Source organism: Empidonax traillii, unplaced genomic scaffold (assembly GCF_003031625.1).
Source record: "Empidonax traillii isolate 1590-97213 ecotype Southwest subspecies unplaced genomic scaffold, ASM303162v1 scaffold29:size1973556, whole genome shotgun sequence".
NCBI lineage: Eukaryota > Metazoa > Chordata > Aves > Passeriformes > Tyrannidae > Empidonax > Empidonax traillii.
In genome coordinates, this window is record NW_020955222.1 from 165,630 (window position 1) to 219,460 (window position 53,831).

General features: G+C 40.0%; 1 protein-coding gene across 2 annotated transcripts; it reads left to right on the forward strand.

Moving 5' to 3' along the window:
* Positions 1-9,226: 9,226 nt before the first annotated feature.
* LOC114072416 (chondroitin sulfate proteoglycan 4-like) lies at positions 9,227-52,046 on the forward strand. 2 transcript variants are annotated; one of them, XM_027910323.1, is made up of 11 exons: positions 9,227-9,324; positions 17,618-17,781; positions 18,361-21,930; positions 22,783-23,253; positions 23,860-24,036; positions 29,693-29,891; positions 33,829-33,960; positions 37,986-38,158; positions 43,663-43,846; positions 44,352-45,976; positions 50,559-52,046. In XM_027910323.1, exons 1-11 carry the CDS (start codon positions 9,243-9,245, stop codon positions 50,652-50,654), a joined length of 6,873 nt encoding a protein of 2,290 aa, XP_027766124.1. In that variant the 5' UTR covers positions 9,227-9,242; the 3' UTR covers positions 50,655-52,046. The 2 variants fall into 2 exon arrangements, with proteins under 2 accessions (XP_027766124.1, XP_027766118.1); XM_027910317.1 differs by lacking the exon at positions 50,559-52,046 and having other exon boundaries at positions 44,352-47,041.
* The last annotated feature ends 1,785 nt before the right edge of the window (positions 52,047-53,831 follow it).

A 53,831-nucleotide genomic window follows, 5' to 3' on the forward strand; every position in this document is an offset into this window, starting at 1 on the left:
TTCAGAGACCCAGTCTCAAACAAGAGCACAAGTTTTACTAGTGCCAATAGTATCCCAGCTCAGGGACAGTGGGGAAGCATGGGGATAGCCTGCTCAGTGAGATTTGCCATTTTTAAACTGCTGAAGGGAAAAGTGATCTCCGTTCCAGCCTGAAGCACCAAGTGAAGAACAACAGCACTACACTGATCTAAGATGACCAGTAAAAACTGGAAGGAGAAGCTGTTTTTCACACAAGTTGATAAGGATTTTGCACTGAAAGACATTGCAGATGAGGCCTGCCATCACTTGTGATTTGTCAGGGCCTAAATGCATATTTCTTGAGCTACAAGCAGTCCCTGGTGAACACAACCTGTCAAGAGAGAAGTTTGATGTCTTTAGACGATCTTGTTACTGCCTGAACTTTTGCACTGAGTTCTCGCAAGTAAATAACAGCAAGGAAACAAACTTGCATCAGTGATCAGTCTAAAAAAGATATATAGGAGTACCAAAGGGTCTCACAGCTGGAAAAAAAACACAGAACAACAGTATTACTGATATTGGAGCCCCTATCTGAAGGGGTGGCTGCACAGATGTGCAATGAAATGTGGGACTATGTGCACTGCTAGTGGGTGGGCAATGCTTATACACAAGGTAGAGAACAGGGTAGAAGTCCAGAACTTCCCATATAGTAGTCTACAGCAATATGACCTGGAGTAGTGAAGATGCCTGATAAAATGGGGTAGGCATCACTGACACCATTTACAGACAGGGAAGTCTGTACTCATGTTGGTTTCAAAGCATATCTTTCTCTCTCCCAGGGCCCACAGGGCCACCCAAACCACTGAAACATTCCTCAGCAGTAACAGTGCAGAGTGAACTGGCTCCAGTTCAGTTGGTCTGGACAGTACCGTGGGATATAATAACTAGACTGCTTCCAAAATGGAATCTCAGGGTTGAATTACCACACACCAGAACAAACTGTCCACACCAGGTTTATTATAGACTGAGGGATCCGTCAGACAGGATGAGTCAAAAATGCCCAAAGGGTTAAGAGGTTACTTTTCAAATCAACACCCTCCTTCTCAAGGAAATTAATGAATTAAAAATTAAAACAATCTTACTCTTCTTTGTATAAGAAAATGTCCTGGCTTGGAGACAGTGGGAAACCTGGATGGGTGACAAGTTAGCCATAGAGCAAAAAAAAAAACTGAAGATATGTAAGAATTTGTTTCCCCTGCCTGCAAAAATTATAGTCATTAAGAATCCCTTCTACTGGTGACCAAGTCACCTTGAGACCTGCCAATAGTTTCTATGTGTACTAGGTTAAAAATTTTTGATTAAATCCCAGCCTTGTGAAGCTCAAGGCAAATGTTTTTGATGATGTTAGCAGGCCTTTAGGTCAATACTATGATCTGCCTTTTCATTTAAGGCCATACATCACTAAAGTTTGTCATCTGCTGCATCATGGACATTAGCTTTGATGGTATTTTCAATATTCTCTTTACTCAAAATCTCTCCTGTACTTTCTCAGGCCCTTTTTCCCAATGCAATGTTCCCAAGCACCTAGTGGACAAGCCAACAGCCCAGCCTTCAAATCCTATTCTTCCAAACTCTCCGAAAACCTACACAATATATTCAATATTAACTCTATTAACTATTACAGAAACACGCTACCAAAATATGCAAAACCTACAGGCAGTTCTCTCCCTTTGCAGCCTAGTTTATCTTATCTAGTCTACCATTTCACTCTTTCTTCATTATTCATCAGACCTGTTTCCTAAACTGTTGAGCTGGGACTGTTCTGCAGCACTTCCAGACAAATAAATGACAACAATGGAGCAACAGAGAGCTGGCAGAGGGTCCTCAAGTTAAGTTGCAATGATGCAACTTGTTTAGATAGGAGAAAAACTAGAGAACACAACTTCTAAAAGGTGCATAAAATGAATAATGTTCAAATAGAACATTGTGGATTTAAGATCCACAGTAGTGAACCACATAGGCTCCATGTTGCAGTGAGAGGTGTGGGAAATCCTGACGTGACACAATGCCCATGACAATCCCATCTGTGCTCCATACATCTGGCATGGGGAGCATAGGCCCTTATCCAGCCCTTTTTACGGGTCTGAGCCATTGTTGAGAGGTCACTATCAGCCAGCACAAAGGGAGAAAGCTGGGGCTTCTGGAGAGCGGCATGGTGACAGCTGTCTCCTGTGCTAGCTGTTGTGGCTATCCCCTCCTTTGCCGGGTGTGAGGTAAATGGGTCTCCCCTGCATCTGACAGTCTGGTCTGTGGTGTAAGGCAGAGACAGACCATCTGAAGCAAAGAAGGGAAGGCATGAGACAAAGCCTTTCTGTGACCAGATCTGAGTGGCTGTATATTATTCTGTTCAGAGCAGAAAGGGAGCATGAGAAAGCTGAAAAAACACGTGAGACTATTAAGAACAAAATTTGCGAGAGGAGACTAGATAGACAAGACAGGACTGTTCAGCTAGGGCTGATGGAAAAAAGAGTGCCATCTACAAATAGAGGAAAAAGCTCAGCACCAAGGGTTTGGTAACCATTTAGATTAAAAAGCAATATTAGTACAAATTTGGTATCAGCTGCCCATAAAGAACTTCAGCTGAAAACCAGCAGTTCCAAATTATGTTCAGGGGCAGTTTTGCAAAAAGGGAATCAGGTATAGGACAGGGATGAGCCCAGGCCATCTGGATGTTTTTAAGACAGAGTTCGATAAATGAATAACAGTGATTATTATATGGGGTAATGTTTGCAGTAGCTGGGACGTTGAACTTAATGATTCAGGTTGCTCCTTCCATCCCATGTTATTATGCACCCACAACCAGCATTGTTCCATCCCCATGGCCAACAACAACAAAAAAAGAGGCTCCCATTACTTCTAATGGAAGTGCTTTAATTAGAGCAAAACAGTCAAAACTGTGAAGGCTGTGAAGATAGCTACCATGAGCCAGAGGAAATTTAGCAAGTGCCCCTGCACCTCTGTGAGATTAATGCAAGACAGGAATCCAATTCGGATACCAATAGAAGGTAATGATTTAGAGAAAGAGGCACTTTTCTGCATAGTGATGGTATGAAGTTACTACAGGTACAATCTGATAATTAATCTAAAAAGCAAAGCCATGCAAAACATGATTGCAAATGCATCTTTTAATATAGGCAGCAGGAATAAGAGCCATGTGAGTACCAGAGCAGGAGGGCTGTAAAAGGTACCACTAATTTCTAGTGATGTTAAAGACAGCACATGAAAAATTAACAGATTTGCAACTAGAACAATAACAATGACACCGAGGACAGTTCTCACTGATCCAGGATTCACTTGATGAAAGAAAGATGAATTACCATTATTGGAAGAATCCAAAACATTTGCACAGGCAAATGAGAATAACAGATTAGTGTGGAGGAATATAAGTCGTGTTCTATTCAACTACTTTTGCTTTGCATTCTGACAAATGTTCCCCGGGAATGAGCTGCTTAATTGTCTGATCACTATACAATCTCTAACTCAGCCATTTCATGGAATGAGATCATATTTTTCACTAAAACTTAAGAATATAAATTCTGCAGATGTCTTGAGAAAGACCACATGTCACTGCCCTGGAAGTGAAGACCTTTCCAGGGAGTTGCTTTATCTCTTTCAGTGTACTGAAGCCAGGGGCATGAAAGTATTTTCTTTAGCAGCATCCCTTTGAATTCCTGTCTCCTTTGACCTGTACAAAAGCCAAATTCTAGTCTCCTCCCTGTGAAAAGATAACTTGCATAGTTTTGTTGTGGTTGTGTTTCTGTTTTTTCTTTGCTGAACTTTTGGCTTGCTGACAGCTGCTTTGCTTTGGCAGACAGGGGTGAAGGTCTGTTTCAAGCCTCCCAGTTCTGACATATTATCTCTGTGGAAGCTTCTGGAATTGGATGTTTTAAATAGGAACCGTTGAAAGAAATGACCCGAGATTTTCATACAGATTTGCAAAAGAGCAGACACTAAAGTGCAACACTTAACACTGAACTCAGGGCAAAGGGATATTCCATTTAAGGCCAGTGTGGAAGGTCTTGCATATACGTAAATCAGTAAACACCTGGGGTAGAAAAACATATCTCCTCATAGTGAAAGTGAGCAAACAAACAAAAATAACACAAGCTAAATGTTACATATACCTAACAATACAAAAAGGCTACTGCATTGTTTGGTGCACTTCCTAAATTTGTTTTAATAAAACTAGTTTAAGTTCAATAATACTTAAAAGGGAATCTAATATACTAGTTATTATATTCTATGAAATAAGGAATTGTGTTGCTAGGAAATTATAAGAGTTTGACCTGTGACTAGGAGAGATCACAGGGTGACTGTCCTGTGTTTGCTAGCACATATTCTATGGGGAATAATGCAGACTCCTCACTGTGGGAGCACATTATATATATTCATGCTTCTTCGAGTCTGCCTTTTCTAAAATTCTATTGCTTTATCAGAAAGATCAGCCTTTAGTAGTGTAATTGAGCAGCCATGACAATTCAGGTATAAATATGAGGACAGCAGGTGAGGACAGCAGATTCTTCACTGCACAGCCGGTAGATGAGCACAGCTGCAAACTGATGTAATTGGGCCTTGCCACTCACAGAGAGAAAAAGAAGGATGAGTGTACCTAAGCTTTCATCTCATGAAGAGCTCAAGAGAGAAAAAAACTGCTATCCAGCCTGCTTACATAGCTGTGATTTTTCTCTTGCCCTGGTAACCTTACACTGGGAATCTCCATTGGGCTGGTAACTTAACAGCTTGATCTCAAGGGCATACTATTGCCATGCAGGTAAAAGGCACCACTACCCACCCATATCATTCCACCAATTTTTCCTTCCTTCTAGTAGCATCTGCAGCCTCCTGTACTGAGTCTCTCAGGCTATGCCACAGTACCTGAAAAAAAGAATATTTTAATTTCCTAGATGCCCTGTTCCTGAATGAAATCTCAGAGCTCTTTGATAGAGCTCACCCAGCATCAGGAAAGGAGCAAGATCTCACTCATTCCATGAGATCTTGTAAGGGACAAGAATATGGTGAATACATGAAGCAGGCTAAGAGGTCTTCATTTGAGGCATGGGCCATCAAGGCAAAGAAAGGAAGCATTTGGATCCCTTGTGTTTGGATCCTCCTTCATTCAGAACATAGAATCTTGCCTTGCTTTAGGCTTGCATGTTATGATCTCCCACAGCACGATGAGTATTCCCAATCCCAGTGGCACAGAATAAACTATGATTCTGAGGTCCTAAGTATCACCAGCCCTGAGTGCATGCAAATTGCTCTTTCAGATATCTATGATTTTCAAAATTGTTAACATGGTTAGGAACATGCATGCACCAGCATATCATAGTAACTTGTAGGATGCACCAATGAATTTTTGGGAAACCTATCTTTATTGAAGAAGTGATGCTGAGTGCTGAACTGATATTGACTTCAGTAAAAATTCTGTTGCCTAACTTGAAAACTCAGGGACCTATGGTCTATCTTAAGCCTTCAGAGATCACAAGAAGAGCATAGGTTTTGTAGAACAAGTCCCTTGTAATTTAAATTATCAGAACAATATTTTAGAGATTAATTTGGACTACTGACTTTAAATATGCTCTTTACTGAAAAAAAAATCCTTATTAACAATGCTCTTTTTAAAAATCACTTCTATACATGAATCATTGCAAACTTGGAATTTAGAGTTCAAATACTGTCTGATCCCATCTGAATCGAATGGCTCCTTCAGTTTCCTCAAAAGCTCTATTTCAACAACATTTTCATTTCTAAGGTACTATTTACTTAAGGGATTGTCACAGGGAAATATTTTCTTGCAGCATCAGGACTCCCTCTAGTGTCATTACAAACAGGATCTTTGGGGATCTGTATGGACCGCTGAAGGTTTGTGTTTGCTTTTGGCGAGATGAAAGAGCATACATCTGTAACTTATTTATATCTGATGTCAACTATTGGATATGCAGCTGGCATATTGGAACCATCCTAAAGAGGAGGAAGAAAGAACACAAACCAGAATATTTTATATGCTGCATTTCTGTCTCTCTGACAGAATGATTGGAATTTTTTTGTGGAGAAAACAAATCTTGGTATGCTTTCAAGATATAATAAATCCTTGAGTAATAAAAGCCAAATAGGAAAAAAATTAAAAAATCCAAACCACAGAAACCTGTAAACTGCAGAAACTAAATCATCATCATCATCATCATCATCATCATCATCATCATCATCTACACTTCTTCAGAAACCTAAGTCCAGCCGAAAACAAGTAGGACTCAGGGCTGGAAAATCCTGAATGACAAGAAAATGTGGCTCAAAGCTATAGCTATTTAGGCCTTTCTCAAGATGTGACTTTTCTATTTCCAGAAGTCTCTTAATTTTGTTGTAAATGACCATGAAGATTTCTGAATTATTGCATCACAAAACAGCTGAGGTGGGAAGGCACCTCTGCAGACTGTCCAGTCTCACCACTCTGTCCAAAACAGGGGCACCTACAGCTGGTTATTTAGGGCTGTGCCCTCTCAATTTTTGAACATGAACAAGGATGTAGACCTCACAGTCTACCTCAGTAACCTCTTTTAGTTTTTGATCTCTATTGCGAAGAATACTCTCTGTTTTTAAATGTCATTTCCTACATTTCAGTTTGTGCTTAACTGTGCTTGTCCTTTCACTGGATACCTCCGAGGAGTCTTGCTTCCTCTTCTTCACATGTTCCCATCACCTGTTCATACACATTGATAAGACTTTCCTGAAGCTCCTCTTCTCTGAGTTGAACAATCCTAGCTCTGTCCATTCCTTCTCCCAGGGCAGACTGCCTTTCTTTGGACAAGAGGTAATTTCGAAATGAGCATGCTAAAAAAAATAAAAAAAAAAAAATTATTGTGTTTAAGGAGAATATCAGTTCAGTGATTGCTGCATTACTCACTAGAGACTGGTTACATTTTTGTGACTGCATTGGTGTAGCTACAATGTGCAATAGATTTTAAGTTTCACAGACCCAAACATAACTGCATCATAATCCCAAATTTTGTCCTTTATGGTGAATCATAAGGTATTTGAAAAAATATGGCTCATTCTTTTTTTACAAAGGTTTGGTAGCTCAGCACCCAGTGTGATGATCCAGTCACATTATTAATTTCTCTTCCCTTCTCTAACTCAGAGAACTAACTCCAGATGGTGACCTGGTGCAGCACAGAAGTGCCCCTGGCTTGCACAGCGTGCTGAATGTAGCCTCATCAGGAGTGCATGTGATACCAGGGCTCTTGCACTCCCTGTCCCACTGTCTCTGCATTTAGCCCCAAAACACCTTGTATGTTTAGGATAGTCCCATTTACCTACCTTCAAGCACCTTGCTGCAGTATTTTTTCTTAATATGGTTTTCACTACTACTACTCAAAGCCTATAGTGCAAATGATGCTATTCTTTCTGAGGTATAATCCAAGGACTGTCCCAGCAAAACTCTCTGTCCAAGGCAGGGATATCTTAAGTCAGACACATGTAATTCATGAGTGATGCAAAGGCAAAATTTTCCCCCATGCTCCCCTACTGCAGCACAGAGTTTTGCTGATGCACACTTGGAGATCTGCTTTTCCAGTCTCTGTCACGCTATAAATTGTTATCCCATGTTAAGTCCTCATTTTTGCCCTTCTCATTCGTATCTTGGACTGATGTCTTTTTACAATTCCTCCTCCAGTCTTTCACAAATGTTCTTTGAGTGCCCGTCTAAAGAGAATGAATTTTACTAGGCCTCTGTCTTCGAAATCTTTAATAAAGCTTTTAAGTAATATCTGGGAGAAGACCACTCCCCATGATTTTGCTCCCTCTGGGCATGGATCCCCCCTCCTGACACATACATTATTCTAAAAACATAGACAGCAAACTTGCCAAAAATTTCTAGGGAAAATCTAGACTAAATTATGACTATAAACCTCAAAGGAAGAAAAGAACCAGACAACTGACCCAGAGAAAAGATTCATGTTGTAACCTTTTTTCCCCTTTTTGCAGTTTTGGAATATTGTCTCAGTTACTTACTCTGCTTGCTTAGTGTCAGATTTCAGGTCACAAATTCCAGTCCTATGTGTAAGGGAGTAACAAGTTAAAACAATAACTGACCTGTTGAGACACATTGCAGCACACCCTGCCAGCTGACAACATCAGAGAAAATTTCATGACTGCAAGGCCATTCCTGGCAGGGGTATCTTATGTAACTCAAGGCATGCCTGCATATTTGAATTAAGTACAGCAAGGGCTTATACATGAGTGGCTCAAGTGTGCTCTATAAAAACTTTTTTGAACTGAAATTTTGTGCTTGCAAGAACAGAACACCCCTGATGAGGTGTGAAATGCATATTTTTTTCTAATTTAGGTCCTGTACTGGTTATGATGTGACCTTATCATTCTCCGCAACTACCCGAAAAGAGGTTGTAGCCGGGTAGGAGTTGGTCAGACTACTAGGGACCAGACAAGAGGACAGTCTTAAGCTGCACCAAGGGAAAGCTTCACAAGCTTCACAGAAAGGGTGACTAGATATTGGGATGGGCTGCCCAGGGCAGTCATGGAGTCACTGTCTCTCGAGGTGTTCAAGGGAGAGACTAGACATGGCACTTAATGTCATGATCTAGTTGACATGGTGGCGTTTGGTCATAGGTTGGACTGACTGATCTCAGAGGTCTTTTCCAACCTAATTGATTCTGTGATTCTGTAGTCATCTCAGTTTCTGATCCCACTGGTTGGTCTACCAGTTACATTTTTCTTCTAAAGCAGTGTGATGTGCTTCATGACGGACGGTATGCAAACACTTCGAGGGTGGGGGCTCCAGCCAAAAGAGGGGAAGGTTTGGGGGTAGCTCAGAGCAGCTTCCCCTTGCGACAGGCAGGCCATGGAAGGACACTGAAGTGGGTGAACGACTGGCAACAGCTGTAAACCACATCCAGGCAGGTCCATCCGAAGCACAGACTCAACCACAGCCTTGAGGAGGGCCAAGCCCGTCTGTGGTGGGGGTAATCAGAGCTGCGGGAAGAAGATATACCCCGTGCTCCGTCCCAGGCCGGTATTCCCGGAGCTGGGGGCGGGCCGGCGCAGGGGCTGCGCTGTGAGGAGGGCGGGAAGGAGGGAAAGAGGGACGGGGGGAAGCAGGGAGGAGGCCGTTCCTGGAGAGCGGGCAGGGAGCGCCGGGCCGGGGCAGCGACACTCTGCCGCTCCGCAGGGTGGGCCGTGCTGGGGGTGCCCGGCCGGGCCGCGGCTCCGGCATGGCCGGCGCGCCCGTCGCGCTGCTGGTGGCGGTGGTGGCGGTGTTGTCGGTGTTGTCCGCCCGCCGGGCGGCTCTCGCAGGTAGGCGGTAGCGGGGCCGGAAGGCACCTGCGGCCGGGGGGAAGGGGCGGCCCGGCGCCGACTGACTGCAGCCCAGGCGCGGGAGGAGCGGCGCCCCGGGCGGGCCGGGCCCGGCGGTCCCGGCCCTTTTCGGAGCGCTGGAGCCACTTGTCGCCGGTGCTCCCGCGGAAGGAGCAGGCCGAGCGGGGACTGCCGGCCCGGTGCCGTGGCCGGCAGCCGCCCAGCCGGGGGCGGGGTCCCGAGGCTCTTGTCGGCGGTGGGACAGCGGGCATTTTGTGTCGGCGTGATGTCCCTGTGCCTTGAAGCGAAGGTCGAGCCTGGTCGGTCGTTGCGAGCCCGCCCCGGTGCGGGCTGCCCGTCCCGCTGTGGAGATGCTGTGACTTGACATAGCTAGACTTTCTAATAAAAACAAAGAGAACCCAAGCCATTTGATGAAAACTTCCCCCCTCCCACCTGACCCCAGTCATAACTGTATGTCACGAGGAAAGTGCTAAGGCACGTGCAGCAGTATTCCCTGTGATTCCCTTCCTCTGCTCTGGCATGGATGTGAACCAGTAGTCCCGATGTTAAGTGTCAGCCAGTAACTGCAGGTAGTTGTTTTTTAGCATAAAACTTAAGTTGTCTTATGCTTGGCTTTTAGATGTGCCAAGACATGGCAGCCACCTTTCTGCTTGTGATGCACCTTACCATGCAGGGCCTGGGCAATCACCAAAACCATTGGAACAACCAAAAACTTTTAATTGGGAATTCTTTTTCTTCTTGAGGTACAACATGAAGTAAATTATAATTTAAGCATCAAAGACTGGTAGCAGAGTTTATTATTTAAATACCTTTTTAACATAATCATCAAGCAGTTGAAGTATTGTGGTTTTTCATGCTCTTTGCAATTCCATGTGAGATAAACCAATTGCCATAACTCTTTCTTTAGAAATATTGAGTGTCTGGTTGGTTTCTGTGATTATGTGGTGTCTGTTTCACTAGATGAGAAGACTAGTTAGAAACAAACTAATATTTAATTGTAACTTTAAAAAATAGGTTTTAGTTTTTCAGAAATTAATGAGAGCCTAATTGAAGATTAAATTCCAGGTCTTCTCTCTTACTCCAGGTGTTATTATAGCTATAGCCTTACCCAGAAATAATCTGGTGAAAAGAAAAACTAGTTGAAGCCTGGAAGGAAAAATAAAAAGGAGTAACTGCTTCTTATAGGCAGGGAATTGAAATTAGGTGTTAAGTGGATTTCCCAATTCTCAGTTTTCAGTGAGTTTATATGATAGAACCAGAACATAACGTCAGTTCCGTTCATTTCATATTCAGTGCTTTAACTACAGGACTGTCTTTTTATCTGGAAATTGTAGAATCATAGAAAGTTTTGGGTTGGAAGGGACCTTTCAACATCTTCTTGTCTGATGTGTAAAGCCTGTGTAGATGCAACACAAGGTTATTCCTCACTGTGTACATTTTAGGTGAGTGTAAGGGGCTTACATACTCTTACTTTGTTTCGTTTGCCCACAAAATCTCACTAGTAATTCTACACTGACGAAGGGTGAATCAACCCTGAGAATTCCGTTGTGAATAATGGTTACGTTAGCCTTAAAGGGCATTCCCAGTGAATCTGATAGCTTCCTTTTCCAAGTCCATTTTTCCTGTGTCCCATCCCCTGCATTGATGTCACCTGCTACCAACTTTTCTAAGACATCAAAGATGGACATAGTACTTTTTTGTTATGAAATGTCCTATTTGATTGTTTTTGTTTTCCCTCCCCCCGTCATTCCGCATTATTTCTGCTCTTTATCCGTGTTGCGAAGCTTTATTAACCAAAACCCTGTTTTTTGAAGTTTTGGAGTGTGTAAGATTTGTAAGCAAACCATATTATAAATTCTGTGGTACTAGTGGTGTTTTTCAGTCTCATCAGTTGAACTTGATCATATCTGTGATGTAGCATGTACTGTGTTAAAGAAAGAACATTCTAAGTATGATTTCAACTAGCTGTAAAATAAAAAGAAGAAGCCACAAGTGCATTTTTATTTATAAGCATGGATTTTCTGGAGCTTTTTGTCCACAGGCATTAATAGTAGTTTATGATGAATCAGATTGAAAGGAGTTTCACTTTTTCCTCCTGCAAAAGTGAGAGGCATTGAGATACAGGACTATGACCAGCATTGGATTATACCAGTGTACGGACAGTCTTCATTTCATCATGCTCATGAAATTCTGGTTAGGACTTCAAAGCGCATTCAGTCTAGCTTTAATGGGCAGTCACACTAACTGTAAGGGTTCTAACACGAGGTCAGATTTCAGTCAGAAACTTGAGAAAAGTTAGCTACCAGTCTGATTCTTCACTGTTGTTCAGAAGCAAAAAAAGCAATTAGGAAATTATTTTAAGAAAGTAATTGCAATCAAATTTAATTTTTTTAACTGCTGGTTTCTTGAGGTTTGGATCAGCTTTATTTCTGGAATATGCCACTCCGGACAACTCCTTGAAATCTATGGCAATTTCTTTTGCTATTTGGATTATATTTTAAGAAACAGTGATTTTTATCACTGATGTGCTATAGATCCAAAACACCACACTGTAACAGCTACTAAGAAGAAAATTAACTCTATCCTAGCCAAAACCAGTACAGTTATGCAGACCTTTCCAAAGTTCCAGCAGAATGTTATCCATGTAAGATACTTTGCCTGAAAGAATTATTTTTCAGTTAGTTAATGGATTTTTCTTTTTTGCCTATCTTCATAACATCTTTGTTAAACAACTTGGGCTTTTTTCAGAAGCTTTAGTATGAATTAATTACTTTTAAAGTAACTGCATGCAAGTGCTAGAACTCATTATCTAGAACCCAAGATCCAAATTTGAGATTCTCTGATACTCACAATGATTTCAAACATATTACTGACAGATTCAAGATGAAAGAAAAAAATACGGCTAGATAGGGAAATGAATATACAAGTCAAAAAATTTTATAACAGATACTTGCAACATGTGAAATGAATCACTTTGTGTCAGTTCTGATGAATGATTCCAGCTAAGTTACTCTCAGCACAGAACTGAGACGTTTTAAAGCTACAGACTTTTGTAGGAGTCTGTACACTAGGAAATTCTCCTTGGAGAGGACTGATAGCTGTTCATGTGGTGCAGTGATTCAAAACTTGGACCTGACTGCAAAGCTGTTTTAGTGGGAAGGAGCTGGAGAAATGGGTTCGTTCTGTGGGAAAGCTCTAGGCATGTTTATAGGGCAGGATATGAGTTCATGCAGTAATTGCAAATGTATCCTTTAATCATTCTTCCTTCTTTTAAAAAAGCTTGTTACATGGGGTACCTGGAATTTAGTGCTCTTTCACTTATGTTTTCTCTCTTTTTGATCTGTCTCCAGTTGTGCTGTACAGTCAGAGCAAACAAGGCTTTTAAAGTTATTAATATCACAACAGCTTTATATTTGGTATTTATAGGCTCTGAACACTTGTTTCCATCAGTCAAATCTTATCCTAAGAGAGTCTTCCTATTTTATTTACGTTGGAGGTTGCAAACTGTTTTTCCTGTGGTTTAGGGAAACAAAGTTCAGACTTGCATCTTCATCAGTTGAGACCTGCATGTTTTATCTTAGTTATAGCAGAAACCATCGAGGCTCAAGGTATCTTTTTGTTTGCCTAGCGTTTAGTGCATGAGGACTCTTAAATGAGGCTTCAAGTTATACTTCTATATAGCTGAAAGTATTTTTACTATTTGGAAATGTGCCTTCGTCTCTAGGTTGTATAACCTCTCCACCTCTTATTGACGCATCATGAAAGACTTGTTAGTACAGAAGAAATTAAAGTATGAAGAAAACCTGTTTTGTGAATGGAGGAACAAAGGCCGCCCCAAGATGGGGGACAAAGTTATCCATGTGCATAGCTCATGTTAATTGTGTAGTGAGTCTGAGCTTGGTTTCTTGTAGATACATTTGTGCAGTTTTTAGTTTCAGCAGTGGAGAAGAGATGAAGCTTATATTTCTTTGCGCTTTGAGTACAGAAAGAAGAGGAACATTATTCAAGGTGTAGCTCTTTGTTGAACCTGATAATGTTTTTAGCACTAGAGAATGAAAGCTGAACAAAAAGATAAAATGCCAACCGAATTCCACCACTAAGTGATGAGTGAAGAACCTTTTGCTCTGTGACTATGAAGGCTTTTGCTGTGCCTGGCCTGATTTCTTGTGGTTACTTCAAAGAAAGATGTTGTGGACAGGGGTGGTCAAGAATCTTCAGTAATATTGTTTGAAACACGGATTTTCAAAACTTACACTTCCTGTGTAAACAATACCTGTTGTAATGGAAGTATATGTAAGAATTTATAGCCCCAGGCTTGAGGATTGGCTCTAAGGGAGAAGGAAGAGGGATAGGGAACACAAATTAGTCAGTAACTGAGTTTGAACAGATTTTTAAATATGCATCCCAAGTGGTTATGGCTCTGTTTTCTTGAGCCTTTGTGTATCTATTTCTTTGTCCATAAAGGGACATTAATAACTGATACAGATCTGGCTGTCATTCTCAGCTGCTTTCACTTGCCTTTTCCATTTGAGGCCCAGAGGTGTTACAGAAAAAGTTGTCTGCCCCGGCTCTGCAGATGAATCTTTCCCTATATGACATGCTGAATTCCATGTTCCAGCAGCAAGGGACCTTCAAGGCTTGTAGCGCTGGTTGAACTACACATACTTTCTGTAATCATGTGATTAATGTCAGGTGGTCCATGACAAAATGTCCCCGTTTCAAAAATACCAGATTAATTTTGAGGTCAGTCATAATACGGTTTCAGCCAGAAATCATTCTAAAAGTGTGTTCTAGAGGAACTTGATTCCTGTACAGCAATAACATGCTTCTTAGTTTGATCAGCAGAGAAGCGGAAATTATGCCAAGGCACTGTGGGTGGTCTTGGCCCAAGATCTGGTTTAGTGTTGGATCAATGCCTGCCTGCCCAACCTGCAGTGATGGATTCTGACTCTGAATTCAGAGTTTTATGGAAAGCAAAAGCTTTAACTTATGTTTCTTTTTTCCTTTTCGGGAAATTCATATATAGTATAAATATCAAACTTTTTCCTAGTGGTACACTGCAAAATACTGACTTTGCAGCTTCGTTCTAGTTATTCCAAGTTGTACTTAATAATTCATAGATAAATTTGTCTTTCTTCTCAGTTGCTTCCCAAAAAATCCAATGGTTTTTTCCCCATATACTCAAGTCTATTGAAAATATAGTGTATTTAAAAGTAATTTTCTATTTCCATCAGCAATCATTACTTTTCATTCAGAAATCATTTGAATTTGGGGGCTGTGTTATAATAATCATAATGAAACTTTCAGGATATTGACATCTGTGGAAGATTTTGATTTCATTTGTTAATTTCTGAGGAACTTGACTGATAAATTTTAATGGAATCTCTTACTTGCCAGATTTATGGGGGTACTAAGATATAATGTAGCAAAATGAACGTAAATGCTTCTTGGAGGCTCAGTAGGGTGAGGAGAAGGGTGTGTCTTCTCAAAGTGAAACCTCTTTGTACCCATGTTTCATTGATGTTCTGATGTTACTATGATGCTGAAGGAAAAGGAGTCTTCTTTTGATTAGGACAGGTTATTTCAGACAGTGGGGTTGTGGTTCTTGTGATCTTCAGGAAGTGTCATTGTTTAACCCTAACTGGTAACTAAGTACCACGCAGCCACTTACTGAGTCCCTCACCCCATGGTGGGATAGGAAGGATAATCAAGAAAAAAAAAGTAAAACCTGTGGGTTGAGATAAGAACAATTTGAAACAAAGTAAAATGTAATAATAGTATTGAAAAGGGAAACAACAAAAAGAGAGAGAGAAATAAAACTGAAAACCAGCAAGTGATGCACAATACAATTGCTTACCACCTGCTGACCGATGCCCAACTGTCCCGCAGTTTGTATACTGGGCATATTGATCTGTGGTATGGAATATCCCTTTGGCCAGTTCAGGTCAGTTCTCCTGGCTGTGATCCCCCCAGCCTCTTGTGCATCTGCTTGCTGACAGAGCATGGCACACTGAAATGTCCTTGACTTAGGGTGAACACCACCATGTCACCAACACTATTGTCCTGCTAAATCCAAAACACAGCACTATGCTGGCTACTAGGAAGAAAATAAACTCTATCCCAGCTGAAACTAGAACAGGAAAACAATATCTCTGTGCATCATTTACTGAGGTGGGAATCAGGGGACTCCTCTCCCTTACCTGTGATACTATATCTACAGTTCTATAGGGTAGGGACAATCTCCTGTAGTCCCTCTGTACATTAAATAGTATAGTGATAGTCCCAACCACTGCCAAAATATGAATTTAGCACAATATAAAAAATTGTAAATACTTAACCTGTTTCCTGACTTATTAATTAGTCCTTTCTTATACTGGGGATTTGTCTATAGTTTAGTTATTCCAATACTCACTTTAAAGGGGAGGTCTTTCTTTAGTAACTCTACAGAATAATAGTTCTATATACAATAAATAGCGTAGGTTCTCTCAGTCTATAAATTTTATGTAAGATCTGTAAGGTGTATTAGAGCTATTTGAGGAAGGCTTTTTTTGAGCTAGAAGTGCTCTGATGAGGAAGAATTCCTTTGCTTCCAATTGGAACCAACTTTTCTTAGCACAGTGGTGACTCTTCCTTTGCAAGAAATATGTGTATTTCAGTAATCTGAGGATTTTTCCTGTGTTTCTCTGGGTATTTTATATAACTTATTATTACATAGTTTTTGGCTGTGGGGTTTGCTGAATGTTGTTATTGCGAAAGCTACCGAGAATTTTTCTGTATCTTACAGCAAAGTTTTAGATACTATTAATGATTATTTCATGGATCAGCTGCTTAATGAGATCTTTGATTTGGTAGTCTGTGCAGAATCCAGTACAGAGTCTGAGTTAAAGCCACACTTTGTAAGAGTCATCAGAGCGTATTAGATGCAGCACAGGGAATAATTTAACCTCAAAAAGCAGTTAGGCTTGACTTTCAAAAGAACTATGTTAAAATGAGGGAGTTATTTCAGAATGAAGCTAAAAACTGCAAAATAAATATTTAACTGGTGGTGTCCTTGCAGAGTTGTGTCCAAACACAGCTGATAGCATCATAAACCCTGGAAGATGTAATTTGAAAACAGACACATCTAGGGGAAAAAAGGAGAAAGATCAGCTTGAAGGAGTCAAAGCTTTTACTAAATCCTTCTTAAATACATCAAGAATAAAAAGCCTGCAGAGGGTCTGTGCAGACAGTTGATTAAGTTATCAGTATAAAAGAACCACTCAGAAAGGGCATGGCTACTTGCAAGAAGCTAAATTAAGTGGTGTTTGCTGCTAACTGGGAGGATTCCCAAACTGATTTTTTTTTTTTTTTTCTGGTGGAGACAGGGAAAGAGAGTGGTTGACCTAAAAAAAAACTTGGGAGTGAAATAACTTGCTTGCTAAGAGTGATATTTGATCTCATGCTTTTAACTCCCTTGGTACCTGAAGCATGGACAGTGGCAGATTTTATACCAGTATTTAAAACAAGAACGACCAGGAGTCTGTAAGCCTGACATCCACACCTGTCAAATTTATAGATACTGTAACAAAGGATAAAAGATGCACAAGTGAGTAGGATCAAGTTGGGAGGAGTCTGTTGAGTTTCTTTAAAGATAGGTTCTGGTTTACAAACCTGTTGCAGCTTGCTTGACGTGGGTGTGCAAGGCGTCTAAGATTTAGATTTCAGAAGGTTTTTGATAAAGTTTGCCATCAGAGGCTTTTGAACAGCCATTGAATAGGAGTGCAGGGCTTTGTATATAAAGTAATGGATTAAGTAGGAGGAGGGGTAAATGATTGATTTCTTTTTTTATATATGTCAGAGGGAAGTTACCAGCAGAGTTTTTGAGGCTTTGGTCTTAGGATTTGTGTTGTTCAGTATAGTAGTAATGGGGATGGTAAAGGCAGTGAGTAGTCAAATGAGAAAACTTACTGGTGTTACAGTTCTTCAAGGCAGAAAAGAATATTGGAAATAAATTATTCAATATAATTGCACTGTTCCTACAGTTCTCAGTCGCCACTGTTGGAGATTGAACATTGGGCTGTATTCACGCCTTGTCCATACTAGTATGGCCATGGGTCTCTTATTTAGTTGCTTGGACTGGTGAATATGGTATCTGAGGCTTATTTCAATATGTATATATTTAAGTTTATAGAGAGTAATATAAATTTTTTACATACATTTAGCTGTACATAAGAAAAAGAGGGTTTTTTTTGTGTGATTAAATTTTCCATTTGTTCTCCTTTATTTCTTTCAGTATCATTTTACGGTGATAGCTTTGTGGAGCTGAACAGGGCAGAGGTATCCTCTCAGACATCCTTACAGTTGCAGTTTAGAACAAGCAAGGCACAAGGACTGCTTTTTCTTGCAGCTGGGAAGACAGATTATTGTTTAATGGAGCTACACTCAGGATATATACAGGTATGCTTTATAACTGGACCTAAAAAAGTATGTGTACCCTATATCGCTCAGTGTTTTGATTTAAGCTGTTGTCTATAACAAGTCTCAAAGATTCTGTTTAAAGAAATGGAAAAATCACAAAATATAACTGATAATTTCAAAATATGGTGTTTATTTCTTAGAGTTATATCTCTATAGGCTTTGAGATATCTAGATTTTAAAATCAAGATCATTGTGTTCAAAGCATGACATTCAGTAAACACAAATTTCAGATTTGATGATGTTAGCATCATAGAAAATGTTTGGATCCAAGTAATTGTTTCTCTGCAAGGTAAGTCTTGAAAGATCATTGTCAGTTGGGTTCTCAGGATTGTTGTTTCTAGCAGAACTGCAGAATAGTCCATTCCTGCTTCTGGAGTTATTCAGGTCATATTTGTCATGTCAAGTAAACCTACACGGAATTTTAGTGGGATTTTATTTTTTCAATTATATTTTGGAAATTAGGTGTTTAATATGAAGATGTATGAAAATTAATATATTAATATATGACTGCAAAAAATGCCATTTGGATTTTGATAGTTAAAATTCTGTCTCTTGCAGTTGAGAATTAACTTTGGTGTGGGGGAACGAGTTCTGCATTCTCAGCAAAGATCTCAGCTGAATGATTTAGCCTGGCACCTGGTTGAACTACATCATGAACGTGATAATGTCACATTGGTAATTGATAAACATGATAGAACTAGTGCAGAAATGCCTGGAATTCTCTATGAATTAAACATCGATTATGGATTCTACGTAGGTGGTACTAGTAAACTTGATCTTCCCTACCTTACTGGAGCACTACCCAGTTTCCGAGGATGTATTGATGATGTGTTTTTCAACCACAGAGACATTCTGATGCCTCTCAGGCCTTCTCCTGGCTTCAAAACCATCCATGAAGTTTCGGTGGGATGCAGTGATGTGTTCCTTGTAGGTGAAGAAGAACCCATTAGTTTCTTCAGTTCCAGGTCCTATGTTTCTTTCCCCTTGTGGAATGTGGACAGTGAGGGAAGCTTCGAGTGTACATTGCAAACCACAGCTGCACGTGGCTTGCTGCTTTACCACCGTGGGCAAGTGGGAGATTTCATTGCAATGGAAATGGAAGGTGGTTTAATTAAAGCTCATATTGGAAAACATAGACATAGAACCCAAATCTCCTCTCGTAGATTGGTCAATGATAGTCATTGGCACTACATCAAGCTGAAATTTACTGCAGAATATTTGCAGCTGACTTTGGATGCAGAAACTGTGAAAAAATCATTGCCTCCCCATGGTAAGCTGCCACTTCTGAAGGGATCCCTCTTTGTTGGTGGTGTAGAAGACAGCGTTCGATCAGAAGTGGTTAAATTAGAGCTAATCTCAGTATCTGGGAAGTATGCCAGAGGAGGATCCTTCAAAGGTTGCTTAAGAAACCTGAAAGTCAACTCAGAAAAGAAATCGCTGAAGAATGTTTTGGTAACTAAGGACATTTCAGCTGGATGTGAAGTGCAGAGTGGTTTTAATACAAATCTTTCTTTAGAGATGGCTGTAAAGAACCCTCTTGTGAAAGCAGCCCCAGTATTTGCCATTTCCCATGAAAGCTCAGTCTCTCTGGTCAAGGAAGACAAGAGCCACCTTTTAGTTTTAAGTAGCTTGATTGTGCCAGAGGGTGGACAAGCTTCACTCGAATCTAAGCATATTAAGATCAACTTAGACTTTGAGAAATTAGGAATTCATCAATCACAAATTCTTTTTGAAATAAAGGAACAACCTTCTTACGGAGACTTGAAACAAAATGTTGAACCAATGCAGGAGGTAAATACATTTACTATGCAAGACGTGTGGCAAGGAAAGATTCTTTATGTCCACGATGGTTCTGAGGACACTTACGATTATTTCAATTTCTCCATTTCTACAAGCAGTGAGAAGATCATGCCTCCATATTTGCAAGAAAATGAGCAGCATGTGTTTAACATTACTGTCACTCCAGTAAATGATGCGCCTGAGATCATACTTCCTGAGGGAAACTTGCTTGTTCTCTTAGAGAACTCAAAGAAACGTTTGACTAGTGACCTGATAAAAATTCTGGATAAGGATACGGATTCTCAGGGTCTCAGTCTTTCAGTCCTTGGAAATCTGAATGCAGATGCAGGATTTTTAGAAAACTCAAAGCATCCTGGAAAAGCCATTACTACTTTTTCTAATGAGGACTTAAGAGAAGGCACAGTTTTCTTTGTCCACACAGGTGTCAAGAACTCAAGGATTGTTCTCAGGGCAAGTGATGGTGAGAAGGTGAGCAACACTGTTGTGTTACGTGTCATGGCAGTTCCTTTGGATTACAGAGTTGTCAACAACTCAGGAATAAATCTACTCCAAGGTATTACAACTCTTATAACACCTAGGCATCTGGCAGTTGAAACAAATGCTGTCCTCCAGGAGCTGAAGATACGGTATGAAATCACAGAGCCACCTCAGTTTGGTCAAGTCCAACAGCAGCATTCAAGGGGGGAATGGAGGCAAGTCAGTTCTTTTTCTCAACGCTCTCTTCAGCGCAGCCGTGTGAGATACTGTAGCACTTTTAAAGAAATTCAGCTGAAAAATGTTACCGACCAATTTAAATTCAAAGTTAGTGTAGGAAACAGAATCAGTGAAGAGCACACATTTCCAATCAAAGTGAAATGGTTAAGGTACATTTTACTGAGACACAGTCCTCTAGAAATTGAAAAGTCAAAAAAGAAGTACTTGAATTCTGATAATCTTTTTGCTGTTATTGCAGATCTAGAAATACCTGAAGATGAGCTTCATTTTAAATTGCTCTCTCTACCAAGGAATGGACAGATACTGCTTAATGACCGGCCTTTGAAAAAAGATTCATTCTTTAGTCAAAAGGATATTACTGATCAAAAAGTGGCATATGAATTAGTCAGCAGATACCATGAAGACAACTATGATTCATTTAGATTCCTCATTTCTACGAAGTATCTGGAATCAGATTTGTATGACTTCAAAATCTACATCAGATCAGATTTTGGAAACATTATTTTGACTAATAATGGCCTTAACGTTACTGAAGGTGAAGGAGAGTTAATAACAAGTACGAAATTGTTTGTGCAATCAGTAAATAATAAAACTTTCCATTATAAAGTTATACAGTTTCCTAAGCATGGGAAATTAAAGCTTATTGATTTTTCAGGCCCTTCTGAGAATAATGACAATCTCACAACTTTCACCAATAGAGATATAACCAATAACCGCCTCATGTATGTGCATGATGATTCTGAGACAGTGTTTGATGAATTTCTTGTCAGAGCTTCCAGTAGAGAGTCAGGAGAGGGGGCAAACTTTGATCCAGAAGTACAACCTCTGTCAGTAGAAATTAAATTCAACATTTCTGTCCAGCTAAAGAATGATGAGAAACCAATACGTGTGATTGATACGATATTTAACGTAGTGAGAAATGGGCAGCGATTATTGACATTAGCAGATCTTTGCTATCATGATCCTGATTCTGATTTTGATGATGGACAATTGCTATATACCAGACGTGGTATTTCCAATGGGGAATTGGTGCTAACAAATGATACTTTGCATAGGCTCTACCAATTCAAACAAGCAGACCTGGAGCAAAAGCAAGTCCTGTTTCTCCACCATGGCGCAGATTTTGGGCGTTTTGTGCTTTTTGTGACAGATGGCAAGCACTACACTTCTTTGCTTCTGGAAGTTAATGCCACTGATCCTTACGTTAGGTTGGCAAATAATACAGGATTGTTGGTTCAGAAAGGGAAAGAGGAAACTGTTTCATCAGCTAACCTAAGTGCTACTACAAACCAAGACATAAGAAATGATCATGAGCTTACATATAAGATACTCTCTTTCCCAAAATATGGAAGAATATATGTAAATAATCTATTGATGGATTCCTTTACTCAACATGATCTGATAAAGGGGCATGTAACCTACAGACATGATAACAGCAACAACCTTATTGACAAATTCAACTTTACAGTCTATGCTAGAGATGTCCATCTAAATGCTGAAGTGCAAGTTCGCATATATTTGGAAAGTCAGCAGCAGCCGCCAAGGGTTGTGAACAAAAACAGTCTCTTGGTTGAAGAAGGAAAACCAGTTAAAATCAGTAAAGGAAAACTGCAAGTAAGTTAACTGTGCTGTCCATTCCTCTGATATTGTTGCAAGTTTTCCTCACTCTTTTTTTCAGACATTGCAGTGTCTTTAGTTTGTGTCTTAATTTCTTTGGCTCCTTTTGATTACCACTAATATGACTGCATTCTGGATGCTTAATTGTGGAAATACTGACACTAGCAAGCTTCCATTTATAGGAAAGAAAACTGATTATGTTAAAGGAAAAGGCTGCCCATAGTTTTTTGCCTTCATTGTATACTGGTGCTTGAAAAAAATTAGGATTTGGAGGTGCTGCATGTACATATATTGGTTCTAACAATTGTTGGTACTTCATGTACTGTTCGTCATTGAGCTGGTGGGAACTGCCAAGGCAGAAAGGGTTGTGGTTCATTCAGTTTGGAGCTAGCCCGGTTAAAACTGTTAGAGGACTACATCCAAAATTTTAAAACCATCAGGTCACAAACCCGAGGCCGTTTCTGCTTGGTTAATTCTGCCCTGCCCATTGTTTTTGTGTAGTCTTCCAGTAACCACCACGAGGGGGCTCTGACAGCACATTGCTGTGCTGCTGAAATCCTTGTTTCAGGCAAGGATCTATAGCTCTGAGGCCATTACTTAATTCCGCAGTGTATTCCTTTTCAAAATTACAAAACATACTTGGGGTTACAAAAGGCTCCTATGTCACCTTTGTTTAAAATGTGTCTGCTCAAATCATTGGGTTATTTTGGGAACTGTGTAACTCAATTAAGGAATGCCAGTTTAATTAGGTAGACAATCCTAGGGCTAAAAGTGAAAAATTGAGAAGAGAATTATAGTATTTCTCCTGTTTCCATTTGAATAATTTTGGGGTATTTCCCTAAATTTAAGGTTGTTCATGAAAACAGTTCTCCATCTGAGATTGTGTTCACAGTAAGAAAGCTTCCAGTACATGGATACATTCGGAAGTTTTCCTTGGAAGAAAGTTATCTCAGTTTTGACCAAAGACCAGTTTTGAGCTTCACGCAGCAAGATGTCGACGAGGGCAAAGTCCAGTATGTGCAGACAGTTTCTGACCAACTAGAGGACTGTTTTTTTCTGGATGTTACCAACGGTGTCCAAACAGTGAGTGGAATAGAGATCTCTGTAGACATCATCCCCAGAATCATTCCACTGGAAGTACAGAACTTCACAGTAATTGAAGGGGGCTCGAAAGCCCTGGTGGAAGACTATCTAAAAATTTCTAGTAGACATTTTGTTGGACTCAGCTGTGAATTCATTTTAACTGAGCAACCAAAACATGGGTATGTTGAAAACTCTCATGTTCCTGGAATAAAGTTAACAGCATTTACCAGAAAACAGGTAATGCATTTAGATTCTCTTTACTGTAATCAGATTGATTCTTTGTATTGCTGAAAGCTATGGAATTTTGGTGAGATGTATGAGTTTGAGCTTTATTGTGGCCTTGAGTCTAATATCTTTCTGCAGTTTCTAGCTGGTCATTTGGAGCGGGGAGGGAGGGTGCCTTGTGTTGAACCACAGCACTTCCTTGTGTGCTTCTGTGATAATCACTGCAGATTGATGGGCCACTCACACTCAGGCAGAATTGTAGGTACTCTGGAAATGTAAGACAACGTAAGGCTGTGGGTACATTTTGAAAAGACCAGAGGATATGGTGTGTAGATTGAACAAGGAAGAAAGCAGAAAAAAAGTAATTTTTCATAGGTCATGTCTTTGCTCCCAAGCAGCTGGTATATGCATGATATGCTGATTTTCAGTCCTTTAGCTCCAAGAAACAAAATAGGGTTGTAAGTCACCATTTACTAAGGTGAGCATAAATAAAGTCTTAGAATTCATAAAATGCTCATGCAGTAAATACTGAGGGGCATGACTAGACTTGAGTATTTTTCAATGTGGCATTTATTTTCTTCTAGCCTCTTTAGTTTTTCAGCTTGTTGTATTTTTCAGGTGGAACAAGAATTAATCTACTATGTTCATGATGACAGTGAAGAACTGATGGACAGTTTTACCGTGATAGTAAATAACACAGAGTTGTGGAAACAAAGTTTGCCCCAGACTTTATTTGTAACTGTTATGGCAGTAAATGATGAAGCTCCTGTTATAAAAGTTAACAAAATTCTTCAGGTATGTCAGTCAATATTTTGAAGTGTTAAAATTATTACTGTTATTTTTGATGCTATTTAATGCACCTTCATTAACAGAGTATTAAATTTGTCTCTGGTGGGATAGTCAATATAATAAATAGCAGTCCTGGGATTTAGAGAAATTAATGCTAATGAAAGGAAGCAGTACATGGCTAATTTGTTTAGGAAGATTCTAGTCACCATGGAGAACATTTTCTACTGTTCTAATGTAAAGTTTGTCTAGAAGGCTGAGTGAGCGTTCTTTTAATCTTAAAGTTACATGAAGTCTCTTGGACTGACCTAGGGCTTGTGGGAGTGGATGGTTTGTACCTGGACCATTGTTATGTTTTAGTGTTGTTTGCTAGGGTATCTTGAGGGCTGTTAATGAACATGTAACTTAGAAAAGTGCAAAGAGTAGTGATGATGAGAATGCCAACTTCTCACTAGGAAGGCTTTGCACAGCCTTCCTCCCTGTGCCTCTTGCCATTAAGTGTACTAAAGAGTCAGACCTGCTGAGGTACATTGTGCTGCCTGCTCCTGTCTGGATGTCCCAGTGGGATGGGACAATAGAGAATTGACTATATATTGGGTATTTCTTGTACTAAACAGGAATGTTTCCTTCTTTAAAAGTTGTGAATAATACAATGCAGTCCATGCAAATCTAGGGTGCTATAGGTCATCAGAATATTGGTGCAGGCACTAAAGCTATTCCTGTGTGATACTATGAGCTAAAAAAAATGGCATGTTAACTTGTTTCTAATTCTGCCTCCCCCCCAAAAAAATCATGAAGAAAATGTTAAAATTGTTTACTAATGCTACATTTTGCTCTTAACAGCTGATTTTTTAATCTATTGATCTTTGAAAAAAAATCTACAAGTATTACTTCAGTTTGAGCGCACTTTCAGATTGATTAATTAATTTATTTATTTAGGTATAGCATTGTTATTTTTTTGTCTTATGGTAGCACTCAGTGACCAAAAACAATTTATTATGGACACTGTGCCCATGAAGCCCCCATTTCTAATCTGAAATCTGATGAGTAATTATAAATTAAATGACTCAAAAAAGCAGAATAAAAAGGATTTGGGTTAGCTAATGAACCAGTGGTCACAGTAAACCTACCTGGGAGACACCAAGACAGAGAAGATACCTAGGAATAGGTTTGAAAGAAGCTGAAGCAGGGTGTTTTGAGATGATCATAATGCTGTATTATGTATTTAGCCTTTTCACGAGAGAAAAGACATTTTTAAACAGTGATAGTGATGGTATTGGACAGCTTCGCAATGACAGCGGGTAGTCGGTTATAATCTGCCCACAACAGAAGACACCCTGCTTTGTGCAGACACTACTGGGCAGAGAGGCAGACCCCCTTTACAAGCATTTGAGTGGTACAGAGCAAAAACTTTCCTGGTAGAAGTAATTACAGTGGTACTGTGCAGACATCAGCACAGCATGCAGTAATGTTTGTCTAGTCACAGGGAAAAAGGCAATATGTCCAGTCAGACTCCATTCTGGTGCATTACTGGCATTGAACTGTGGCTGTGCAGTGCATGGCAATGCAGTTCATGGATTTTTCTAAAAACGTCTCTAAGTCTGGGCTTCCAAGAACAGTGACAACAGAGCTTCATCTACTAAAGTTGATCCCTTCCACTGGGGAGGCTGTTTGCTTACCCTGAACAAGGCTGCTGCCTTTGTGCCTGTGATTTTGCTAGTCATGCACATGCTGTTGTTGAGAAATAACCTTTGGTTTTGACCAATATGCACACATGTTGTGGATTCACATGCAGTCTAAAGCAAAGCTGTCTGTCAGGTTATATACTGGGATGTTATACAGTTATACACTGAGATGATTCTTCTTCAAATCAAACTTGCACATCTGAGTAGGTGGGAGAAAATGGGTTTTTCTTAGTCCTGCTAAGTACTGAGATGATACAGGCATTCCTGTGTAGGGTGATACTGGCTAGCCCCAAGTTCTAGCCAAGCAGTTTGTGCTCCTCAAGGGCACTGCTAGTGGTGGCTGCTGAGTAATAGACTGTTGCTTTTAAAAATGCAGTAGCTCTTTCATATATTTGTGGAGTTGGAAATGTATAAAACTATAAAATGAGGGACCAGTACTGTGAAAACTAAAGTCCAGGTGAACTGTTTGAGTTGACTGAAGTTCAGCCCCTCAGAAATTTTGCCGGTCACAATATAAAGAGTTAGAAAGCAGCACTACAGTTGTTAGCATCTGATGAGAAATAGCTTCAAGTGAAGAGCTGCATTATATAGCCAGTGATGTTGGTGTGGATATATGGAAGTTAATTTTGGCCTTTGTCATGGGCTTCTGACCAGATGCCGGAAACTGTTGGTCATGTGCACATATGCTGAATGAGTTGAACTCTAGCTCCCCCACTTCAGAGGCATCTATAACATCCCTTCTCCAGACAACCTTGTCTGTTGTTATCAAGGTTGTGAACACCATGGAGTTTGTGTGACAACCAACCAAACATTTTGGGAGTTGGTTTTGTTTTTTCTCTAGGAAGTGAAAGTAAGTGAGGGTTTTAGGTGGGGTTTAGTGGCTTTTTGTTTGTTTGTTTTGATTTGTTTTCTTTTCCTTGAATTTCCTAAGAATTTATGAAGTAATGTATGAGATACGTAAAGTTTTATTGTCCTGAGAGCTTCTGTAACGTATGGTGGTAATCCTTGCATTGCATTTAAAGCCTTTTGATTGGAACAAATTCATGAGTTATATGGTTACTTAGAAACTTATATTATCAGCATTTTAGGTATAATTTCCTAAAATTTCCACCAGTTCTATAAACATTCTTTTTTCTATGTTGGGAATGGGTAAGGGAAATAGGATGTTTTTAAGAAAATTACTATCCTGGCATTACTTGGTGCATTTATGTATGTGTTTAAATATATTTGTAGGTAGCAACACTGTGAGATGACTGTATCCTTCTGTTGCCACAAGGGGGCTATATTTTCCTACAATTAGGTTTAAAAAAACCCCACAACTAATGATTTTTTTTTTTATTGCTTTCTCTAAGTCACTCTCTAAAGTGTTAAAATGGCTATGAATACAGAGTGTCTGGTAGGATATGTGGCATGCAAGGAGAAACTGATGAGCTGAGTGCTGTAAGTAGAACAGAATGAATTATTTCCCATTGGCAGGGTCATGAACCTTTTTTTGGACCGTGGCTGTGGGATATGCTAGCCACATGTAAAACTAGTGTAGTGCTACATCCTGGAAGTTCAGACAGTTTTTCCTGGACATCTTGATCCCAGATATGGAAAATAAGATGCTTGTACATTTTTTGCTGTACTGTCAGTGTTTGCTTCCCTATTGCTCTTTGCAGCTATTATATCTCCTTTCATTCCTCAAGGATCGTATTGCAGGTCATGTTTAGTACTTGAAAAGCATTGTGTGTTAATGTGCTGGAAAAATAGAATTAAATACTGGCATTATAGAAAAAACACTTTTTTCAATATTTAGAAATTATAATTCTTTTTTCCTTTAGTAAGGAAAAAAAATTGAAACTTACTAAGTCATTTGTAGTAACATCCAAGTAATTTCTTATATTTTTGCATATTCTGTATGTGACCTTTTACTTTCTGTGTAGAATAATCTACACAAATGCCACTCACTAAGTCACCCTTTACCATTAGTTATTATTCTGTGTATTCATAGGTGTCATTCTACATCAAAATTTTATATTAGTAATTGCACTGCAGAGAAATATATATTTCATGGGACAAAATAGCTATTTGCAAGCTGGTTGCAAGATATTTTCTATTATAAACTTATTGTTCAAAGTTTTTTTCCTAATTATAAAAAAACCCCATTTAATTTCATTTTATTATCTCTTTTTCCATGACACAATCTCTTATTCTGTGACACAATGTTGCCTGAAATCTTTCCTCTACTGAAGTATGGTGGCAAAACCCCCAGTGGCTTTTCTTCCATGGTTTTTATTAAAAAGTAAAATTAATACTTAGGGAAAAAATCTGTGATTGCTGATTTTTGGTTTTGGCAGAGGTAAAATGACCTTTGTCAAAGGTCATTCTTCAGGTGTTTGGTGTGGTGTTACTACCAGATATTTTTTAAGTGTACTAAGACCTTAGGAAGGGATGATGCAGTGTGTGTTTTGAAGCTCAAGTTGAGATATTTAAAGTCTTAGGATTTTAAGATTGTATCTATGATATAAATTCTGCATGGAAATAATTGATATTGACATACTGAATATTCAAGAATTTAATTTCATATTTAGATAAATATGTATTGTTCTTTGTAAGTAGTTTTGTCGGTAATGCCAAATAAATACAGCAGAGATGAAGAATAAAATGGGCTGTTGTTTATCCTTTCCAAGAAAGGAATTAACCAGTAAGATACAGATGAAACTCAGAAAGCTCTCCTTTCTGCTTGCAAGGAGAATCTTGCAGTTTCTCCATACCTTCAGCTAAAAAACAAAAAAGCAATTCATGCAATCATCATTGCATCATAAAATGTTAAGGGTTGGAAGGGACCTTAAAGACCTTCTAGTCCCACTCCCCCCTGCCATGGCAGGGACACCTCCCAGTAGCTCAGGTTGTGCAAGGCTTTATCCAGCCTGGCCTTGAACACTTCCACGGATGGGGTATCCACAACTTCCCTGGGCAACCTCTTCCAGTATCTCCCCACCCTGACAAGTAAAGAATTTCTTCCTAATATGTAACCTAAATTTCCCCTCTTTCCATTTGTACCCATTACTCCTTGTCCTATCACTGCAGTTCCTGACAAAGAGTTGCTCTCCAGCTTCCCTGTAGGCCCCTTTCAGATACTCGAAGGTGTGGTGAGGTCTCCACACAACGTTCTCTTCCCTAGGCTGAACAGCCCCAAATTCCTCCACCTGTCTTTGCAGGGGAGGTGCTCCAGTCCTCTTACCAACTTTGTGGCCCTCCTCTGGACTTGCATCAACAAATTATTTATTAGAATTAAGTAATGATTTTTATACCATCTTTCTAAAAACTAGTTAGCTATTGGTCTGAAATCATGACCATACTAGGTGCTAAGCAGCTATGAGAGGTGTTGGTTCTTTCATCTCCTACTGAGCTGAACACCTCTGTGGATTGTTTGGTGCACTATGAAGGGTCTTTGGTGTGTGTTGTTAGGAGGAAATAATGCAGCTACAATAAATGTTCAATTTGTATTAAAGTTTTTGCTGTCGCCAGGCTGTTTTTTTAATCTTTTTTGCTAGGGAAAGTAGAGCATATTGAGTGTGTTGCCTGCTGTGAAGTACATGACACTAATATTCATGTGTGTGTGTTGGAAAGTAGCTCCTTGTCTCAGCTATCATAATACAATTTTTGTTATGTTTGTTAGGGTTTGCGTGGTGCCTGACAAATAGAGCACTTGTCCTGCAACTCACTGAAACTTTAACTGGTGCAGGGTGTGTGTGCTTGTACTGTTCCAAGGTCTTGTATTTTGAAAACCATTTGCCAACATTGACTCTTCCAGTCTATGATCAGAGGTTCGGATGGGCAGTCAGGAAACTTACCATAGCTCTAGTGTACCAAATCTTTATTTTAGTCTTTCTTTTTCTTTGAGTTATGTATCATCCATCCCTGTCCCCACTCATTCTGCCTATTTTCTTTTGTATGCATTTTCTTTATTTATTTTTATTATTTTGTTTCTCTAGGTCTGGGTGGGTTCAGTCACAGAAATAACTATTGATGACCTCTGTGCAGAAGACAAGGATTCCTCACCATCAGAACTGGTGTATTCCATTACTCCACCTAGCAATGGGCACTTGGCTCTGAAGTATTCTCCAAACAAGAGCATCCTAAGTTTTACCCAGGCTCATATAATTGAAGGGCATCTGGTATTTGTACACAATGGTATGTGATTTCACAAATATCAGGCCTGCTACCAAAATACTGCCCTTATTCACTATACTTGTGTTTTTAATCCTTTACAGATGCCATTGTAATGTCACAAAGATCTCAGAGAGCATTTATGTGATACATTATCTCACAAACTAAACAGAGAATGGCCTGATGCCTACTTGAATGTGTGCTTACTGGGAAACCTTCGTGTACTTGTGCTTCATTTAATAGCAGCCTTCTTTCTGAAAGCAGTTTTGCAGTAAGGAAATGTTGCCATGCAGCTGTCAGAGATATGAAATCCACGTTTTTGACTATTGTGATTGAAAATCTCCAGAAGCTTTTCTGCCTTGCTACAGTGCAGAGCTGTTCATGGACCAACAATCTCACAGACACCTGCTGTGGTGTGGTGACGGATGATCAAGCTGTGGTTCGTCTGTGCGATGTCAACATCCCTTTCAGGCTGTGAAGGAACTCAGCTTTAAACATTGTCTCTTTGTGCTAGTGGCCAGAGCTAGAGGTTGAGTTTATTGTGCATTTGGAGGAATGTGTGGGGAATAACGAAGTCAGGGCAGCTTCATGCATCCTTGACTGACAGTGCTGGGAAGCCACAAGAATGAACATCCCAACAGGATTCCATCCAGAGAAAGAGGTGGGGATTTTATGTGGTCATAAGTGCTTATTTCCTGCTTCGGCTCTGTCACCACGTTACCTCAGTTGAAGGAAAAAAGTTGTTCTACAGAAGGAAGAAACAATCTTTTTAGGATGAAGATAGATGAGGTACAGCACTCTGTACAGCTCTCTCCAGCCAAGGCAGGCTGGAGTTCCAGTACACCCTTGGCTGCAGCAGTCACTCCGCATCTGTGCTGTGTGTTCATGAGGTTAATGTACTCTGACTTATGATGCACTGTCTGGCAGAATGCATATGTGTTACTGAAGTTGCTTTACAAGCAGTTGCTGGTGAGCTGTAAGAATCCTGCTCAAATAATTTGGTCAGGAAATTAAAAGTCAAGAGCATGAAAAAAGTAAGCCAAGCTGTTTAAATTGTTCCAAGGGAGACTTTGACATATAAAAACCCCTATGGTGGTAGGACAGTGGTAGTCTCAGTGTGAGGAAATCCATTCTGTTCTGTGTTCCTGAAAGGGCACATGCATATCTGTAGTCTTAGGGAGTGAATCTTGACTAATAAAAGTGAAAAGAACAAAAAATTTTGTTTTCAAGTGAGTGAGAATGTGGCTTGTAAAGGAATTTTATAACATAAAATTGCCCAGGTCATGTGTCAGGCCTTGCAGCTGCTCTGTCTCTGCCATCTGCTCAGCCTCATGGCCTCCAGAGCTTGAGAAATGACTCTGGATATTTTGCTTCTTTTCCTTTCTCTATCAGTGATTTTCTTTCCTCTCTCATCTTAAACTGTTGCCAGAAATGTACTTGTTACTCTCATCTTCTTGCTCCCAGCCTTGTCCTGTGGCCTTTCCTTGTGTTTTGCTGTCACTCAGATTTTTATCCCTTTTCTCTGTCCCTTGTCATCAGTATTACAGTGTGCACTAGCGTCTTTGGGTTCTCTTGCAAAGTACGCCATCTACTCTTCCTACTCACTGTAGCCCTTCCAAGGGGAAGAGCAGCATCCACTTGCCTGAGACAGCTCTTCCATACCCTGGCTACTCCTCATGGCACCACACATCTTTTACATCTGTACCTGGCAGTGACTCTCCATTCTTAGTGTCTTTTGTACTGGAGTACTAAAGAAAGAATTTGTTTTTATGCTTTTAAGTTAGACCTCAGAACTTTCCCTTCATCTTTACTCAGCCTCATGCATTACATTATGCTGCTTATTCTGTGCTGTGAGTTGCAAATCTCTCCCTTCTTTCTCATGTTATCACCTTGGATGTTTTGTTTGTTTCTTCCATAATCCCTGATTGCTCTGTCACCCACATAAAAGCAGAACCAGAACGTACCCTTCCTTTTCTGTACTCCTCTTTCAGCATGAGGATTCCTTCTCTTTTCCACCCTTCCTTCACTCCAGAGTACTTGCCTCCCACTTTTTCAGTGTGGGGTCTGCCCACAAATCCTGCCAGTATTTTTCTTAGGGCAGTGTTGGTTCTGAAGTCTTAGGGTCTTTTCAATGCAACTTTTACAACCCTCTTTTTGGTGTCTTTATCACCTCTGATCAGATGTGTCTTTAAAAATTAATTGATAAAATAATTGATAAAGTAATAAGTGCTCCACCCAAGCAGAAGTTCAAGACATAGTTCTGTTCCTGACTGCTGATGACAAAACATCTGTGTCAATTAAGCAGTTGACCTGCATTAGCCAAAAAAGCAAATGAGGCTGTGTAAGCAGGTTTTTTTTCCAATCAAATGCAAATACAAGACTCCTTGATGCCTTTTAAAATAAGCAACTTCTTCATTTGTATCAGGAGAAAACATCAGAGAATAAAAACTGTTAAAATAAAAACTCTACGATGTGATTTTCCAGAGCTGCTTCATTGTCTGGCTGGATATAAGACCATTGTTTAGGGGTGTTGTTAACTATAATCTCAGAACCCACATTTGAGTCTTCTGATATGTTAATTTGTAATTAGGCAAGGTGTTCTGATCTTCACATGCAAGGACCCTCTGGCTTTCAGGATCTATATTATTTCAGCAGTATCTTGTGGCTAAATTGGGCAAAGCAAGTAGAAGAGCACGGTAACCTCTTTGCAACAGTTAATGTTTCAATCTCTCTACCTAATTCAACAATCTGGGAAGCCTCTGCTTGAAGCAGTCATTCAGTACTGAGAGATGTATTTTTGCAGGAATCCGTTCAGACTCCTGGAGGTGTTTTGCTATTGCTTGTGCCAAAGTATGAAAAGGTCCTAAGAATAAAGGAAAAAATGTGCATTTATTATGAGTACATGTAACCTCTGAAATAGTTTAAGCTGTGACAACATACATACTTCAGCAAAGCTGAAGCACAGCAGAGAGGCAAAGGAAACAATCTGAGGGTTGATACAGACCTTTAAACATAAAAGGGGAGAACGTTCCAGTTACTTTCCCCCCCAGTTCCTTATTTGGTAAAATGCGACTGTTTAAGTGCTTTGGACCCTCCTAGAATATAAAAGAAGCTGGAAATCTAGAAGTCATTTTTTCCCCAGGTTTAACTTGGTTTCAGCTCCACTGGGTTAATAAAGAAAGAGAAGAAGGGGCCACTCTTGCTAATTTACATCTGAGGGATGTTGGCCTTCACTTCAGCAGCCAGTAGTTCTTCCTTGGGAAGGTGTTAACTGCATTATCAATTTATTTAATTATAATTAAGATACAAGGGTTCTAATCAAAAGTTGTTGTCAGGATGACTTATAGATATTGTTAAGGAAACTTTCTAGTCTGCCCATTCAGGAGTCACTCTGGCAGTCACACTCACACGACTGAAGACTTTCACTTTCACAGTGGGCATTTCCGGTGCCCCAACAGGTACCCTGCTTGACTCCCTGCACACACCACTCACACAGTCGGATTAGGTTTCCTTACCATTTCAATCACAGGTTTCCTATAGCAGAGTCTCAGGCACCTGGTTCCTTAGTATAATTTAATCATGGTGCAACAACAGAAAAACAGCTCAAGCTGGGAGACTTTGAGGTGGGACCCTGAACAAGGACCCCTGGGCTTTTATACTGCCACAATCTAAGCATAAGGAAGTCTGGGGTTCTCTGCTGCTGCTGTTTCTTTGTGTCCAGCTGGGCCACAGGTCCGTGTGCCCTTTGTTGTTGTGCAAAGGTTGGGCAGTTCATGGCCTCTTGCTTGGAGCCCTCCTGCCACCCAGAGCTCAATCTGTAGCTGCACACTGAGCTACCTGCACCAAATATATTCCTCAACAATATTTCACTGTAGCCAAGGGCAAAAAGTATCCAAAAGTATGCTTTTGTTTTGTGTGACAGAGTAATACAAGAATAAATTTATCATTTTGTTTTCTACAGGAGCAATGTCTGGAGGCTTCAACTTTCAGGTGACAGATGGTTTGAACTTCGCACCTCGACAGATTTTTAGCATCACAGCTCATATGCTGGTCATTAGCCTTGAAGAGAACAAAGGGCTCAGAGTCTTTCCAGGTCAGTTTTTTAGGTTATTATGGTTTTGCCCACTTGAAAATATTGCATAATATAGAGTTTTTGTCAGATACCTAACTGACTAAACTATGGAAAGCTGTACCTGGGAATGTCTATCTGTATGACTTTTAAAAGAAGGGTTATGTTTTCTCAAACAACATACTGCTTTTTTGCTTTATAGTCTTTAACTTTTTGGTAGCTTGAAGTCAATAGAAACTGACAGTGAAATATACAAGCACAGTGTGACAATAGTACTGTCTACCTAAGCTCTGGATATTCCCCATTCAGATTTGTTAAAAAGCTTTACATTATATTCAAATATTTAGAGGTGTCCTGTGTGGTTGTGATACTGATTGGTAAAAGCAGAATGCAGCTTGTGTCTGTGAGATTCTGAATAGCACATGTAAACTCTGCAGATTGCTAATTCACTTTTTTATGGTTTAAGATGAGTTATGGAGAGAATCACTGATGAATCAGAAGGACTGAAAACTTCGGTTCATATTGGTGCATTTATAACTAGTTGGATCAGGAGCTAAGTATTTTTTAAATGAAGTCATACTACTGCAGGAATTGATGTAAAAGGGTCTCACCAGAGGCATTTACTCCTTTGCACTGGCAAGAGTAGTCCCTGACTGAGGCAGTAATCTAACATTAATTACAGGATTAAAGGAGTGATGAGTTAGTTTTCTCTGAGCAATATCTCACATCACACTTTTGTCTGTGCTACCTTTGTTTGTTTCTCTGAATGCGGTCTGTAGAGTCAAAGAGAAATGGAGAATTGGCTGAGTTCTAGAGGTATTAATCCGTACCTTGATTTATTAACTGGATACAGAAGAGGAACACTTTATCTTCTTAAACTTCCCAAATATAAACTGCATAAACAAAGGTTTGCCACAAAAGCCACTTAAACACAGGCAACAAAAATGAGATTGTAGCAGCATGATCTTCTAATTCAGTCAATATAAATGGGATTCACATAAATCCACTTACAGAGCTTATTACCATGCAATATTGGTGTGTAAGGTTGCCTTGGGCCCAGGGATTTACAGGAATTCTATCTTTAAGCCAGTGATAATTGTAAGAAAAGCATGCCAGATACTTCCATAGAAGGCAGAGTCTCTAGACTGTCAATCAGTTCTTCACTTTGCAAAATACAGTATTTCGTTCAGCACTGCAAGCTGTATTCATCTAAGATTACAGTTTTTCCTGAATTTTCTCTTGCTTTAGGTTAGCAAAATTCCTTTTAGGTGTTAAAAAGTTTTTCTAGCTTTTTTACCTGTTCTCTTGATGATATTTTTAAAGGACATTCTGGAGCTGTGTGAGTTTCAGCTGTACTTGGCTGTCATGAAATGAGTAATAAAACAATGATGGTGCCAAATGGTTAATACAAATTAAAACATCAGCCAGCGTCCTGTTATATTTTATAGCACTGCAGAATAAAACTTAATTTTGAGGCAACTTGAGAAATCTTCTCTCTGGGGTGGTAAAAATTGAATTGATTATGAAGAATTTACCATATCTTCTTGACTGGGTGCAAACTATTCTCTCAAGCGTAGTGTTCTGCAATTTTATAAGAGCACGTACTGCTGTCTTTTGTTGTGTTGGGTATACCAGATTTGTTTACATAATTTATAGATTTTTTTTCTGTTTAACAAGAGCTTGTTTTATCAGTCTGCTCAGCAGATTGTCTGTGAGATACATGGGTTTTCTCACGTATGTGCTGGATATCTACAATGTGAGGATTTGCTCTCTTCAGGGAAGCAATTGCTCAAAGAAGGAATGAGCCGAGTTTCTCTCTGAGAAGGAGGGGCAGCCTGACTTTTAGTAATTTAGAAGCAGAGCTGTCTAATCAGTCCATAGATGAGATGATTCATTACTCTATACCAGCGATAGGCAGAATGCTCATGCCAAAGCATTTTCCAAATCTTAAATGTAAAAATGTGTAACAAAATTATTATGTACCAACCTTATGCTGTTGCACTCTACTTGTATGGATTAGTTTGGCTCTTCTCGGCACCACCTGTCCTTATTGTGTGTCTTCCTCCTCTCTGTTCTTCTGAGTTGGGTTATCTTTGTGACCTCTGCTTCTGTATTTGGGAACACACAGGCAATGTTCTTACTTCACTTTCTTTCACCCAGTCTGTTGGGTGGGTGAAGACCAGAGGAGAAGTGCTGTGGGTGCTGGAGTAGGTTCTCAACTCTCAGGACAGAAGTGGGTAAAGGAGAAGGTTATGTTTGGGGGAGGATCCCATTTTACAGGAGAGCATGGTAGACTTCGTTATCTGTGGCCCTAGGCTATATTTCAGCCTGTGCTGTGCAGTGAAGTGAGGTCAGGTCTATGAAGAAGGGTTTTGTGACGGACATCCTTGGCCCTGCACTGTGGTGGTGGTGGTGGTGGTGGTGTGATAGCCTGGTGTGGTTATGAGAAATTAGAGCAGTAACTTCCATCACTGCAGTGTGACCATGTTTTAGAGGTACTCTGTCCTACTCTGAAAAGGCAATGAGGCCTGATTTGCATAAGTAGCAGGTTATTGATAAACAACTGCATTTTCAGATTTACCAGGTCCAATTAACTGCTGCTCTAAGTTGTAAATTTCTGACCACATGTGCTGTATACAGAAGGTCATGCTTACCTCCCTGACTGTCACACAAAAAGGGGAAAAGAAGAGAGAGGATGAGAAGGGAGCCTTCTTGAATTAGATACAGCATGGGAGAATTTTTCTAGACCCGAGGGACAGCTTCACTTTTCAAAATAGTATGGATACAGAGAGACATGGGAAGGTAAAAATGGGAAAACAGACGGAGCCAGAAGATCTTATTTTGTTATAACAACTCTCTTTCAAAGTAGTTGTGATTTGAACCATGGCACAGCTGCAGGTAAACCTGATGTTACTAATGGCTTGCAAAGCATCCCCTTTCCTCTGAATATTGTAGCATATATATGTTATTTTGTGTTAATCCTGTATAAACATTATGGCTTGTTGAAGATGGATTGATAACTCAGACTTCAAGAACATATCCTACCAGTATCTGAAATTATATATTGAAACCTACAAGAGCTTGTTGCTTAAGAAAAAAGAAAATGTGAAAACTGAGGCAGAAGTGGGGATATAGGGAGAATAGGATTATGGGAATCTATTACTCCTCCAAAATTATCATTGAACATGAATTTTAGTTTGCTGACTGTATACTTTAAAAAAGCTTAAAAAAAAGCAAAAAACTCTTTTTTTTTTCCTTTTAGGAAATTACTAGGTGCGGTTTCATCACACCTGTGTCAAAAATTATCATGGTTTGAGTAAATGCCAAATAGCTCAAATAATAGCCAAATAATCTTTTTCATCTTTAAGCCAGAATTTAGTAACCTCAGTTAGGTTAGTGGGGTGCCATGTATCAAAAGGATTTTTTTACCTCTCAATAAATAATGCATTATTTCAGTTCAGGCTGTCATTTCTGTTAAATGATGTTCTTCCTAATTTGTTTAATTCAGTATTGATATTTTAATTTCATTTAATGAAAATAATATTTCATATTGATAAAGCGTGGTTCATGCTTTTGTTAATAATTGGCTTTAGTTTATGTATTCCCTGAAAACTTTGCTGTGTTGAGGCTTCTCCCTGCCAAATCAGCCTATCTTATCTGGCAACTGGGAATACCCAAAACATTGGAGTATGAATTGAGTTCTAGACCTGTAATGTAGGAATAGAGCTTCTTACACATGCTCTGTTCCTTACTTTTAGTTGTTTTTGCAGAAGCTAGTATTTCGTGATTACATGTGCTGAAGAGTAATGCATTTTTTACATTTGTAAAACAAAGATACATCCTACTAATGACCTTTTTGAGTGAAAAAAGAGTTACAACTAGAAGGTAACTAGAAAAAGAGTGAGCCTGCTGATCTTATAAAACATTATTAAAAGGCTAAGTGGAATACCTGGGTGAGAGTGTGAGTTGTGCATACAAAACTTAATATTTTGTAAAATTGGTCTTGTAAATGTGTATTTCCTATAATGTATTTCCTGACATTTTTTTAGGTTCCAGGAAACCTATTTCACAACATGATCTGAAAGCTGTAACCAGTGATGTGACCAATGCAGGAAATAGAAATATAACTTATATGATTGTAACTTTCCCAAAACTTGGAAGGCTGATCAGAGTAAATTCCGATGATACCACTCAGGAAATTCTCAGTTTTACACAGTCCATGGTAAGCATTTACTCTATAATAACTACTTAAGGAGTAGATTGTTACTTCAAAGGGCATCTCAGTTGCTTGTTCTTTGTCTGATCCATTTATATCTGTTAAGTAATCAGGCATATGTGATCCATCAGTGCAATCATCCAGATTTGCTACGTCATTAAATATCTGGCATCTAGTAATGAATGCAAGGGCAGCCTTTGTTCCTCTCTGCTTGGATACTAGCAGAGTCTTGGCAATTCCCACTGTTCTGCTTGTAAAGGATTTGTCAAAAAGAGCTGTTCTGGTGCCATTAACCAGGAGGCAGAGGTTGGAAGCCTTTTGTTTTTGGCAGAAGAGGCAGCCTTTTGCTCCATGAAAAGTCCATACTATGAAAGTATCATATTCATTTTAGCTGTACACAGTCATGGGTGTCCCCAGGAGGACTTTAATTGACTTGATTGGCTGTGATACTAAGTGTTTAAAGTATCTTAACTGTGATACAGGTTCTCATACTGAATGACTAAAACGTGGCAGTTTATGTAACTTCATGGAAACATTCTTCTGCAACAGAAATTACTCATGTCTGTGTGCAGAATCTGAATATGACCGTGTCCTCTGCATTTAGTTATTCTCAGAAAATCAAAGTGAGGGAGACAAAAGGGGGTCAGTCTTCTGACTTTGCTCGTGGAAGAACCTATGTTTACAGATTTTAAATGTGGCTGTTTGATTCAGTGTATGAAGGAATGAGAAAATCTATTGGCCAGAAATTGAAACTTGATTTGTAAAACCTGGAAAAAAGGTTGAAATTTTTATTAGTTATCATCAAACTTTCAAACAACCTGACCAAGGACTGTGGTGAAATGAATCTCCACTTGGACTTTATTAAGCAAGATGAACAAGCAATGGTTCTCATAAAATCATGTACTAATCCCATTATATTATTGGTCCTGTTACAATAGATGCTGAGTTTTGTCTAAAGTTATGAAAGAGATAAACTGTATGATGACGCTGTTCTCTTCTGATCTCAAAGTGTGTGATTTTTATGAGCATTAAATAAACAGTTAAGAATGTTAGACAGAAAATCTTTCAGTTAAGGTTTTGGAGTTTCACTCTTTTTGCCTATGGATATGATCTTTACGTATGTTTACTAGACAGTGCCATGTCAGAACATGACAGTTATTTCTCTGTATAGCTTTAATTTTTACTAATTTATAGCTAAGTTTCCTTTGAACTCTGTAAATCGTGTAAGGATTTGAGCTGTAATAATATGTATGCTTTTCTTGTCTCTGGGAGATATTTCTATTGGCCATTTTAATTTCAAACAAGTAGAGCTAAGTGACTGCTTACAGGTAGAATTACGGTATCCAAACCAGCTTGCTATTTATTCTGGTAGAGAATGAGGTATGAGGGAGAGAAAAGGTATCTAAATAAATTTTCATTCTAGTATGTTGTGCCACATGAAATTAAATATCAGTTTGAAAATTACATTGATGTTACAAACATTGTACGTTATCCATGTAATGGAGACTAAGACATTCAGTTCCTGTTTAGTAATAAGAAGTTTGTAAATCTAATTTGAACTGAAAATATTTTGTGTTAGATTAGTACATTGGGTTTTCATAGACTTCAGTCTGTGTTGAGAAACTTCAGACTTCACTTTATAAAAGTACTACGTTGCTGGCTTATAAAAGTAGTTATCTCTTTTACTGTGGTGCTGAACTCCTCCCTGTGCCCTGTGGTTTGTTGCTTTGTTGCCAGAGGGGGAAAAAAAAAGGACTGAAATCACTATTGCATTTCAAGACATTTTTTCTTGGACAGTTGTTGTTTGGGAATATAAGAAAATTATTTGCACATTAAACACTCTTGAATAACACAATAGTTTTTCAGCATGATATTTTCTTTTTTTTTCTCTACCAGTACTTTCTATAATACCTTAGAACTACTTTCATCTTGCAGCAAGCCAGAATTTCTTCATTGTATTTAGAGTCATTAAAGAGGTACACAGAGAAATCCTCACCAATTCCATGTTGTTCTTAGCTCAGACATTAGAATGGATTTGCAACTGAAAAAAATCAAACTCTAACCTATTAAGATTGATACTAACCACTGTTGAATTTGAAGAATGTATAATGTGCTTGTATTTGTTAAAAAGATTTGCTATCCCCAACTTGAAGTCCTAGAGGTTTTGGAAAGTAACCCTGAATCAGCATATCCTTTTGACATTTGTTTGTTTGTTTGTTTTTCCTCTAATAGCCATTAAGAATAAAATTAGTATAGGGAAGGCGCAAACCTGAAGATGTTCATATAGGATTTTATCACATCAGTCTGAATTTTTTAGAGAAAAACCAGGATGGTTTTTAGGCTGCTGAGAAAGCCAACCTTGAAAGCCCAGTTTCCCTAGTGATCTCAAAAGGGCCATTTGCGGTAATTTCAGGATTATAACACTGTATTCACACCTCAAACTCTAAGCTGCTAAGATGCTTCATCTGTGGTAGCAGCAGGGAGCTTTTTGTTTTCTTTTTTCACACCTTTCAAGCATATGTGATAAAAATGTGTACTAATGAGTCCCGTCAGGCTGTTTGCAGGCTGTGAGGAGCGTGTTACAATAGTAAACTCAGAACCAGCATCATCTCAGACAGACATCTCTCTGGCAGTTACAAACTAACACGTGCAGGCCAGGTCAACAGTTGTCTGGGAATTTACCAAGGATTTAATAGGTATAACTGTCTTATCTCCAGGCTAGTGAATAAATTAGCAAGGAGAGCAAGCAGATGCTGAAACTACTGGATGAGATTCAGTACGTGTTCAAATCTTGCTGGTATTAGGAATTCTATTGCAGTTCCAATGTATTATGGTATTGATCTTAAAATTCGTGCATAGTTCCTGTTGATGAGAAGTAGTTTGGAAATATTGCCTTTTGCTTTGGGGTCTAGAGAGATAAGTGGTTTTATCTTGTGTGTGCATTTGTTTTTCTGAAGATTTACTGCTGCGTCTTGATTACTCATGCTGGACTGATTGGATTGGTGAACGGGGGCTGCATCCAGTTGGCAGCCGGTCACCAGTGGTGTCCCCCAGGGATCAGTGCTGGGCCCAGTCCTGTTTAACATCTTTATCGATGATTTAGATGAGGGGATTGAGTCCATCATTAGCAAATTTGCAGATGACACCAAGTTGGGAGGGAGTGTCAACCTGCTGGAAGGCAGGAGGGCTCTGCAGAGGGACCTGGATAGACTGGAGAGTTGGGCTGATTCCAACAGGATGAGGTTCAACAAGGCCAAGTGCGGGGTCCTGCACTTTGGCCACAACAACCCCCTGCAGCGCTACAGGCTGGGCACAGAGTGGCTGGAGAGCAGCCAGGCAGAAAGGGACCTGGGAGTTTGGATTGACAGGAAGCTGAACATGAGCCAGCAGTGTGCCCAGGTGGCCAAGAAGGCCAATGGCATCCTGGCCTGGATCAGGAACAGTGTGGCCAGCAGGACCAGGGCAGTGATTCTTCCCTTGCGCTCAGAGCTGGTGGGACCACCTCCTTGAGTGCTGTGTTCAGTTCTGGACCCCTCATTGAGGTGCTGGAGCAGGTCCAGAGAAGAGCAACCAGGCTGGTGAAGGAACTTGAGCACAAGTCCTGTGAGGAGAGGCTGAAGGATCTGGGGTTGTTTAATCTGGAGAAGAGGAGGCTCAGGGGAGACCTCATCACTCTCTACAGCTCCCTGAGAGGAGGTTGTAGCCAGGTGGGGGTTGGCCTCTTCTCCCAGTCAATCAGCAATAGGACAAGAGGGCACAGTCTTAAGTTCTGCCAGGGAAGGTTTAGGTTGGATACTGGAAAGAAGTCCTTTACAGAGAGAGTTATCAGGTGTTGGAATGGCCTGCCCAGGGAGGTGGTGGATTCACCGTCCCTGGAGGTTTTTAAGACAAGGCTGGATGTGGCACTGAGTGCCATGATCTAGTAATCCCACTGGAGTTGGATCAAGAGTTGGACTTGATGATCTCAGAGGTCTCTTCCAACCCAGTTAATTCTATGATTCTATGATTCTCTTGTGTACAATGATCTGCCAGGTCAGTGCAGGCAAGTTAGGACAAAACAGGTTTCTTCCTATTTTTTAGGAAACCCTTTTTTTGCTGTGATATGTAAATTTCCCACTAAGTAATTTGATCAGCTCTTTGTTTATACTTGAGAGTGTATTTCAATGGTCATTGCACTTCATTCTGGTTTTCTTAGTCTCTTACTAAGTATCTTTTCCTATTCCCAGGAAATACCTGCATCAGAGTCCTTTCCAGTCCTTCAGCCTTTCATATGCTTTTTCAGGACAATGAATCCAGCCCTGCTAATGTCCTTGTAAAGAAAAACCTTAGACATATGATGCTCTGATTCACTAGAGATACAGTCCAGCTGAGCTTGTGGTCACTGTTACTATTGCTAGTTTGAAATAGGTTTCTCGGTGGTACATCTCTGCTCTTCACATAAGGCTCTTACTCAGCATTCATGCTCAGTAACATTTTACCTACCTTCAGGTAAGCTTATCTAGCAACACAGAGTCCATTTGAAGAAAAAGAGAAGTGCAAGATAATCTCAGTGTAAGTTACGTACAGGCTGGACCAATGGGACAAGGCCAGTGGTATGAGGTTCAGCAAGGCCAAGTGCCAAGTCCAGACCACGGGTCACAACAACCTCAGGCAGCAAAATCTAAGGTTGGGGCAGAGTGGCTGGAAAGTTGCCCAATGGAAAAGGACCTGGGAGTGCTGGTCAACAGCAGCTGAATATGAGCCAGCGGTGTGCCCAGGTGGCCAAGAAGCCTTGGATCAGCAACAGTGTGGCCAGCAGGACCAGGGCAGTGACAGTATCCCTGTATTGAGCACTAGTGAGGCCACACCTCAAATCTTGTGCCCAGTTCTGGGCCACTCACTACAAGAAAGACATTGAGGAGCTGGAGTGTGTCCAGACAAGGGCAACAGAGTTGGGGAAGAGTCTGGATCACAAGTCGTATTAGGAGTGGCTTAGGGAACGGAGAGTGTTTAGTCTGAGAAAAGGAGGCTCAGGGGGGACCTGAAAAGGAGGTTCATGGGGAATCTTATTTTTATCTATAACTACCTGAAAGGAGGATGTAGTCAGGTGAAGATCGGCTTCTTTGCCTAGGTAACAGGTTACAGGGTGAGAGGAAATGTCCTCAGGTTGTGCCAGGGCACATTTAGCTGGAATATTGGGAAATTTTTCTTCATATGAAGGGTGGTGTAACAGTGAACCAGGCCAGGGAAGTGGTTGCATCACCAACCTGGAGATTTTAAAAGATGTGTAGATCTAGCACTTGGGGACATGGTTTAGTAGTGGACCTATCAGTGCTGGGTTAATGGTTGGACTTGATCTTAAAGGTCTTTTCCAACCTAAACAATTCTGTAGTTCCATATATGTTGTGCATTGACTAAGGTACAAAGGCTTCTTCAAACAATGTTCTCAAGGTATTTTTTTCTGTCCTTAACAGTCCTCTGGTTAAAGTAATTTTCCTCTTACACCTATGGCTTTCCTTTACCCAAAATAGGTTGATGAAGGTGTGATCATGTATGAACACTTACATGCTGAGTTAGCTGGCTGGAGTGCAGAAGATTTCTTTACATTTACTGTCTCCTCTCCACCATCAGCTCTGGACCTCCAGGTGTTCCATATTGTCATTTCATATGAAATTGCCAGACATGATCAGAAGAGTCGTCTTCTAGCAAATACAGGTAAAAATGCTGTACTGTTTGGGCTCCACTCCAAATTATTTTGCATCTGTCAGGGTTTCATTGAAGAGCTGAGGAAAACCAAAGGCTCCTTTCTCTTCAGTAAGCAATGAACAGAGCCCTTCTGACACAGAGTGTAGTATGGATAGTAGCTTGGAAAGCCACATCACTACATCTTTAGAAATGAGATTAACTACCTATGTTTGATGATTCCTACTGCTGTAGAGAATATTCTCTATTTTCTATAATTCTAGGTGAAAACACTCAGAAGTTTTGACAGTATGATATTTCTTTAATTTTAATATATGCATCAGTAGAAAATCTTGTCTCTTATGAGTGACTGTATTTTAAAAGTAGTGGTAATATGTTTTTAGTTATGACATACAGAAACCAAGTGTACTATGAAGGAGAAAATTTTCTGAGCATCGTCAGTGTTTGATATCTAATTTCTGAAGTATTGGAATTACAAAATTACCAATTACTAAGATTATCTTTTCCTCTCTGCCAGGTGCCACAGTCCAGGAAGGAGGCAGAGTATTGATCAATAAAACAAATTTAGATGCTTCAAATCTACTGAGTAAACTACCTGACATACAGCGCTCCATGTATGAAGTCTGGTATCAGGTTGTTTCTTTACCCCGACATGGCAGGATTGTTGTTAGAGAAAGAAACGTTACCAAAGAAAAACCCAATTTCTCCCAGTACATTCTGAACCAATTTGGAATTGTGTATATACATGATAATTCTGAATCACTTAATGACAGTTTTGCTTTTGCTGTTTGGTTAAACCTAAAGAGCAAGTCTGCAACAAAGCCCCATAGTGAAGTTTTAGAGGAGTTGTTTAATATCACTGTTTTTCCAGTGAATGACCAGTCTCCAGAGCTGAAGACTAAAAGACTGCACATGAAAGTGCTGCAGGGAGATGTGTCAATGCTGGGGTCAGAGAACCTGAAAGTTGAAGACTTAGATAATGCCCCAGCCGAGCTCAAATACAGCATTGTTAGCAACCCCAATAATGGTTATTTAGCAATGAAAAGCAATCTCAGTGTCTCTATAAAAGATTTCACACAAGCTGATGTTGACAGTGGTAACATTTGGTTTGTACAGGATGGAAGTTCATCTTCTGGGGTGTTTTACTTCAGTGTGACTGATGGTAAACATCGCCCTTTATACAAACTGTTCAGTCTTGAAGTCCTACCAATCATTCTAGTCCTAGTCAACCTTACCAGTGTTGCACTTCCACAGGGCCAGACATCTGTCACTATTACTAATGTTCAGCTTTCAGCTGTCACAAATGGAAAAAGCACTAACATTATGTATGAAATAACTCAGCCACTCAAATACGGGCACCTGATTATTGGAAATAAGCAGGTTACTAAATTTGAGCAGTCAGATTTGTCCTCGGGAAGGCTCTCTTACCATCTTACAAATCTCACTGCATCTGAGGAAGTACTGGAGTTCATGCTTTTCACTGCAGAAAGCAATCTAACAGGACAAGTGCTGAACATCACAGTGAAGCCTTTAGTACAAATTGTACCTGACCTGCAGATTTCAAATGGAGCAACTTATAAATTTGGAAGTGGTGACCTGGATGCATCTGAGCTAGCTAATTTGACAAATAGTAATCCTAGATTTGAAGTGATAGTGCCCCCCTCACATGGAAGGATTGTAAAGAAAAGGTTTGTGAGTGATGCAGTGTTTGAAGACATTCAGACATTCACCCAGGCTGACATTGATAGTGGTATTTTGCTTCTAGACATAGATACAAATATGACGGGCATTGATCTGTTAAATGACTCATTTACATTTATACTCAGGGCAGATGCTGTGCAGCCTGCTGTTGGTTGTTTTCCGTATTCCATTGTGCCGCACAATCCTCCACTTGTGCAGAGTTTTACGACAGAAGTGCCTTCTGTAACCAGCACAACCACTTTAAAGGTTCACAGTACCTCAAAGTATGAGGCACCAGCTTCCTCACAGGAGGAAGAACCTGAATCAAGTAAGTGGCCAGGGCAGAATCACTGGGGAAATCTACATGAGAAAGGCCCATTGCTAAATCTGGCAGTGGGAACGAGTGCATCTGAGGAGTTAAAGACTACAAGCCAGGTTAATGCCAAGAGTCCTGGAGAGCAAGTGGGTGAAAGCAGCAACCCTTGGTACGTCATTATCCCTCTGGTCCTGGTGTCTGTGCTACTCATTGTTGCTGTTACTTCTGTGTGCATTTTATTAATGTGCCAGAAGAAAGAGAAGACAAAGTCACTTGTCAAAAGTCAAGCAGATACAATCCTCAGTAGTCCAGATCGGTGTCTGGAATGGAGCTTGACTGTACCCACTGTTACCGTGACTCCTCTTCTGAAGGGTGCTGAGAGAACTACAGCCTCAACATGCATGACAGTAAGACATGAGCAGCTGCTTCCTACAGTGGTTTTTCCAACTATAGAAAGGCCTCTGCAAAACAGCTTTTTAAATCTTGATCCTGAAGTAATCCAATATTGTCGGAAAACAAACCCAACTTTGAAGCGCAATCAGTACTGGGTGTAGTTATTCTAGTTTTGGTCATGCTAAGTGACGTAGTACAGAACAGAGAATATACATTGTTGACATATAATTTTTTCTTTATTACACTCATTTATTATAGGTCAAATGATGCACTCGTTGAAATCTAAATACCTATGAAATAATAATTATAATAATAATAATAAAAATCTTAGTGATTACAGGGGCCATAAAAGAAGATTTCCAGCTAGTATGTCAGCAAAGTTCTCACTTAATTCAGTGCAGAATTTGGCCTCATGGATTTTGAGTGCATTCTATGCGTGCAGTATTTTTTATTTTCTATGACAGGTAAAACGGAATGTTCTGTCATGGATTATATATTTTTAATAGAATTCCTTTTTTTTGAAGAATTAATTTTTTTATAAATGTCTTGTATTCCTTCCTGAAACACAACCTATATTTGAAAAACTTTAAACTGTTCCAATAGGTAATTGCCGTGGTGCTAATCTCAATAATATAATTTTGACCTGAAGGCTGTTCAGAGGCCAGTACTGAAGAAACAAAGCTGTGATTATTTTGACGGGTGTTCATCCGGGTCACTGAACTGGAAATCCAGAATTCAACTCAGCAACAATAGTACAGTACTGAATAAGGATTCTGGTAAAGTGCTGAGAGATGTTGTTTGTTCTTTTGATTTTTTTTCCTTTAGTGTCTGAAGGCTGTAAAATACATCTATGACCCATAATCCACATGGCAAAAACTGTGTATCTGCCAGCCAGCCTGTCTGCTGAATTATCTTTGGGCTTAGGTTATGTCTGGATGTGCATATCAAAATTTCCTACTCCTGACAAAGGAGTTAATTGTGATTTCAGTGAAGCAAATGTAGCTTTCTCTGGACTCCGTGTATTCAAGCAGATGTCAGTAGAATTAATTCCTGTGCTGAATGTTGTCATGTGTTGTGGAGCTACTGATAGAAACAATCCTGAGAGGTAGCATGTATCCTATTTTGAAGTTTCACAATTTACCCTTCATCTCCCAGAACACTGAACACATACGCCTTACACACTATGAACAGAGTATTACTTCCTTACTAACTTTGCTCTGGTGATAAAATGTCCAATGGTTTCTGTTCAAAGGGAATATTCTAGCACTTTTGGAAATCCAAGCTCAATACTGATGTGCAGTCTCCAGTTAAAGTCCAGTTTTTCTTCTATTGAGGACAAATGACAAAATTCCTGCTGACTTCAAAGAATGAATTGAATAAATTCAAGGGAATGGTGCTGTGATCATAACCAGTCTCTTACTGCCACTGAACTTCTCATCTATTTTGTACCTCTGTTAACTCAGTTAACACTGGAATACCTTTTTTATTTAGGCCTACATACTCATTTTCACTTCTATACAATGGATTTATGAATCTAAAGAGCCTTGGTGCTATTCATTTCATACTGCTTTGTTTTGGATTATTTTTTTGTTGTTGATGATTAGGTATGTTTCTGCATTTCAGTTATGGGGAATTTTTACCTACTAGGAGGGCCAGACTTAGTCTGCTTACTGCTGGGTGCTGGGAATTAAACACAGGAGTACTAGGGATAGTCTCTCTCAGTTTTACCACCTCTGCCATGGTCACCCATGATTGTGGTGCATTTTTAAGCAATACAGTTTTTAGAGCCCACTTCAAGAAGAGTAGTCCATGTCACCAGAAAGTGTGCAAGCCATCTCTTCAGTTGCTCAAGTTGTTAAAGCACCACAGGCTAAAATATGAATCCTTTATATGCTCAAGCTAAAATGTATTTGAACACCAAGGTTTTTTGTCTGTCATTACCATTTTTCCCTGATGGTAGCATATGAATTCAAGTAACTAATCAGTGTAAAAGGCTCAGGACATTCACATATCTCTTATGGACCACTGTAGAATTGCATTGTGAACCTTTTCTGCTTTTCCAAAGAAAATCTCTGGCACTGTTTTGAGGTGGTGTTGCCAGCCATCACAGAGAAAACCCAGCATCCTGTGTGGAGGTACAGCTGTATGTCTATTGCCATATCCTGAGACCTCTTCTGCTGACACGAAGCAGACAGCAGCTTCCTCCAGATTCCAACTGTCAGCTGCAACCTGCCTTTAGTGCCTTCTGGACCCCTGATCCCTTTACAACTTCTCCAAGGCTTCAATCCAAGGAGGAGTAAAGAATTATAATCCTGACACTTTCCTGACACATAAAGAAGCCTGCCTCACATTGCTCTACCACTGAGACTGTCCTGTTAACAGCAAGAGGGCTTGTGCTCCAGTTCTGACCAGGAGATCGAGTGGTGTGCCTATAGTTTGGACAATGCTGAAAGCTTCTGGAGTCTGGTGACAAAATCCAGACTGTTGACTTGTGGCAGGATGAACAAAAATATAGAGTTGAAATGTGTGCTTCATGAGATGTTACTAAAGATATTGGTATCAGGACAGGTGTGACACGGTTTTGGTCACTTGGAAGGGACCAGACCAGCGCCAGGGTTCTTGACCTTGCCTCTGAATGGTATAAGGCAATAGTCAGGGGCTTGAAGGCAAAGCCACACACTGCGCACACCTGAGAAGAAGGACACACGACACAGAGATGTGAAAAAGCCATCAGCCGAGAGCTGATCTGCCTTTACTGCTGCAAAGTGGTGGGTTTTATAGGGGAAAGGGAAGAAGGATCTGGAAAGTAGGAGGGTAACAGGCGGAGCATGCAAATCCACTGATAACTATTGGATGGGGGCTACTTAACTTTTCATAACTGGGTGGAGACAACTGTTGGCTTCCCGCCAAACAACAGGATTGGTAGGTACTTCACAGTATCCTAACCAATGAGGGATTGTTGCTGGGCCTGTGTAGGCACCGGCAGAGTTTGTGAGGAAGGAGAAGAAACACAAAATGGAGGCTCAATCTACTTAGAGATTTTGCCTCAAAGCCAAGTAATAATGCAGTCCTCCAGGTAGTCGTTGTTCAGCAGCTATCTCTTCCAAGCTACTTCCATTCATGTAGCGTGCCTTCCAGTCAGTGAAAGATGTTTCCCTTTCCTCCGAGTCCCGGGTATCCCCAACACAGGTGTGCCCAAATCTGTGGTGCTCAGAATGTGTGGTAGAGATGGAGCATAGGGCTGCTGTAGTCCTGGTGATGTAAAAATGAGACCATGACATAATAGTGACAGAGTCAAAGAACCTGCAATGCAATTGGAACTCCACAACTGGGAATTCCTGAGTTTGAGCATTTGCATGCTCTGAGCAAGAAATCCTACACAAAAACCTCAGAAAAGGTGATTTGAGCTGGCTCTTTTGGTTTTAGCGTAAGGGGCTGAAGTCTTACTCTCTGTTTCCAAAATGGTTTTGGCTGACATCAGATGGTCATTTCAAGTAGATCAGGCATTATGGGATTGAATCTTGAGCATTTGGCTCAATTTTTAAAGCATTGAGGGTTTTTTCATTTTGTTTTTTTGCTGTTGTTGTTTTTAATTGTTAAAATCAGCCTAATCACCTAATTCATCAGAGAATGTGCCAGCATTCAGTTTTCTCCCTCAGCTGTTGCTGCCGTAAGGTAGCTGTGCCAAAATGGCTACCATATTATGCAATGTTTTGATGAAAACTGTGTATGGATGTGAATTTGTGTTAGTGGTTACTTGGTTTAATGCGAAATGCAGAGGTAATATTGTAGCTTATTACCACATATGAATTTTGCTTTAATATCCCATGCTGAATCCCTAGTTAAAAAATATGATTACAATAACGTAAACTTTCCCTGTGGACAGTACAGAGTAATCTGTGGCAGAGGACAGTTTATGTTATTCACACATAAATGTTTTATATAGATGAGAGAAGTCAGTCCTGGCTTATCTAGAAGTCCAGTTTTGAGATGGTACAGTCTAGCTGGGATGAATCACATACTGGGTTTTCTAAATTACTATCAATCTTGAAAGCTCAAACTCTCCCCCCCCCCCCCCCCCCCCCATTTTTTGCTTATGGATTCTTTTGTGATTCTAGGAATGTACATAGTTAATGGTCAGGATCTGGTTTGAATATTTTGGTTGTTTCACTTGACCTCGAAGTTGTATGTTTTATTTAGTGAAGATGGGGTTGGTGAAGGATTCCCAAATGGAGTTCTAAACTGCAACATGGAAGTGCCTTGAAAACATATGTTTAATCAATAAACTGTTTTGTTTATAATCTACACAGTTAAGTTTTTGTGCTTTCTTTAAAGATCTGTGAAATGCTGTGTCTCAACAGTGAAGAGACACAACAGGATCCCTGTGCCAATAACAGCATTCTTCTCAATTTTCTGATGTTTATTTTTTAAATTGCACATATGCTGGGATGGCTGTTTTGCCATGCCCAGTGCAACACAATGCATAAGGCTAGAAAAGGAGAGACCTCTCGTTATGCATCTTACCTGGCCATATTCAGCACTTGAATGAAAGTAACATGAGAATAAATGCATTGATTTGAACTTGCTCAAACAGGACTGCACTGGATTAATTTCAGAAAGATTTTCTGTTATTTAACTGAACATGATTAGGAAATTTTAGAATATCAAATTCTTAAAAGTTAATACATCAGTGGTGTTTTGTCTTTGATTTTTCACTTGATCAGAAGTATGCACTCACTTCAGCTTCACACCAAATGCATTGTTCAAGCTGATTTTTTTTTTCCTAATCAGAACTCAAGTACTTTGTTCCTGTAACTTGATGTAAGGAACATTCTCTTGATACATCAGAAGTGCTAGTGGCCTGTGGGAGCAGCTTTCCCTGCACCATGACTCAGCATCCTGAGCACAGAAATTTCTGGCAGCAGTAGTGTGTCAGGTTCCCCTCCTACAGCTCAGAAAGTGTTGGTTTGGGAAGGAAGAAAAAAAAAAAAGGACAGAATGGTCATAAGTCTTGTATGGTTTTCCTTTTATTAAAATATTAGTAAGGGCCAGCTACAACTTTCTCTGCAGTATCCTGTTACTCCCTGTGACAAGTCCAAATCCAGAGCTAACGTACTTATGTGTCCTGAGCTGCAGGCTTCCATCCTGCCTGCACTGTTTTTTCAATCAGTCCTTGTGATGCTATGTTGAAGGACATTCTGCGAATATTTTTAAATGGGCTGAAAATAATTGTCCTGGCATATTCAATGGAAACTGTATTAATTTATCTTCACTCGTTTCAAGCTAAATAATTCCTGCCAGAGCTTGCATATGTAATCCCAGAACAAAATGTTCTTTCGTTGCAACTGGAGAAATCTATATTTTCACATCTGTTTATAGGGAGATTCTGTGTGGTGAAGTGCTAGCTTTACGTGATTGTTTTCTCATTTCTAGTCTTGCTGCTTGGTTATGTTTGTGGGAATGCTTTATACATACTGGTATGCACTGCCAGACATGGAGTTATTTATAGACTGAGATTTCAGCTGCAAAACATTTGCATAGCATCACAGTGAGAGGGGCGTTAGTTTGCATAAATTTGTTGAGTAAAAATGTAGGATGAGCAGACTGAGCATAGATATGGGACGTTACCAAGTGTCAGAACTTCTTGGAAGAACACAAGCAATAGATTGGAATAAATGTGTGCAATGTATAGCATGTGAATGATCACAGAGATTTGGTCCAGCTCACACACTGTACAACTTCATGTTGCACAGGTGCTTTCGTATATGGTGCATGGAAGTGCATTGATGAGGAAATTCTTGAGAGAGTAAAAAGTCAGAGTAATCAAGAGTTTATATTTCATATACAAGTACATATTCAAGCACATATAAATGAAAGGCAGAAGCACATAGGAAGTTGGTTTGAGACATGCAAAGCCACCAGGGAAGCTGCTGAGGAAGAGGTTGTTTAGAGAGCCAGGGGGAGCTCTGTAGGAGGATTACAGAGACAACCTTTCTGGCATTAAATGGAGTTTCTAAAAGCAGGAGAAGGTCATTTGGAAGCAGATCCATGAACCTGTTTGAAAGGTAGAGGTGATGTGCTGGGTTCGGCCTCAAGCAAGCAGGCTATGAGCCACTACTACCTGGGGAACTCACCTCCCCACGAGAGAATGGGAAGAGAAAGTATCAAGAGGAGTTTTGTTCCCAATAAAGGGGAGAGTTGTACTGAGAGAGGGGTGTGAAGACTTAGAAGCTCAGTTTGCCTTTTCTTATGCTTCCCTCTGCAGCTGGCAAGAAATCTAGTAGAAATAAATCTCCTATTGCGTGAACATTTTGAATGTTGACTTAGGAAGGTGGCTGCCTTTCAAGAAGTCCAGTTGCGGGTTCATCAGCTCAGATTACCAAAATCCTTATATAACCAGTCTGGCTGAGCTAAATTGCCTAGAGTGTAACTCAGATGTTAAAGTCTGTTGGCTTGAATATTAAAAATAGAGCTACAAGGTTCAAAGTGCAGAAGGGAACAGGGTGAATTTGCTTGGGCTTTTGACTAGTTGTAATTGTAATTAATAATAATTAATGGTAAATCTAGTTATCTGCAGAAATTGAAAGGTATGAATAAGTAAGTGCTAACTAATGCGGACATAGATGGACCTGAGCTTAGTCCTTGAAAGAGAGGAAAGTAGCTTGAGAACTGACCTTGCTTACACACGGCTACACGAAGTACTGTCGAAGAGCAGCACCAGGATAAAATTAGACCAAGGAGCAGAAGTAAGCAGAAGTATGATGAATTGACTAGAACAATCAAGTGCCTACTTTATAGAATCCCTTAGCCGATTGTTTTGGCCATCTCAGGTCCTATATGCTTCTAGGAATGCTGTAGTATAATCATCAGTGAGACAAGTTGCCCATTTTTCCTTCCTGAATCACCTTGCTCCTGATTGCAGGACCTACATACATGAAGTCTTCCCTGTGGTGCTCATTTCTGGGATTTGGAGACATTTTCTTGGTTCTAAGCATGGGGTCTGCCCTCAGAAGTGCAGTACTTCTGTGTGTGCCACTCAAGAGCCAATAGGCAGGTCACAGTTCCCTCAACACCTAGCTCAGCTGCAGTTAATGCTGTGCTTGGCAGACCTTGGACATTTGTCAGCCTATTTCGTGTCATAGAATCATAGAATAGATTGGGTTGGAAAAGACCTCCAAGATCATCAAGTCCAACCCCTGATCCAACTCCAATTACTATAGCATGGCACTAAGGGCCACATCCGATCTCTGCTTAAAAACCTCCAGGGATGGTGAATCCACCACCTCTCTGGGTAGGCCGTTCCAATGCCTGATTACCCTCTCCGTAAAGAATTTCTTCCTAACATCTAACCTAAACCTCCACTGGCAGAGTTTGAGCCCATGTCCCCTTGTCCTATTGTTGGTTGCCTGGGAGAAGAGCCCAACCCCCACCTGGCTACAACCTCCCTTCAGGTAGCTGAAGAGAGTGATGAGGTCACCTCTAAGCCTTCTCTTCTCCAGACTAAACAACCCCAGCTCCCTCAGCCTCTCCTCATAGGACTTGTGCTCAAGTCCCTTCACCAGCCTCGTTGCTCTTCTCTGGACCCGCTCCAGCACCTCAATATCCTTC

What these genes read in the sequence shown, in the direction of transcription:
- LOC114072416 (XM_027910317.1), top strand. Translation starts at nt 9,243, where the DNA reads ATGGCCGGCGCGCCCGTCGCGCTGCTGGTGGCGGTGGTGGCGGTGTTG. An exon ending in TCAGTAAAGGAAAACTGCAA is followed by an intron (nt 21,931 to 22,782) that starts GTAAGTTAACTG and finishes CCTAAATTTAAG; the next exon opens with GTTGTTCATGAAAACAGTTC. An exon ending in AGGGCTCAGAGTCTTTCCAG is followed by an intron (nt 33,961 to 37,985) that starts GTCAGTTTTTTA and finishes ACATTTTTTTAG; the next exon opens with GTTCCAGGAAACCTATTTCA.